The sequence below is a fragment of the Macaca fascicularis genome, chromosome 9, assembly GCF_037993035.2.
Source record: "Macaca fascicularis isolate 582-1 chromosome 9, T2T-MFA8v1.1".
NCBI classification, from domain to species: domain Eukaryota; kingdom Metazoa; phylum Chordata; class Mammalia; order Primates; family Cercopithecidae; genus Macaca; species Macaca fascicularis.
Window position 1 is genome coordinate 123,070,022 of NC_088383.1, and position 72,089 is coordinate 123,142,110.

Consider the following 72,089-nt stretch of genomic DNA (forward strand, 5'->3'; position numbering starts at 1 on the left):
ATGTAAGCACATGATCTAGTAAATAGTGAGTACCGTGTCTCATTCCGCCTTCCGTTCTTGTCAATAACAGTAAAACAACAATGCTTAGCTCTCCTGTATGAACCTCCCAGAGGAACTGAAAATTTGAAAGATGGAGTTCCTTTCCTTGTAATTAAACTGTTCCCATAAAGTAAGGTAAGAGGCGGGTAAAGGGAAATCCCCCACAGCAGTGTGCATGGTTGTAATCCTCATGGAGAAGAGCCCACGCTGGGATGAACATTCCTTCACAATTACTGTACTGTTCTTCCAGGCCGGGAATTCTGGGCGGCACCACATCCTCTTGCAGGATCTGCCCCTTGTAAAAGCACTCCAAATATTTTTCATGAGTGAAAAGGCAAAAGATAGATATGAACTGATACGTCGTCAGAACTGCTGCTGTTATTCAACCACTCAAATAGTATTAAACCTCTGGATTTGGCAAAGAAAACCTGCTAAATGATCCCTTTATAGGCCTCTCTCTAGGCAAAAGAACAAAACCTTTTATCAGTTAATCTAATGAATTACATGGGTTATTTTTATTCTATTCATAAGAGACAAGGCATGTAGGTCTTGCTTGTTCTTACATGCACTGGATAACAATTCCATTAAGCAAATATTTATTTAAACTAAGGGTATGGCAGTCTAGTCTGACAGTTATCAGACATCAAAGTGGAAATGCTCAAATGAGTAAAAAATCAGGCTCTGCACTTGGAGAGCTTGGAGTTCTGATTTCTGTAACAATTGGTTGTGTACTCGTAGTCAACCCCCAAATACATTAGCTTTTGAGTACCTGAAAGCCCAATGCTGTAGGCTCTGGAAGAAGTTTTAAAAATCCAGTGATCATTCAAAGAGGTGAGCAACTCCAGGTGAGAAAGTGACCGAGAAAGAGTTGATGGAGACATGGCTTTTGAAGTGAGGGTGGGTGTTCAAAACAACCTGAACGATGAGGTTTTATTTCCCCCTGATTTTAAAATTAATACGTGTTTCTTGTTTTTAAAAAAATATGCAGAAAAAAAGAAAAGCCCGAGGAAAAAAAGATTTCCCATAGGCAGTGGAAAAGTTGAGCAAAAACGCAGGACCTGGCCTGCTGGGGGTGGCAGAACCTGTGGAGCTACGGAGAAACATGAGGTGGGGACCTGAACGCCAGATCTAATTAGGAGGGCAGTGGGGAGTCATGGATGGCTAAGTGTTCTGGCCATGGCTCATTTCATGCTCATAACAACCCTGTGAGGTTGCAAGGGTTCTGATCAACCTTTAGATGCAGAGATGGAGGATTTAAGGTATGCAGTAACTTGCCCAAGGTCATGCAGCTAGCGGATGAGAGAAGTGGGCACTCCAAAACCCCATGCCCCTCAAAGAAAGTGGGAATTGAGGGGGGCAAACCGAGGATTGCAATGCTATAGCTGCAGAAAGTGTGCCTTTGACGCAATGGAATGTTGATGTCATGGATTTAAAAAATCCAGATCCAGAAAAAGGATCCGACTTGCTTTGTGGATAAAAGACCACTTTAGAACCCAGAGACAGCCACGTGGAGTAGGTGGCTCAGCGGTGATCATTGGTGGAAGGCACTTTCCTTGGCCTTCAGGTACCCAGCATGGCCTGCCACTGATAAGACACCACCTGAGTCAGGTCAGGATCCCTTCAGGTGCTTTGAACAGCTCTTTTTGTACTTTTCGTGGAGAGTTTATGCCACTGGCCCATCCCAACTGTTCTGGACTGTCCGGTGAAAGCCAGCCTGCTCAGCAGGGGAAGCCTGAGCCTGTGCCTGAGTGCTTAGGTGCTAGCTGGGAGGCTCCAGGATGAAGTCCCAGGCCTACCTCACTTGGGTAGACCCAGGCCTCACACCAAGAAAGAACCTTTCCACAATAGTCAAATGGTGGAAGCAACTCATATGTCCATCGACTGATGAATGGATACGCAAAATGTGGTGTGTGTGTGTCTGTGTGTGTGATGCACTACTATTCAGCCATGAAAAGGAATGGTGTACTGATACATGCTACAATCTGGATGAACCTTGAAATCATTATGCTAAACGAATCATTCCATTTATACGAAACATCCAGAATAAGAAAATCCACAGAGACAGACTTGCTATTGGTAAAACACGGATAACATCAAATTTACCATTTGAACCATCATTAAGTATACAATCAGTGGTGTTTAGGACACCCACAGGGTCATGCAACCATCACCACTTTCCAGAACATTCTCATCACCCCCAAAGGAAACCCTATACCCATTGAGCATTCATTCCTCATTCTTTCCTCCAGCCCCTTGCAATGACTAATCTACTTTCTATCTCTATGGATGTGCTTATTCACTTTAAAATGGTGAGTTTTATGTTATTTGTAATTTACTGCATTAAAAAAATAAGCAATGGGATTGGATGAGGTGGATGAAGAAAAGGATCCCAGATTGAGGCTTTGTGCACTCTAATGTTTAGAGGCCAGCCAATAAAGAAGGTTCAAAAGAAGCAACTCATCCAATAGGAGGAAAACCAGGGAAGCTGCTGCCCCAGAACTCAAGTGAGAAACAGTTTCAAGGAGAGTAGAGTGACTATCTGTGTCAGAGTGAATTTTGTCTGGTTCAGGTAGATACAGTCAGGCTCATCTACACAGGAGGGGACGATTTTACACTCTGACCAGCAATGCATGAACAGGCTCAGTTCCCAACAATCTTGCCAATACAGAGTGTCCTCAAAATGCTTGCCAATCTCAAAAGTGAGAAATGGATCTCAGTGTTGTTTTCTCTTGCAGTTCCTTTATTGAGAGTGAGGCTGAGTGTCTTTTCAAATGTTGAAGGGCCATTTATCTTTCTTTGGCTGTGAACTATCTGTTCATGGACTTTGCCCATTTTCTGTTGAGATGTTCATTTATTTATTCTTGATTTCTAGGAACACTTTAAATATCAGGGAGTTGGTTCTCTGTCCCCCAGCATCTGCTTCTTGAAACTCTTCTCTTTGTTTCCATAAGAGCGCTCTCTCCTAGGTCTTCTCTCACCTCCCAGTATCTCATCTCCACATTTGGGACTTTTTTTCTTTTGGGCGTGTCGGTTGCTCTTCTCCTTTGTACCTTTTAAGGCTGGTGTCCCCTGTCTTTGACGGTCTTTCTTCTCTACACACTCTTCAGCATCCTTCCCCTCCCACCTCTTCCTCCACCGCAATTCTAATTACAACTGTGTGCTCAACTACCAAACCTATATGGAACAGGATGTTAAAATAAGACTTTCTGACGTCTCAGTCTGAGCCGAGACCCCAAAGCTGAAAAAAGCAGCGTTAGGTGCCCACACATTCTAAAGAGAGGTGCTAGACCATCCAAGCAGACACAACAGAGGGTGACCCAAAAAAACCCAAAACAAAACAAATCCTGCTCAAGGACCCTATAGCCTCATCCTTAGAGTCTTAAAAGAGGCTTGGGTATTGATCCTGGAGTTCTTGCAGAGTAGAGTTGCAGGGGTACCATGGCTCCTCCCAGCCGCCCCCAAACCAAGCAGGGGGCTTGAAGAGAATCTTTAGTGAGCCTGGCCTGTGTTTTATGATGTTGAGGGGACAGAGAGTCTCGTACCTGACTCATGCGTTAAAAACTGTAAACGCAAGAAGCTGGGTTTGCTTTCTGGGCAGCAGAGTGGTGAGAAAGAACCCAAGGGGAATGAACTCAGCTCCCAACTATGCTGTTCCTGGGGGTGTGTCGACCAGTGAATGATCATTTTCTGAGCTGGGCACGGTGGGTCACTCCTGTAACCCTAGCAACTGAGGAGGCTGAGGCTGGAGGATCACTTGAGGCCAGGAGTTTGAGAGTTTGAGACCAGCCTGTGTGACATAGCAACACCCTGTCTCTACAAAATAATAATAATAATAATAATACAAAAATTAGTTAGGCATGGTGGTGTGTGACTGTAGTTCCAGCTACTCAGGAGGCTAAGATGGGAGAATTGTGGTTGGGGCTACAATGAGCCAAGGTCGCACCACTGCACTCCAGCCTGAGCTCCAGAGGGAGACCCAGTCTCAAAAAATAAAAAATAAAAAAAAAAGGAAAAAAAAAAAAAAAACTCCTGGTCACAAAAAGTTGGAACAAAAAATCTTGAAGGTACTAAAAGGACAAAACTGGTGATTTTGCCGGAAGGTGAGAAGCAGACTCCTCAACATGGCAACAGTAGAAGTGAGGAAATGCCAAAGAAACAGAATCTGGTAATTCTTGAAGAGCCAGCCTTTAAGTGTTCATGGAAAACATCCTTATAAATGAAGTTTTTGCAAAAGATACGCATAGACAAAAATTCATGTGGTGTCATGGGACAGGATTCACTGAAGACTTTTAATATCAGTTGAATTTGGATCTTAGTTTCAAATAAGTAAGCTGTTTCAAGCAAAGAGAAAATAAAATGAGAACTTCTTTTCAGTGACAAGCTCTGACTTTGGAATCACACAGACCTAGGCTGGAAGTCCTGCTCTGCCACTTGCTAGGTGGTGACACATTGTATAAATTGCTCAACTTCTGTAAACCTCAATTTCCTCCTTTAGAAAGTAAAAATAACATCTGACAAGACTACTACAAGAATTACATGAGATATTGTGAACAACGCCCTTCGCACAGGGTCTGGTGCTCAGCCATTGGTTGTAAAAGAGAATGTGACTTTGATCTATGTCTCCATTAAATGGGGTTGGAAAGAACGCATATTGTCCTATGAGTCCATTCAAGTTTTTAATTTTGGTCATTTGGTTTGTTGCTTTCTGGCGAATGCTACCTACCTTCATCAAATCATTATGAAGTTTCCAGAGCAAATTCTCTGTAATGTATTCTAAAGAAAATTGAGAGGAAAATAAAGCAAACTGAAGTATGGAAACACAGCTTGGGAGTTCAGAAAAACTATTTGCTCATCATACATTAAGTTAAAAATATAGTTGCACAAACAGATGACTAAATAATACTCAGACCCACAGATTTCAGCTTTTAAGTGCCATCTTACATAAGATTGTTCAACTGAACTAGCCTAGCCATTAAAAAAACTTAGATATGGCATTTTTAAAATAGAGATTCACATACAGCACATCTAAATCTATGCTGTTTATATAACACGAAGATAGCAGATATATCTGTAAGGAGGTGTTGGCATCACAGAGAATGACATACTATGTTACAGTGATTCTTGGATTTTTCCTATGTGTTAAGCCTGGACTTCTGATTCCAAATTCAGCTCCTACAGCAGAGGTACCCAGGGAAGCCTTGAACCGTATTAATATTAAATGGCAAGATAAGGCATCAGTGCGAGTTCTTGAACCTTAAACAGGTAAAGATCTTTGGGTTTTGTTTTCTGGCACAAAACAGGTGCATTTGGTCCACAGTCCATGCACAAGTTAAACTATTATTAGCTCTGTTCTCTGTATCAAAAACAGCAATTAGTATACAATTTAGGACACATAAAATTTGAATGTCCATAAAATATTGTTAGCTCTGTCATCAGTATCATAAAGGATAATCAGTATACGATTTAGGACAATTAGGACAATATGCAAATGTATAATTAGTATACAATTTAGTATACAATTTGGATGTCCACAACCTTCACATTCCATAATCCATCAAAATCAGTATTCTGAACAGAGCTATTTCTTAGTCAAACCTCTGATAGCCAGTATTTTAGGATCTGAAGCACTATTCCAATCAAAATCACTACTTTGATTGGTCAGAAAAATCCTGTTTTTCAATGGATTCTATATGAGGACCTGGTTTTATTTTGCCTCAAAGGCCAGCTTTGCTCTGTGGTTATAAAGGTTTGTTATATCTGTCCTACCCAGTTATCTGCTGTCTTTTACACTGATTCCAGCTTGGGCAAAACGACAGGCGTGTTGCAGCTGTAGAAACAGATTCTGAGTGTGACTACACGATATCAAAATAACCTGCTGAAAAGTGGTCTACACACTCAACCGATTGGATTGGCTTATTCTTCTCCTCAAATCCAAATTATTAAGGCAAACCTGAATTTTTCTATTCCATCTGTAAGAAAACACGATTGAGTTTCCCGATTTGTCATGAAAGCTATAACAGAACAGTACATTCACCACCATCTTAAACACATACCTAGTAGGAATCTGCCTTGCACTTCCCCTGCCCTCTTTGTTGCTAAAATCTACCCAGAACATATGGGAACTTGATCTGCCAACAATCAGCTTGAGGTATTCATGACTTTGTAACAGACTGCAACCCAGTCACAAAGTGGACTGTTTCCGCCAGGGCCTGGATACCACTTATTTGGGGAGCCATCTTTAGTGGGAGAGACAAGAAGCCTTTCTGTTTGCTCTCTGTGCTGGAAGTCTCATAACAAACATGCGTGAGATACAGATGAGTCAAGATTGCACAGAAAGAGGCAGCTTTCTTACACATAGTAACACCTTGTTATAGGTTAAAATGCATCCCTACCTCCCCCACCCCGCCCAAAAAAAAGATATGTTGGAGTCCTAACCCCTAGTATTTCAGAATGTGACCTCAGTTGGAGATTGGGTCTTTACAGAGGTAATCAAGTTAAAATGAGGTCATTAGTATGGGCCATGATCCAATATAACTGATGTCTTTATCCAAAGAAGAAATATGGACAGGCATACAGACAAGCATGGGGAAAAGACAGCCATGTACAAGCCAAGGAGAGAGGAATGGAGCAGACCCTTCCCTCACAGCCCTCAGAAGGAGCCAATTCTGCTGACAGCTTGAGGATGGACTTCTAGCAAACGAACTCACACCTCACTGATCCAGCACCCCTGCAGAATAAAAAAGTCCATATAAATTCACTTTCTAGATAACTCAAGCGTTCTGACAAATAAGCAGTTCCAAAATTTTCATTCTACTCTTTTTTAACAAAAATGTTTGTAAAACGCACCCTCCACATTCTCAAACCAAGGGCAGTAGAACCCAATCTAAACCTTTCCTGTGGATGCAGGTTCATCAGTGACCGCAGAGGAACAGAGGACCCTTTTCTCTGCAGTAAGTGGCATCACTGGTTTCCCTGCTTTCTCCTCTAGCATGAAGTTCCCAGACAGCCCACTCTGCCTTCTGCATCATCCTCATTTCCTTGCTTGTCCTAATCTGTTGTGAAAGAACAGAAACCGGACAAACGAGGCATTAACACTGGTTCTCAAATAAAATCAGTAGTCCCAAGTGAGAGGCTGAAAGACACTCCTAAAGGTTAAACCACGTGAACTTGAAAAATTCTTTTGTTGTCTATTTCTTTACTCCCTGATCTCAGGGGGTGAGGATGTCAGAGCCCTTATATTAAGGATACCTCAAGTGCTGTGCTACACTGACACAAGGCAGGGCACAAGAAACCCTTCTGGCCTCCTTCAGCTTATAAATTTATGCCATAAAAAGAAGCAGCTGGGATCAATTATAGCTCGGGAAATATGCACCTCTATTAGGAGCCCAGTGGCGCTTTGTTCTGTGGTGGTTGTTATTTCTTATATTTGGAATATGATTATACCATAGGATGGAACTCTCTGGAATGGTCTTTCCATGATACCAAATTAGTTTGGGAAATTCTAATTCCCCAAACGGAATGATAATCAGATTAAATGACTACAAAGGAATAAACTCGCTTTTGAAATCAAAAGTGTACTTACCAAATAAGATTATTTACCACATCCTCTCACTTTTACAGATAACGACTTTACTCAATTATTCTATTCTACTGATTGGAGGCTGCCTCCTTTGCCATGCTTAGTTTGGTACAGAATGTTTTTCGGCTTTATGCTATAATCTTGTTGTTGTTGCTGTTGTTTAAAAAACAATGGTAAGATAAAAGCTAATGTTTAGTGAGTACCGTGCTTACGATAAGCCAAGCACTGTGCCAAATGCCTTATATGCCTTATTAAGTCTCCCAAATGCCTCAGAGGTACATATGATTTTTACTGTTCCCATTTAACAGATAACGAAATGGAGGCCTAATGTGTTTGAGTAATTTGTCTGAGTCATTCAGTTACTAATTGGCAGCACCTGGATTTTAACCCAGGCAGTCTGACTCCAGAGCCTGTGTTCTTAATCATTAAGGTATATGAAGAGAGGTAAATTTTAACACTAATTACTAAAATTAGTGTGATCTTGCTAAAATATCATAATTTGAAATTATGGAATAAAAAACCTCCAGGCCAGGCACAATGACTCACTCCTGTAATCCCAGCACTTTGAGAGACTGGGGAAGGCAGATCACTTGAGGTCAGGAGTCCGAGACCAGCTTGGCCAACATGGTGAAACCCTGTCTCTACCAAAAATACAAAAACTAGCCAGCCGTGGTGGTGCCTGCCTATAATCCCACCTGCTCGGGAGGCTGAGGCATGAGAATCGCTTGAACCCAGGAGGTGGAGGTTGCAGTGACCCCAGATTGCACCACTCCCCTCCAGCCAGGGCGACAGTCAGACTGTCTCGGAAAAAAAAAAAAAAAGAAAACAAAATGTGTAGGCCAGGGATATTTTTTAACTCTTCCACCAAGACTGAGTACACTCTAAAATACTGACGACTTTTTTTGCAAGGTTAATTATGAGGTTTGAACTTGCTTAATAAACTTTTATGCTAAGTTGTTTCTCAGATGAGTACTTACTAAAACTCTACAATATGTAGAGAATATATTTGTGGGCAGTTTTTAAACCAGGATCATTCTCCTTAAGCTGGAGCCATGAAAGGGTATATAATCTCCATTAATCAGTAAGGGGTAAAACATCAAAAATGCGTGCTGCAGAGTGGTTGACAGTAGGAGAGAAGGAAAGGTAGGTAGTGGGTGGGAATGGTGACAAGTCATAATACAATAATCACTTTAGACGTTTTCAGAATCAGTAAAAAAAAAAACTTCAGGACTATACCAATATCATTTTAGCTCATTTTCAAGGCTTTTCAGGCTTTTCAGAGAGTCTCAAAGCTCAACGTGCATATTACTTAACTACCTGGTTTGGAATGATACTTATTAGGATGTGGAAATGACAAAGTAGGTAGATTTTGCTTTTTAATTTTCTGTTCTGAACTTCCCAATAGCTCTATTTCGGCTCTTAAATAAAGTCCCCCAAGGTTGTCACAACTTTTGAGCCTATGGTTGTCAGTAAGAGTCTTCTATGAAGTGTTTTTCCAGTTATAGATTAAAACAAAGCAAAACAAAGAACCAAATGACTTAATTACTTGGCTTTTCTTCGGGATTCCTTTGTCTTCAGAGTTAGTATTCATATGTCACTTTTAGACATTCACACTAAAATGTATCAACAATGAGAATTTCATTTGTGTAGATAAATATGATTGTCATGTCAGATCTTTTATATTTAAGCCAATTGAAAAATACAAATAAACATTGCATGATAGAATTGCTTCATTTGTTCAAAGTTGTTTATTTTAAAAAGTACTCCATGACTAGCTCCAAGTCCCAAATATATCATGCAATTAAATTATGCTAAAAGTAGTAATAGGTGGGCCCACATCTGTTAAGGATGCAGATGTTCTAGCAATTAAAGACTAGCTAAGGAGGCAAGAAAGTCAAGAATTCTCTTTCACTTTCCATGAACTCTCACACACGTGTCTGTCCTTATGCTTCAGTTTCTCCATCTTAAAACAGGGAGAAAAGGACATTTTCCCACTAGTATGAAAACAAGTTATATTAGGAGAAGTTTACAAAGAAGGTTATTACCCCCTTAACATTTAATTAGGAGATAATGCCCTGGAAATAAAAAGCTATCATAACCAACATGTCTTATTCAAGGAGCAACAAAACTGAGACACTGTGGAAAATAAATGTCATGTCAATGGTTTGATATTTATTTATTTTTGTTTTTATTTTTATTTATTATTATTTTTTTTTGAGACAGAGTCTCATTCTGTCGCCCAGGCTGGAGTGCAGTAGCACGGTCTAGGCTCACTGCAAGCTCTGCCTCCCGGGTTCACGCCATTCTCCTGCCTCAGACTCCCGAGTTGCTGGGACTACAGGCGCCCGCCACCACGCTCGGCTAATTTTTTGTATTTTTAGTAGAGACAGCGTTTCACCACGTTAGCCAGGATAGTCTCGATCTTCTGACCTCATGATCCACCCGCCGCAGGCTCCCAAAGTGCTGGGATTACAGGCGTGAGTCACCATGCCCGGCCTTGATATTTATTTTTAAAGCAAGAAGACTGACCACAGTGGTTACCAAAACCAAAGCAGCAGCAATACTGTCTCACTAGTGTCTTCCTTTCTGAGGCAAAGGACTTGGCATGCCTCCATTTACTGAGTGGGTCTAGGTGGGCTTTTTTTTTTTTTTTTTTTTTTTTTTTTTTTTGAGACAGAGTCTCGCTCTGTCTCCCAGGCTGGAGTGCAGTGGCCGGATCTCAGCTCACTTCAAGCTCCACCTCCTGGGTTCACGCCATTCTCCTGCCTCAGCCTCCTGAGTAGCAGGGACTACAGGCTCCCATCACCAGGCACGGCTAATTTTATTTTATTTTTTATTTTTTTGTATTTTTAGTAGAGACGGGGTTTCACCATGTTAACCAGGATGGTCTCAATCTCCTGACCTCGTGATCCACCCGCCTCGGCCTCCCAAAGTGCTGGGATTACAGGCGTGAGCCACCACACCCGGCCAGTGGGCATTTTTACAGTACATAAATAATGAGTAAGTTAACTACAAAAATCTCTATACAATATAAAGAAGTGGAAACACATATGAAAGAAGATACCTGTTTGGTTTACTCAAAGTAGTGAATGAAAAGAGTGAAAAGAAAGAAATGTAAATGATCTGATCTGGCAAAGCAGACCAGTGTCTTCCGCTGATCCCTTTTGGCAATTCCATTCAGTTGGATGGCCCAGATGCCATCTTCCATGGCCAAATGGAAAAATGCAATGTCTTATTTTACTGTAGAAAATCCACTGGAAATACGCTTTTAAGTGGTTCTTCTATTATACAGGAATTTATTAAGTATTGTATCTACTATATGACCAGAATAAAAGGGGGCTAAAATGTTTAAAAGTATCACTCCTACTCTTCAGAAACTTACAACAAGGGTTTTGGGGTTCTTGTTGCTATTAACTTCTTAGTTTCTTACAACACAATTATTTTGTCTGGAACACAGTAAAGTTCTGTGTTACTGTTAAAATAAAACCTAGAGTTTTCAATAATTATCCCAGCTTGTTGTCATCACAAGCTCTGGACTGAGATAAACTAAAGGACAACTCAGCCAATAGCTTATCATGTATCATATTCCTATTACCATCAATACTTTAAGGTAAGATTTCACTTGGTAAGCAATCCATTTTTATTCATTATATAACTGAATTAGAACAGAATTTTTGGTTTATGTTGGTTTAAGTTTTGTATTCAAATTAAGACTCATATTTAAGTCCTTCCTTTCTTCTTTAAGTTACTAGTCATGGCACTAAATAGTTAACTTGAGGGAAAATAAACCATGCTCTGCTGTGAATATTTTGCTACTGAAGTACTGAAAAGGAGTTGAAGAGAATCACATAAATAATTTTTGTTTTTGAAAAAAGAAGAGGGTACGTACTAAGGAAGAACAGAAAAAAGGGGGAAAACTTTCGTAAAGGTAATTTGCTAAAAGCATTTAAAAATAGTTCACGGTTATCCAGGCTCTGAACCCTATTAATATCGAGAGTGAAAAAGAAAGGAGTCAAGCGGATAAACAGAAGCTTATCTAAGTGAACTGATTCTTCTCATGCAAGCAAATCCTGACCCCTTTCGTGGTTTGCAATGTCATGATGATTGGAAAAGACAGCGTTTGTTGCTTTATAAATATATGGAGCTGTACGTGATTTCAAGAAGCTTTCACATACATTATCTCTAATTCCCACACAACCCTGTAAGGGAGCAAATGGTGAGTCCACTTTAAAGGTGAAGCCAATATCAAAGGTCAAACAGAAAAGCAACAAAGCTGGGACATAAACCTGGACCTTTTACCTCCCAGGTCTGAACACTTTGCAAAACATCCACATTTTGAAAAATATTATTATTGGCTGTAGCATTGTTCAATGTACTTGTTAGAAACACAAGGAAGAAGAGGAGGAGAAAAGGGAGGAGGAGGAGGTAAGTGTGAGAGGAGGACGAGGATGGAGACAGAGGAAAGCTTTTGAATTGTCCTAACAGTCCACGCTTTGCTATGATTATACTAGTGCTCTCTGTGCTTGTTTTCAAGATGGCTGGAGTTGGTCATCCCTGTGTAAATTGTGGCTACGAAACCAGTATCTGACCGTAAGTCAGATACTAACGATCATAAGTGCCAGTCCTGTTCTTTGGTTAGTTAGCACTGAGTGATGGTTTCAGCAGTTATGTTGATTTATGTGAACGGTCATGTATCTTTCCTGAGAAACAGCCACCTATTTGAGTCCTTTGCCTCAGAAAGGAAGATGCTAGTGAGACAGTATTGCTGCTGCTTTGGTTTTGGTAATCACTGTGGTCAGTCTTCTTGCTTTAAAAATAAATATCAAGGCCGGGCGTGGTGGCTCACGCCTGTAATCCCAGCACTTTGGCAGGCTGAGGCAGGTGGATCACGAGGTCAGAAGATCGAGACCACCCTGGCTAACATGGTGAAACCCCGCCTTCACTAAAAATACAAAAAATTAGCCGGGCGTGGTGGCGGGCAGCTGTAGTCCCAGCTACTTGGGAGTCTGAGGCAGGAGAATGGTGTGAACCCAGGAGGCAGAGCTTGCAGTGAGCCTAGACTGTGCCACTGCACTCCAGCCTGGGCGACAGAGCAAGACTCCGTCTCAAAAATAAATAAATAAATAAAAATTTCCTGAGAAACAGTCACCTATTTGACTAACAAATCCTTTGGTTTGTTATAGCTTGATTTCAAATAGCTTCAGGCTATTATCAGCCTCAAGGCACATTTTGCTAACAGATTTCATACACTTCTTGGGGTTTTATTAGGAAATTCCCCCACATATCCCTTGGCGTATCTTCCAGCAGTTGTCCAGTTAGGCTACTCACTTTTATTTTCGACTCATTTTCTAGTAAAGTCAACTCAAGAATGTAAATGTCTTTGCCAAGCTCATGGCTTGCAATCTTGGATGGGTTAGACGCCTATTCATCACTGCTCTGCTAACCTTTAATTTGATATATAACTTGAAACCACATTTAAGTCATCAGCAACTCTCCTGGGGCAGAAATGGCTGGATATGTAGATATGGTATCATAAACAAAGGCCAAGGAAAAAGACTATTCACCTGGGTCATTTAGGAAGAATAGGTAGTACTTTTTTGGGGGGGGGGGCGGGGTTAGGGTCTCACTCTGTCACCGAGGCTGGAGTGCAGTGGCACAACCATGTTTCACTGCAGCCTCAACCTCCTGGGCTCAAGTGATCCTCCTGACTCAGCCTCCCAGAGTGTTGGGATTACAGACGTGAGCCACTGAGCCTGGCCAGGTAGTGTTTTTTATGGAGGTGGACTTGCATGGCTCCTTTGGAAAATCTCTTACCTATGTCTCACTTTATTTACTACTGAATAGGTATGATATACATTTATCTCATGAGCCTACCTTGCTTTTGTATTTTGAAATGTTTATGTGAAAATATTGACTAGGTGATAAGCAATGGATTGTTGCTGTAAATTGTAAGCAAGAATGAAGACTGTAACTCCTAAAACACTCAAGTATGTCTCATGTGTATAAAAATGAGAATATTTTAATAAGTTAAATATACATGTATGAATCAAAGCTAAATGGTCATTAATATCAAGTAAATATCAGTAAACATGGGAGATATAAAATGTATGAGACAGTTCTGGCTCTCAGTGAGTTTACAATCTATAAGAGAAGAAAAGGGGAAAACATAAAAATTAAATAAGATAACAATATAAGAAGTATCAAAAGGCAACCTATTGTAAATTGCCACCTGAAATGAAATTGGCAGAGTCACTCCTATAGGTCAGAGGAAGGAGAGATCATTTTCAGAAGCAGTGGGCAGGGAAGATAGAGTCCAGCCAGATCTCCAAGGCTGAATTCACCGGGAAGGAGGAGGGGGTTTTGGTGGAGGGAACCCAGTGAGGAAGTATAGATGTATAAAAGGAAGGAGTATGGATCCACAAAAGGAAAAAGAATACAGAAATGCAAGTTATGGGGATAAGGAGAGTTCTAGTATGAAATAGGGCTGGAAAGGCCATTTGGAATCGGACCGAGGAGAGCTATAAATGTCAAATTAAAGAGGTAAGATTGCTGAACAGAAAAGCATCTTGGTCGAAACAGCATTTTGGAAATAATCCTTTGGCTATGGTACGCCAGATTAAATGGAGCAGGGAGGACCAGAGGCAGGGAGATCAAATGGAACCCATGCCAACTCCCGGCGTGGGGTGAAGGTGGTGGGATGGGAAAGGAAGAAGTCGAGGCAGGAACTCCGTGGAAGAAGTGCACGACCTCTCAAGTGTGCTGATCAGCCTTCATTGTTGGAGCTTTCTGTCATTTTCCAAAGCATTGTGAAATATACAGGTTTTTAGAACTGACTCACTTTAACAGTTGCAAGTGAAGAATGAAGAAATGAAGGAGTTTTATTCAACTTACAATATCCGATACCTGTAAAAGTTGATATGTTGAACCTTTTCTTCTTGATCTTACCTAAGAACAAAAAGTGTTAGGCTAAAAATAAAGTTAAAAAAAAAAAAAAACACCAATCATAAAATGTAGGAATTAAAGGAGTTCTGAGAACATTTTATTTTTATTAGACAACCAACTCTAGTTGAACATGAACTATTCCAAACTCTTCTGTCAGTAAAATTGAAGGAAATCCCCAAGAATTCTCGAGATCCCTGTGTTGGTACTCCTGGTTTCGAGTGTTTATAATGTAATGTATTATACAGAAATTCAGAGAAACTTGATATATCTCTGAATGAGCAGGGAAAAAAAGTTTCAAGAAAGTTTTCCAACAATTCCAATGTCACGGTGTGTTTATATATATAATGGTGATATGACAAAGTTACTGGCATCTGGCTTCTGCCCTGAACCTCTACGACCAAGTTCTGGCCTTATCGCACACAGAAAAGCAATGCCTTCCACCCTTCGGGGGCATTTAAGGTTGGCACACTCTATTCCGGTAACACCACTTGACAGAAAGATGGCGAGGAAAAGCCTCTTCCCCACATTCCCTATGCCTCACCCTGCAGCTCAGCACTCAGAACTCCTTTCCTGGGCAGCGTCAATTTCAACTTCTTCCAATCCCTTGGCTATTTTGAGACTGCCCCTTGTGGGTCCAGAAGGAAGCCAGGAGGCCAGGCATGGTGGCTCCTGCCTCTAATCCCAGCACTTTGGGAGGCCAACGCGGGTGGATCACCTGAGCTCAGGAGTTCGAGACCAGCCTGAGATGGTAAAACCCCGTCTCCACTAAAAATACAAAATTAGCCATGTGTGGCGGCACGTGCCTGTACTCCCAGCTACTTGACAGGCTGAGGCAGGAGAATCACTTGAACCCGGGAGGCTGAGGTTGCAGTGAGCCAAGATCACGCCACTGTACTCCAGCCTGGGCAACAAGAGTGAAACTCTGTCTCAAAAAAAAAATAAAAAGAAAGAAGCCAGGAGTCTCAAGCTTGCAGTAACTTGGATAACTTGGGGTGTAGTCTCCTTCCTCCCCTCTTTCTTTTTTTTTTTTTATCTTTTTTTTGAGACGGAGTCTCGCTCTGTCACCCAGGCTGGAGTGCAGTGGCCAGATCTCAGCTCACTGCAAGCTCCGCCTCCCGGGTTCACGCCATTCTCCTGCCTCAGCCTCCCGAGTAGCTGGGACTACAGGCGCCTGCCACCTCGCCCGGCTAAGTTTTTGTATTTTTAGTAGAGACGGGGTTTCACTGTGTTAGCCAGGATGGTCTCCATCTCCTGACCTCGTGATCCACCCGTCTCGGCCTCCCAAAGTGCTGGGATTACAGGCTTGAGCCACCGCGCCCGGCCTCCTCCCCTCTTTCTAACTCCTCTTGTTTCCTGGCCACCCCTCCTCAACCTCCCCAAGTTGCAAAATCAGCTGATAAGCCATGGGCAGGAGTGAATAAACAAATCACTCCCCAGTTTTAACGCGCTGATGATCAAGTTTGGGCCTAAAGCAAATTCATATGTTTGCATTTATGTAAGAGAAAGTGGTTAAAACTGCTTGATTTTATATAAACTTGAAAAACATTACTTTTTGCTTTTGACCTGGACAGCTGTGGAAGTCGGTCTTTCCTTGCAAGGTAAGGATATGAGCTTAGTCATACTGACGACCAACATCAAGGAACATGTTGATGTTCATTACAGACACTGTTCTTATTCCAATGCTAGAAGGACCGGTGAGCATTATATAACATTTTCATGCACCCTTACATAAACAATTAGAAGCTGTTTACTTCTCAAGGACTCAATTAAATTTTTTTTATTTTTTTATTTTTTTTTATTTCAGGCCTGAGCTGAGGACACTACAAGAGCCAAATTAGAGAAGGGGCTTGCAGTCCTGCCATATTGCGTATTCATGGCTTTCCCGTCCCCCCACCCCCAATATAATCCTTTTAAGCCAGGTTAACAACTCACTAATTTCAAAGCGATTCATTTGCCAACTCAAAAAGCACAGATACAACTTTAAATGCTTTCGGATTTTAATCCTCTGGAGTATTTATATGTTTTCTTGTCTTATCCCTCCAAAACTAATGTCAGAGTTTTGAGAATCTGGGAACTTGGGCAAAGGAGAAAACAAGCACGCAGACCAAGGAATCTGAAATCGCAGTTCATGACGTCAGCATAAACCGACAGTACCTTTTTGTTTGTATTGACCCAGCTCAAATTATAAAATCACATGAGTAATAAAACACAAAATACAGGTGTTGTCACTGAAAAGCCTAAAATGTAACTAAACGCGTTTTCCCCCCTCGCGGTGGTATCATTTACTCTGTATCTCAACGTTTCTGTCTCCCTAAGACTCTCCCTTTATATCGTGAGCACACATTTTTGCATCATGCTCACACATTCATTAGCTAGGACTGAGGAGTGTGTACGATTCCAGCGGGCCCTCAGCGTTAGCTGTTAGATGCACAAACCTTCACTTCCTTTCCACATCTACTGCACTTGAGGTTCAACAGAGGATCCTTGCAAGAACAGCGCCCAGAGAGCATTCTTGACAGATGCGCGCTTAGCTCCAGCAACCCGCTCTGCTGGGAAGTTTCTTCTAACCACTAACACCCACCTCCAATCCCCCAAGCTGTCACGACGCAGGCTGGCTGGGTCCCGTCTTGACGGGGGAAGGGTTTTACACACATCCTGCTAGGCTGCCCCACATCACAACCAAGCTCGCAGGGCAAACTCCTCCAAGCCTGGCGGACAAGCTGTCCCAGGCGCTCTGGCGCTTCCTGAACACCAAGGTCCCCTCCGCGCTCAAGGGAGCTAGCGCACTGTTACGCAGGGAACCCCGGCACTGCAGGTCGAGGGGATGCCGAGGGAGCGGGGGCGCAGCAGGCAGCCGACTGCTGTAGGCAAACGGCGCGCAGGAGGCAAACGAGGCGCAGGAGCCGGTGCGAGAGCGAGTGGGCGCTGAGAGAGGGGGCGGGGCCCCAGGGGGGAGGCGAGCGCGGGAGGGGGCACGGGAGAACAGGGACCAGGAACCAGCGGGCGCAGGAAGGGGTGCGTCCGCAAGAACCCGCGGGCGCACGGGAGGCACTAGCTCCACGATCAGCTCGGGACTCTCAGGAGCCGCTCAATTGCCAACGGGAGGGGAGTGCGGGGAGTTGGAGGTTGGGGGGGCTGACCAGACGGGGGCGTGCCTTTGCCCGGATTGGCTGCAGGAGGCTGACGCGAGGCCCCGGGGGTTGGCTTGGGGAGTGGGAGCGGGGTGGGGTGGGTGCTGGGTGCCGGAGCTGCGGGCCCGGCGCGCTCAGAAACATGCTGAGGTCCCGGCGGCTCTTCCAGCAGCGGCAGCGGCTCCAGCAGCAGCGGCGGCGGCGGCGGCGGCGGCAGCGACAGCGCTCGGCTCCGGCGGGAAAGGCGCCCGGCGCCCATGCCTCCGGCCCCGGGCCGCGGCTGCCCTGACCCGGCCGCGACCTCCCTCTGCGCACCCCGCCGTCCAGGCTTCTGGGGTGTTCCCCAACCAAGGCCCAGCCCTGCCACACCCCCCGCCTCCGGCCTCCGCAACTCGGCATGGGCGCGGGGGCGCTCGTCCTGGGCGCCTCCGAGCCCGGTAACCTGTCGTCGGCCGCACCGCTCCCCGACGGCGTGGCCACCGCGGCGCGGCTGCTGGTGCCCGCGTCGCCGCCCGCCTCGTTGCTGCCTCCCGCCAGCGAAGGCCCCGAGCCGCTGTCGCAGCAGTGGACGGCGGGCATGGGTCTGCTGATGGCGCTCATCGTGCTGCTCATCGTGGCGGGCAACGTGCTGGTGATCGTGGCCATCGCCAAGACGCCGCGGCTGCAGACGCTCACCAACCTCTTCATCATGTCCCTGGCCAGCGCCGACCTGGTCATGGGGCTGCTGGTGGTGCCGTTCGGGGCCACCATCGTGGTGTGGGGCCGCTGGGAGTACGGCTCCTTCTTCTGCGAGCTGTGGACCTCGGTGGACGTGCTGTGCGTGACGGCCAGCATCGAGACCCTGTGTGTCATCGCCCTGGACCGCTACCTCGCCATCACCTCGCCCTTCCGCTACCAGAGCCTGCTGACGCGCGCGCGGGCGCGGGGCCTCGTGTGCACCGTGTGGGCCATCTCAGCCCTGGTGTCCTTCCTGCCCATCCTCATGCATTGGTGGCGGGCGGAGAGCGACGAGGCGCGCCGCTGCTACAACGACCCCAAGTGCTGCGATTTCGTCACCAACCGGGCCTACGCCATCGCCTCGTCCGTGGTCTCCTTCTACGTGCCCCTGTGCATCATGGCCTTCGTGTACCTGCGGGTGTTCCGCGAGGCCCAGAAGCAGGTGAAGAAGATCGACAGCTGCGAGCGCCGTTTCCTCGGCGGCCCCGCGCGGCCGCCCTCGCCCTCGCCCTCGCCCTCGCCCTCGCCGGTCCCCGCGCCGCCGCCCGGACCCCCGCGCCCCGCCGCCGCCGCTGCCACCACCGCCCCGCTGGTCAACGGACGTGCGGGTAAGCGGCGGCCCTCGCGCCTCGTGGCCCTGCGCGAGCAGAAGGCGCTCAAGACGCTGGGCATCATCATGGGCGTGTTCACGCTCTGTTGGCTGCCCTTCTTCCTGGCCAACGTGGTGAAGGCCTTCCACCGCGAGCTGGTGCCCGACCGCCTCTTCGTCTTCTTCAACTGGCTGGGCTACGCCAACTCGGCCTTCAACCCCATCATCTACTGCCGCAGCCCCGACTTCCGCAACGCCTTCCAGCGACTGCTCTGCTGCGCGCGCAGGGCTGCCCGCCGGCGCCACGCGGCCCACGGAGACCGGCCGCGCGCCTCGGGCTGTCTGGCCCGGCCCGGACCCCCGCCGTCGCCCGGGGCCGCCTCGGACGACGACGACGACGATGTCGTCGGGGCCACGCAGCCCGCGCGCCTGCTGGAGCCCTGGGCCGGCTGCAACGGCGGGGCGGCGGCGGACAGCGACTCGAGCCTGGACGAGCCGTGCCGCCCCGGATTCGCCTCGGAGTCCAAGGTGTAGGGCCCGGCGCCGGGCGAGGACGCCGGGCACCCGGGGAGGAGGAGAGCCCGGGCGCCCCGGAACGACTTCCCGGGGGAACGAGGAGATCTGTGTTTACTCAAGACCGAAAGCAGGTGAACTCGAAGCCCACAATCCTCGTCTGAATCATCCGAGGCAAACAGAAAAGCCACGGACCATTGCACAAAAAGGAAAGTTTGGGGAGGGATGGGAGAGTGGCTTGCTGATGTTCCTTGGTTTTTTTTCTTTCTTTCTTCCTTTTTTTTTTTTTTTTTTTTTTCTGTTTGTGGTCCGGCCTTCTTTTGTATGTGCGTGTGATGCATCTTTAGATTTTTTTTCCCCCACGTTGGTTTTTGACACTCTCTGCGAGGACCGGAGTGGAAGTTGGGTGGGTTACGGGAAGGAAGAAGCATTAGGAGGGGATTAAAATCGATCAGCGTGGCTCCTATCCCTTTCCCAGGAACAGGAGCAGTCTACCAGCCAGAGGGAGGAGAATGACAGTTTGTCAAGACGTATTTTCTTTTGCTTTCCAGATAAATTTCATTTTAATTTCTAAGTAATGAGTTCTGCTGTCATGAAAGCAAAGAGAAAGGATGGAGGCAAAAAAAAAAAAATTCACGTTTCAAGAAATGTTAAGCTCTTCTTGGAACAAGCCCCACCTTGCTTTCCTTGTGTAGGGCAAACCGGCCGTCCCCCGCGCGCCTGGGTGGTCAGGCTGAGGGATTTCTACCTCACACTGTGCGTTTGCACAGCAGATAGAACGACTTGTTTATATTAAACAGCTTATTTATGTATCAATATTAGTTGGAAGGACCAGGCGCAGAGCCTCTCTCTGTGACATGTGACTCTGTCAATTGAAGACAGGACATTAGAGAGAGAGAAACAGTTCAGATTACTGCACATGTGGATAAAAACAAAAACAACAAAAAAAAGGAGTGGTTCAAAATGCCATTTTTGCACAGTGTTAGGAATTACAAAGTCCACAGGAGATGTTACTTGCACAAAAAGAAATTAAATATTTTTTAAAGGGGGAGGGGCTGGGCAGATCTTAAAAACTAAAATAAAATTCAAACTCTACTTCTGTTGTCTAGTATGTTATTGAGCTAATGATTTATTGGGGAAAATACCTTTTTATACTCCTTTATCATGGTACTGTAACTGTATCCATATTATAAATATAATTATCTTAAGGATTTTTTATTTTTTTTTTTTATGTCCAAGTGCCCACGTGAATTTGCTGGTGAAAGTTAGCACTTGTGTGTGAACTCTACTTCCTCTTGTGTGTTTTACCAAGTATTTATACTCTGGTGCAACTAACTACTGTGTGAGGAATTGGTCCATGTGCAATAAATACCAATGAAGCACAATCAAGATTATGTACTGTGTGTCTGTAAAGGGTCAGTGATAATGAAAAAGACAGTTTGTTTTGTTCAAAATATAGACTGGATTTCCCATAGAGCTCTTTTAATAGACTTTCATGACTCAATAACATAGCAAAATGCCTCCAGACCTAAATAAGGTGTTTACCTACTGAGAGCTGCAGATTTGTCCTAAATTTTCACAGCCAGATTCAAGGTATTCTAGACTACTTGTAGGCACTTTCAAGATCCCATCTGCTGCACTTGACTTAAGAAGTGACATTTGGGATTGCGTATCTCCTAAAAAAAAAAACAAAAAGTGATGCGGTCATTTAACTCAGCTGCAACTTTTCATGGAAATGCAGGAAAGACTAACTCATTGAATGATCAGTTGCCTACTTGGAATGCAATAAGTGGCTTCCACAGCTTATTTTTGTTTTCCAATAGAAAATCACAGCCTGCAGATGATCAGTGTGTGCAGATTTCTCCAGAGGCTGTTTAGAATGAAAAATGCTTTCATGGTTAAGCAAAAATGTATAAAAGGACTTCTGAAGTAAATGTTTTTTCTCTTATGTAGTTAAATAAATCATTTTGCCAGAAGTTCTGGGTGGACAGATCATAGATAAAAGCAAGTGTGAAGGGATTTAAGTTTCTAACAAAATTACGGCACCCGAAGGATGGGGTATTTTTCATAAAGTTATTTCCTAAAGGAAAGGATAGTGCAAATCTGTTCTGAGATTAATTTTACTTTCTCCAAAATATATTTAAAGTACTTACTATATTTTTAAATAAGCTTTTTATTTCATGACCGTACAGTAAATAAGCCAAAGTAAAGAATATTAACTTCTGGCTTCTGCTACACTTTAAATGAGCAGAGTATTCTCTAACAAGGAAAAGTTGAGACTGAACATTCTTTTTTGCAACGGCATACTCTAAAGACAAGGCAACCTTCTTCTGAGAAAGGTTAGTGACGTAGATGTTTTAGAGACCAGCGGAAGGTTGCATGAACGGTAACAGCCTCAACAAAAGCTGCTATGAAGTTTAACCCCTTTCCAGCAAAAAGTAAATAAATAAATAAAAAGGAAAAAGGAGAGCTTCTTTAAGAATACAAAGATAAATACTTAAAGAAACATGTTTTGAAGAATGTAAAATCAGTCTCAGGATGAAATGTCACTGTAATTTCCCTAGGAACCAAATATGGTTAATTTCTATCCACCCCCGACCATGAGTACATAAGATGCATTTTCTTAGGGGTTTTGTCCTTCTTTGTTTGAAATACTAAACACAGAAGTACCAGGTAAATGCTTCATTTTCTTGGTTTCCTATTTATTTGCTTATTTTGTCTCGATGTCTTCACATTTAAATAAAAAAAATCTTCCCAGCCCAAAACATATATGCAGGCCTGTCAAATCTCAGGTCTTAAAATCACTCAGGTCTTAAAATCATGAAAGTCCTTTAAGCTTTAAGAACAAATGTGTATAATTTAACTACTTAGTACACAGGTTTAGTCACTTTAGTGAGTTAGAGGAAACCACTATAATCTTGGGGCCGGTGTCTATGTATTGGCAGGAAATAGAAAAGATTTTTGTGTGATCTCCTAAGCTCTCCAACTGAGAATTACATGGATTCAGAAACAGACCATGTCAGTGATTCCAAATCCCCATGAAGACTACTTTTTGTCTCTTTTGAAGAAGGCAGCCATTGATTTATAATAGGAAATGTGGGGAAGCTGGGCTGTCAGTCCCAGTAGTGATGGTAGTGGGAGGAGAAAGCAGCCAGTCCTGCTTAATCTGGTGAGAATGTGAACTGCAGAAACAGGAAGAGGGCATTGAGTGTGCATAAGGGCAGCCTTACCCATAGGCTTGTATGTATCAATGTACCAAAAGCATAAACCTTAAAATCAAAGCAGGAAAATCTGATCAAGATTCATAATTTGCTACATTGGAAGTTACATTCAGGTTGAACACTAACAAGAACTCAATGGAGATTTTCCAGGATATATAAATTCTCTCTTCGACGTAGAAATGTGTAATTGGTATAGCATATGGCTTCATCCTTTGGTGAACTTGCCTATATAAAACTTTGCAAATAGAGTTTATTTATTTGTTTCTTAGTCTATGCTTTCTTTGGAATTGGAATTATTAGTAACTCTTAAGTGGCTATTGTGAAATCTTTCCTTGTTAAGCACATTTTCCTAGCTTATTTTAATTTCACATTTTGTTGAATGTGCTGACTTCCTCTGGCAGTATATAGAATTGCCAGACACAAATTCTGCACCCAAAGTATCAGGGCAATATTAACATTTAAGTTTTTTGCAAGAGGTTCTCAGCAAGGATCTAAAGAAAAATTATTCTACAACTTTTGCTGCCAGTTGTGAAAGACTTTTTTAAAAATGTTTTTAACCAAGCTGGACTCATTCGTTTATTTGAAGGAAAAAAAACCTTAGAAGCAAATTAACCACATTGGCACAGATAATGTCATTTTATTTGTACATTTCTGGCATAATGTGCTGAGAAATACTAATTCTTTTGACTCCCTGCCAATTTTCTACTAATCAAAATGGAGAAGATATGCACTGTTTGGATTATACCTAAAAATAGTTGTGCTACAGTCACATCAGCAAATGGAATTAAATTAATTTCTGTTTCTTCCTCTTCACATACACCCTCTGCACCATTTAAATTTCCATCTAGAATATTGCTCCTGAATCTCATAATTTTTTATTCAATGCATCCCAAATAACATTGCTACATTGCAATGATTTTTAAGCAAACTCTATTGAACTACTCTTCCGGCAGGATAACACTCTCCAAAAAATGCCATGTTTAGTCTGCTCTCATTTAAGGATCCTCTACTGGATAGCTGTTATAATGTAATCAAAGAGGTAGGAATACTAGAAATAGATTCTTTGTAGGCTAATTTACCTCATCAATAGTCTTTTTACCCTTTTGTAGGTGGAGGGCGATAGTGACTGAATCAATCAGATTCAATTATGTGGTCATAGAACAGAGAAGTGGTTTCAAATCCGATGGCTCTAATGACAGACTGCAAAAATGGTAGCTCCAAGAAGCTCCCACAGTGCTGGCACTATCAGAGCCTGATCTTTGCAGTAACGTGAGCAGCACCCAGGACGGCTTTGTAAGCAACTGCCTTTAAACCTTTGCCTTCTCTTGGATGCTTGGCAGTGATCACGTCCTCAGCTTCTCACTGAAGATCATTCTTGTCTTAGAAACACCATACTCACTAGCCCTTTTTGGAGCACTTCTTTTTTATTTCTTCTCTCCTTTCCTTTTTTTTTTTTTTTTTTTTTTTTTTTGAGACGGAGTCTTGCTCTGTTGCCCAGACTGGAGTGCAGTGGCGCAATCTCGGCTCACTGCAACCTCCACCTCCCGGGTTCATGCCGTTCTCCTGCCTCAGCCTCCCAAGTAGCTGGGACTACAAGTGCCCATCACCCTGCCTGGCCAATTTTTTTTATTTTTTAGTAGAGACGGAGTTTCACCATGTTAGCCAGGATGGTCTCTATCTCCTGACCTCTTGATCCGCTCACCTCGGCCTCCCAAAGTGCTAGGATTACAGGCTTAAGACACTGCGCCCAGGGTTGGAGCACTTCTTCAATTCTTTCTAGGACAGGGTCCCACTCTGTTGCCCAGGCTGGTAGTGCAGTGGCACAATCATGGCTTACTGCAGCCTCGACCTCCCAGGTTCAGGTGGTCCTCCCACCTAAGCCTCCTGAGTGAGTAGTTGGGACTCCAGCCCTGTGCCACCAAGCCTGGAATTTTTTTTTTTTTTTTTTTTTTTTTTTTTTTGTATTTTTTGTAGAGACAGAGTCTCCCTATGTTGCCCAGGCTGCTCTCGAACTCCAGGGCTCAAGCAGTCCGCCTGCCTTGGCCTCCCAAAGTGCTGAAAATATGAGCTTGAGCCACCATGCCCGGCCTTCAATTTTCGAATAAGCTAGAAACATCTAGAACATCTAGTTCTTGATACATTTATTTTCCTGGGAGCATGGATTTCTCACAAATCATTTCCTAAAGCTCTGATTTTCAACATCTCTCAACATTTACAGTTCCATTTTTCCTCTCTCCATATTCCCTTGCTAATAGCTGTTAATTAGGAGTAGCAAGACCACACTGTTTTCTTCCCACTTATGACACAAAACTTACCTATGATGCATTTTAAATGTCAAGTTTGGGTTTCTTCCTGAGAATTTCAGTATTGCTCACAATTAGGTGGCAACTCCAAGCAGATAACAAGTTAAATACTTGTTTGTATTTTCCTATCAAAGGTGTTTAGGATGAGTTTAATATTTGGGGTGTGGGACTATCTTAGCCTTTCTTTTTTCTGATATTGTCACTTCGTAACCATGTGACCTTGTCAGTCTCATTATCTTGGTTTCAAAAGGTAACATTAGTTGTTCCACCTTCAACTGTTTGCAAATTAGTTTTGCTAATTATTATTAGGCTAGCTGATTTGTGGGAATTGTGGGTAAAATTTTAGGGGTGTGGAAAACTCTTTCAAGCAGATGGCCCACTGTGGCCACAATGTCTGTCTAACTGTAGTTCCCACTGTGCCCAATGACCCTGGGGAAGTCAATCAGTTTCCTTGCCGTTCAGGTTCACTTCCTACAAAGCCTGATCAGTAGCCTCTGTTTGCAAATCTCTTTGAGATGCTATGACAGAAGTTCTTTGCTTTGCAAAGTCTATCATTTTGAATACTTTCTCCTGGCCTCCTTTTCCCTTTCCTAGCAACTCCACCCACAGAAATCCCTCCATCTTTTTTTTTTTTTTTTTTTAAGTGAAAAGAACAACTAAGAATAGCAAAAATATATATAATAGCCCATGCATTCAAACAAATGGTCCTTCATTCTTTGGTGCACTTAAAATTCCACAGAAACCACAACTGAATAAAATAATCTTCCCAAACATCGGATTAAAAAACCTGTTTGCTCTGTGCTGAGCAAAAGTGATTGTTTAATGATTCTTAACCCACGGCCACTTTGAGAAAGGAAAGCCAATTTGGAAAATTACTCAACTCTACAATTTTGCATTGAGTTATAAATACTAAAAGCAACAATCTTATTCTTCTTTTTCTTGGAATAGCAATTCAGAGATGAAACGCGCTGAGAGCAACAAGAGTTTATATTTTTGCACACCCCTCCTTTATGGGTTGCAAGGTATTGAGTTTTTCTGTTCCCAACCTAATAAACAGGAACAAATCTACAGGAACTTTACTGGCTTACAATTTCTGTTATGTTAACTACAGGAACGCACCTGCAATCTTGAAGTCCTTGTAAAAAAATGCTGTTAAAGAGTAAACATTAATAGACATTCCAATAACATTTTCTTCACTCAAGAGATTTTTTTAAACCATTGTAAGTAACATTTTAGTAAGATGCTCTTTTTAAAGAACTCATTGCACTTAACTGATTTTGTGATCAATTCAGAGATAGTATGGTTTTTTTTTTTCTTTTCTTTTCTTAAAATAGGCATACGTAAGTAAAACTGAGTCACTCAGAAAAATTCCAGACTCTTCAGCATGGGAAAGATCTTGATGTGTCTAGTAAACACTACCCCAGCCCCATGCAAGGTTATACCTAGATCAGTGCAGATCTAGAGAGATGATCTGGTGAGATCATTTTGAGATTTAAAGACCTGGTCTGCTAAATAGCCTATCCAATCAGCAAATGTTTCCTTTACAGAAGACCCAAATCCCTCATCCTGTTTTCACTCATGACTGATCTCAGAGAAATCTGAAAACTGAGGACTGAGCCACTATTCTATACAAAAATCCTTTCGATGGCCAGGCATAGTGGCTCACACCTGTAATCCCAGCACTTTGGGAGGCCGAAGCGGGTGGATCGCTTGAGCCCAGGAGTTCGAGACCAGCCTGGGCAACATAGCAAAACCTCATCTCTACCAAAAATACAAAAGTTAACCGGACACGGTGGCACGTGAGTGTAATCCCAGCTTCTCAGGAGGCTGAGGTGGGAGGATCACTTGAGCCCAGGAGGTCAAGGCTGCAGTGAGCCCTGATTGTGCCACTGTGACAGAGTGAGACCCTGTCTCAAAAAAAAAAAAAAAAAAAAAAAAAACCCTCTTGATGATATACATGTAAAACTGTGACACCCTCTTCTCAGCTTTCTATGCACTCAATAATTCCATTTCCATTATAAGCAACTTCAAATCCATTCATTCTTTCTGTTGTTCACTCGGGAATCATTTCCAGTAACAGGGATTCCTCTTAGAGACAAGAAAGAGCAAAACATGGCACATAATATTAAGTTCAGACCTGGTCTGATGTCATCAATATGTCATCATTCCTGGAATCATGCTAGTAACTTTTTTCAGTCACCAGAGTCCCAAAGCTCTGAAGATCAGAAGAAAATATTGTGCAAAGTGAAGAAGTGTAACACGAAGATTAGTAAATCTTTACAGTACTGCAAAAAGCATCCTGTAAGCATGGAACAAAACAGACAATATACATTTTTAAAATGTAAATTCCATTATAGATAATTTACATTTTATAAATTATAAAATATATAATATTTTTTTAAAACATAAAATTTTTCTCAGACCAAGCAACCAATTAAAACCCCCTCCCGAAAGGGCACATGTTTACAACTCTCTTCAAACCTTTGGAGTGTTAATATACCTAAAGGGACAAACACATTTTATGTTTGTTTCTTTGAGATGGGGTCTCGCTCTGTCGCCCAGGCTGGAGTGCAGTGGCATAACCACCGGTCACTGTAGCCTCAATCTCCCAGGCTCAAGCGATGCTCCCATCTCACCCTTCCCTGACTAGCTGGGACTACAAGCATGCGCCACCATGCCTGGCTAATTTTTGTATTTTTTGTAGACACGCAGTTTTGCCATGTTGCCCAGGCTGGTCTCGAACTCCTGAGCTCAAACAATCCACCAAGGCTCAAGTGATCCTCAGCCTTCTGAGTAGCTGGGACTACAGGCACATGCCACCACATCCAGATTTTTTGTTTGTTTTTGTGGAGACCAGGTCTCCCTATGTTGTCAGAGCTGGTCTCAAACTCCTGAGCTCAATTGATCCGCCAGCCTTGGCCTCCTGAAGTGCTGGGATTGCAGGTGTCAGCCATCGTGCCTGGCAGAGGCAAAATTTTTCACATTATTTGTGCTGGGAAAACACCTGGGAAGCGTAATTATGTAGGGGATTTCTGTGATTAGTCTTTTGTGATTCATATGTTCATCTGCTCTTAATTAAGGGTATCATGTACTGAGTGAGCGTGCTGTATGGGATGCGCCCAGCCTAAAACAGAGCCTGTCCCCAAAGCAGTCACACTATGGTTGGGAAGATTAGACATCCATGTGTTGAAAAATGACAAAGAATGAGGCAGGTGTGGTTAAGTGCCAGATGCTTGGGCCAAAAGTAGGGCTCTAGACCAGTGCTATCTCATAGCAACACAATGCAAGCTATATATTTAATTTTATATTTTCTAGTTCAATTAAAAATTGAAATTAACAGATAAAATTAGTCTTTCAATATGTAATTGATCTAAAACATTTTTATGAGATACTTCACTTTTAAATAACTGAATCTTTGAAATCTGATGTGTATCTTACATTTCTAGCCCATCTTAATTGGAACTAGGCACATTTCAAGGGCGCAGTAGCAGGAGAGAGTGGATGGTAGGGTGGCGTAACCTAGAGGCTGGATAACCACATGGACCTTAGATGAGGAGAGAAAACGACATGAATGGCCATTCCAGGGGACGTTATAAGGAGAAGAAAACTTCATGAACAAAAACCTAGAGATATGGGGAGTCAAGAAGAATGGTCAGACAATGAATAGGCAGTTGCAGGTACTTCATTTTGATAGAGTAATTGGAGATGAAACTGGAAAGTGGTTTGGGAACAGATCAAAAAGTTTATGCAAAAGCGTTGAACTCTAACCTTCCTAAAAGCATGGAGATTTATAAGCAAGAGTGTCAGGATGAAAACAGCGTTTTAGAAAGATTCACCTGGCATCAGAAGGCGTGATGGGTAGATATTAACATCTCACTTAATCTTCAAAGTAATTCTGAGTTAGTAAATTTAAAAATCCCATTGTACAAATCAGAAAACTAAGATTTACGTAATTTCATATACGTGAACTCATTATTAAATTGCTTTTTTTTTTCTGAGACAGCGTCTCACTGTCACCCAGGTTGGAATGCAGTGGTGTGATCTTGGCTCACTGCAACCTCCGCCTCCCGGGCTCAAGTGATCCTCCCACCTCAGCCTCCCAAGTAGCTGGGACTACAGGCAGGTACCACCACACCCGGCTAGTTTTTGTATTTTTTTGTAGAGACAGGGTTTTTCCATGTTGCTCAGTTTGGTCTCAAACTCCTGGTCTCAAGCCTTCAGCCTGCCTCAGCCTCCCAAAGTGCCGGGATTACAGACGTGAGCCACTGTGCCCGGCTGACCTTTTTGACTTTTATGTATCGACTTCAGGAGCTGACTCAGAGAAACAAACTGCTACCAAGCAGGTTTCCGAGTGTGTAAGTATGAGGGCCTGTGAATTGCCCAAGGTCATGCCCCTATGGAGGTAATGCACATGGGCTGAGGCAGTTTGTTCACGGCAACAGGTGAGCAGAGATCAAGTCCAGGTGCCTGACTCCTAAGTTAGTCTCTTTTTCATGTCTCCAAACCACTTGTCTGTTCCCTACCAGACTAGAGGTCCCTTTAGAACTTGCCTTTTTATCTTTAACTCTGCAGTGCCTGATGCGTTACCGCATACAGGGTGTGCGCTCTGAATATTCACTGACTACATTCTACTAGAGTCAGAGAAACAAGCTCTCCAGCTCCCACGACGGTCCAGGCACATAGTGGTAACAGGCCTAACTAGAGCTGAGCACTGCAAGAAGATGTGAAATAACCCTCTATTTCTTTTGTACATCTAGATTTTCACTATTCAACACAAAGAATAGTTTCTCTAGGAAAAGTGCTAAGCCCCAAATTGCAATGTATAATACATGGCACAACCTCTGCTGGTGTCACAGCAAACAATGAGGTTTTCCGAATATGTCTAAGAAATGCACTTATTTCTACAAATGGCACATCGATCGTTGGAATTCTGTACCTAACCAACATAAATTCTATGACTATGAAGGTGGTATATACTGTATGAAAATGTACATCATTATTTAAAAATAGGCATTTCACCAAAATTGCTAAATGAGAACTATGTGTTCTAAGTTCTAGGTCAACTGTCAATGGGAAAAATACTTGATTTATTTGCCACTTATGGTAGTATAGCTTAAATGGGATTCTTTCCTTTGTGAGAGATCCAGAGACGTTGTTCTCACTGGACTCTACAGGGAAAAAAAAGCCCCGTCCCAAGCCCCAGTGCATTCCCTGGACCCAAACAGTCATTGTAGCTAAGAGAGCAGATTTCATTTCATCAATGTACAGATTTCTATCTTAAATGTTACTTCTGCCTGTTAATACTGTAAGAAATAATATATCCATAAAAATATATTTAGGGCAAACAAACATCACAGCCCTCTCAAAGTTTCAAAACAGATGCATAATCGTTATCTTCCCATCTTAGCACAAAAGCTAGAGTTTATATGGGATCTTCAGCTGGTCCAAGTTATACCGATTCTTGCCTTTTGACAAAGCATTAAGACTTTATTTGAGATTTTTAAATTGCAGGTGTGTTCTCAGTAATGCAGAATTCATTTTAAATAACATTATATTTTTATTCCCTTACCGGGATTATTGTTTGCAAGAAACTCAGTGTTGAGGCTTCACACTGGGAAGGTGGGAGCCAGGCAGAGGCTGACATGAGGAAACCTCCATGAGCCATGACCTTGGGACATTTGCAGGCCCCCTGCCTCAAACACTCAAGAAACCTATTTGGTAAGAATGCATTTCTCTGTGTCAGCTCCTCAGATTGATATATGAAATCAGAAAGCCACTTTAATAATTCACAAGGTAGCAGGTCACAAGTCCTATTACACACGCTGTGAGCATGACCAAACGTTCTCTGTCTATACACTGGGAAGACAGTTACAGCCAAAAGGTTCGCAGTAATCCTGGGGTCAGAACTGAGAAGCCTGGTTGCAATGACTTACCAGTGCATCCATTTTTACTGTGGCCCGGAACACTGGAAGTTTGCTGGCTTTGAGACCGACTCTTTCCTAAACAGGGATTGGATGGGCACTGCCAGCAGTGGACTCTGTGTCTCTCCTTTTTCTGTCACCAATAGCCAAGTGCCCCTCCCCTCTCCATCCCATTCCCCAGTAGGCAGATTCTTCCTTTATAGAAGGTGAGACACCTAAGCAGGTTGGTCAAGTCATGTTGACCTGACTGTCTCTTTACAAGGGCAACATGTCTTTGCTCTCATCCATTATTTGACTTAGGAGGGCTGGTAGTCAGGAGGCGATTTTGCTGCTTTCCCTCCAACTCTTGAGATTAAAGCGCATCTCCCATAGAAAAGCTACTGGTCCCTTTTCTACATTATAGGAACCCGGGTACTTGGTTCTGTTAATCTTGCTAATGGAAATAGCATTGTTTCCATTTTATTTAATGATACAGCTCTTTTCCTTAAACGCGTTAAACCTGTCTAACCAGCATTCAAATATTTCTTTCTCTGATCTGTATGTCAGATGAATTTGAACTGTAATTACATTTTCCTGATCCATACTGCAGAAACATCTAAGCTAACTGTGCCTCCAAAAATGCCACACTCTTAGGTCATCCTAGGCTGGAACTCTGGACAGAGGTCTAAGAGGTGAATCATGTTTATGCAGGGGATAAAAATGATGGTTTTTTGATGGCACTGAGGCATTGGGTTCAATCTAACACATATTAGATTACAGTTGTAGGGAAAAGTTTGAAATTTGTGGCAAAAAAGATGATTGCACTCTTAGGCTTTTTGTTTCCAACCAATGTAATAATATATTGTCGTCTTACTGCAATTACAATTCAGTAATACAAATACGATTTATAATCATGTATTCATTTGTTTTACCTACTATGTGCTGGGCCCAATAGTAGTATAGGGCAAGGCAGACACTGTCCTCAAAATCAGGAAGCAACTGTAGCTAATGTTTCCTGGCACTTTTTAAGAATTAGTAGAGACAAAGTAAACAAGTGCTTTTTAGAGTTCATTTATCAGAAATCAGAAATAACTTGCTGGATGTCAGTCCAGTTAGGAAAGGTGAGAAAAGCATTTTATTCCTTTTTAAGGGTGACCACAAAATCCATATATTGGAAACGTCAAAGTTAATATTACATATTAATTACATGCATTAATTATATTACACATGCATATATATGTGTATATATATGTATACATCTTTTTAGGTAAAATATGTGGGATAGTCCCACAAGCTCTTATCTGAGGCCCCATGGGGCAAGATGTGTTTTGGGATTTAGAATCTGGGGATTTTAGGAAGGTAATATGGTTCGTATACTAGATATTACGTAACACCTAAGCAGATATTAGATATTACATAACACCTAAGCAGGGTCCAGATCAGCGTCTTATAATCAAACATTGGTGTCTCTACTGTGAAATGTATGATTATTCACAGTAAGCGGGTAAATAATGACTATAAATAGCCTTATACCACTTCAAGTCAGATCTTGCTGCCAAATGAGTTCAAGTAAGGTCACGTGTGCTGCCAAATGAGTTATGGAAAAAAATTCTTATCTTCAGAGCTTTCTGGATTTGGGAATTTGGAATAAGAAGTTGTGGACCTATATTATGGAATGTTCTTTTATAGAAAACCATCTACTGTTTAGGAAAGGCAATAAAATATATTTAAACCTACCAGTTACATTACATCAATTGATTTAGTAATAATACTATTCAGCAATTAATTAATTTGAGAATAAACACTTATTTAAATAGTGGCAATTCCAGGGAGATTTTGAACCAGCTAAGGTTACATCCTGTTAGCAGGTATTAATAGCCAAAGGCATGATTGTGATGCGGGGACAACGTTTTTTTGGAAACAATCCACAGTAGTCAATATATTATATAGCCAACCTTCTGTTTTGCAGAGACCAACCTATCAGCTAAGAAAATATCTTTGGTGAATACAATGCTTATTTCAAAGAATCTCAGAATTGGAAGTGACCTTTAAAAAATCACTGTAGCCCAGCCATCTCTCAGAGCAAAGATTCTTCTTATTCTTGAGACATCAACCCCTTTAAGATTACAAAAGAAAAGGAAAGAAAAAGAAAAAAGGCTATGATCTTCATCCCAGAAAGATGCACATAATCTACATATGAAAATCATCACAACTATTTTCAAGGGATCCATTAAGAATTCCTGCCTTAGATTCTTGCCGTATTTGAAAAGAAAGCTAAGGTAAAATTTCACAGCAATCTTAGTACTGTAAAATAAAGAGAGCTGCTTTATTTTAAGCTGCCTCATAAATTACCTGTGGTCATATGTCTTAGTGTCTTCTCTGACATTTATCTCAACTTATGATTTTCTATGCAGTGTTTATAAGATAAATATTTTGAACTCATTGTGACCCTTGTTTTTATCTTAAAGGTTGGAAAGAGGAAAAGTAATGACATTTTAGCTTTTCTCTTTGTATTTTTACATTCCGTATCATCCATAACTCAGAGGGGTGAAAAAATAAAAAGAAATCCTCTAAGGAAAAGGCCTAAAATGTCCTACTAGTAAATGTATCAAGCATCAATTTTCAGTTTGACATTAACTGAGAAAGGAAATGATGAAGTAAATTTTCTAAGTGTTGAGCTGTCACAGGAAAAAGGATTTGTATTAGTCTCTGGCATGAAATCATGATTTAGATTTGTCAGTATTAGGTACACAATTTCTTTTTTTTTGACATTTGTAGGAGACTGAGGGGAGGGTTCCGGGTGTGTTGCAGTGTACACTTCCTTCTGCACTTTCATCTGAACTGTTCATGAAGAGCGTCCTTTTCAGCCTAAGCGTCTGAAGGAGGCTCACCAACCTGCCAAGAGGCAGTGCTATGGCAGATCTGCAGGAGTGCATGAACCCCCAGCCATACTGATTTCTAAGTGAGCAATGGCTTCCTCCACGCATGGACAGGAAAACTTTCCTTGAGCTTCTTTTCATTCAATCTAGCAAAATGGAACATAAATGGTCCCAAGTACAAGCCGGATCCCACCTGAAGTCACCTATTAACTTGGCTCCATCCAACAGCTTGCCTCATTGTCTTCACTTGCACACAAGGAAGGCCAAGCCAGGGAAACACCAGGTAGGCTGGAAAAATAAGCCTAGGTGATTGGTTTCTGGCCCATCATGCAATATTTCTTATCAGGTTTTGCAACTGGGCTTTGGCTGGGCCTCAACCCAGAGTCTAGGGAGAATGGAGAGCTCCTCCTTAGATTAAGTGGCCAAGGGGTGTGGAGGTTTTCCTCTCACATTGTTACCATTGAGGACCATTTCTTCTCCCCTCCCAGTAGGAGAAAAACACTCAGTCATAATAATTAATGTACTTTGGAGCTATTTGGCGTCAAAAAAATGCCATGAAGATTATAGAATACAGAATCTGAAACAACCTTGAGAACAGTATGCTGAGTCAAAGAACCAGACACAAAAGGCACATCTTGCATGATTCCATTTATATGAAATATCCAAAAAAGGCAAATTCATAGAGACACAATGTAGACTAGTGGTTGCCAGGGGCTGGGAGGAGGGGGAGGGAAGGGTAACTGCTTAATTGGTCTGTGGTTTCTTTTTGGGGTGACGAAAACATTGTGGAACTAGATAGTGGCAGTGGTTACACAACCTTTTGATTATATGAAATGCCACTGAATTGTGAGCTTTAAAATGCCTAAAATGCTGAATTTTATGTTAGGTGTCTTTTACCACAATAAAAAGAAAAATCCCATAGGGTTCTTTTCTATTAGGCTCGCAATTTGTTTAGATAAACAAAATCATGTAAAACCAAAACTGGGGAAGCGATTTTAATAAAAGAGAAAGGAAGAAAATTACTGTCACCTGAACAGTGGTGAAGTATATTTTTATCAGAGTTTAACGCATGCAGGGAGGAATCAGTCTTCATAAGCCAATGCGATTTCTTCTTTTTACAGATAAAGAAGTTAAGACTTTTGTGGTAACCTGGTCTTCAGGAGCAGACATCTAGATTTGAGTCTTTTTCTAGGCAGATTTATGGGCTATGTGACTTAAGTGCAGTTACCTGGGCTCTCAGAACCTCAGTTTCCACATCAGTAAACTGAAAATATCTAGGGCTGATCTTCCGAAAATAACATCAGACCTCATGATTCACCAAAGCCAAATCAATTAGAAGTTACTTCCAGAAGAGAGAATACCACCATGACAAAGTCTCAGCAGTGCCTCATAAGAAGGAAGTCAAAATGGATATTTATAGGGTTTCGGCACCTAGAGGCACATATGATTCACAGCAGGTCTTTCAAAGTGCAACCGGTTGAGATTGGGCAGGCTTTGCAACATAATAGTGTAAGATTGGCCGGCTTAGCAGCACAAAGGTCTTGAAGCAAGTCTTGACAAGTGAACTGTTGTTTGAATAGCCAGCTGCTTGCCTGTTGTCTCAGATAAATTCCTACAGGAATTTTCTGAAGCAAACTGTGCAGTTATTTATTGATTTACAGACTTACTCCTGTTGAGGGAAGAGTTCCTGGAACAAACAGCTAAATTGTGATAACACAGGTGGTCTCAGTTTCAGTCCTCAGTCTGTCATGTCTGATACTGGCTGGAGTTCCCAGAAATGCTATGGTCACGTGTCAAGAACATAGCCTGGGAACTCAATAAATCCTTCATTTTTCCCCAAAGCATCACCACCATTCCCTCTCAAAACTCGCTCCTTGATAGTGAATCTCTGTCAGAACTAGAAGCAAGGTTTGTGCTGTACAGACTGGAACCCTTCCTGCCATCCACTGGCGGACTGGGCTCCACTTCTTTGGTCAAAGGCAAATTCATTCAGCTACAATAAAAAGTCCCAAGTCTTTTCACCACTCTGAATAAGGCAGCAGCAGAACGCAGGGTTATGATGCTGACAGACCAAGGCCCTAGGTTCCCTGTCGCTTGATTTGTGACCCTAGGCCAGTTATCTCCCTCTTTCAGCCTCACTTCCTCATCCAGAAGATGAGGACGATCGTGCTTAGCACACAATACATATTCGGCTAACTTTTTAAATTAAGTAAATTGTTGTCTTAAATTTTATTTAAATTTTTTTTCTAAGGTTGCATAAAGATGAAATTTTCTTGTTTTGTTTCCATTTGTTTCCGGTTGTCTCTTATCTTCTGGGAGGACCTGGGTTACGGCTCCCTGGACATGAAGGAATCAGTCTTTCATGTGGGATCCTGGGCCTGACCTGTTCAGAGGGAGAATGCAGAATCTCACGGGACAAGGTGGGTGCAAGGGACCCACAGACAGATTTTTCAAACCAAAGGTTTCACATTTCTTAGATAAACATGATCAAGTCTAAAAATATCCATTCTTAGCTACTCTCCTCTTCTCTTTTCCTATGACTTTCAACACTCCTCATGTGGTTGAAATTTGTAGCCAGTCCCATTCAACCTGCTTTGCTGCCTAGGGGTCAAGTATAACAGAGGTTTGTTTGTTTGTTTGTTTGTTTGTTTGTTTGTTTTTGTTTTTGTTTTTGCAGTCTTTATTTGTATAAACTAGTAGTTTTCTGATCTATAGAATCATCCACATCCATATGGCAGGTCAAATACATGCTATCAGAGATTTGTGGATAATTCTAATTTTGAACACTTCAAATGAAAGCTTTCAGAAAAGGCCCCTGAACTGGGGATTGGGACCTGCATGGGTTCTAATTCTCTCTGCTCCCAGTAAGTTTGGGGGAGTAATTTTATATCTGGTAACCCCAGTGTTGAATGTGCAAAGGCTGCTGGTTGAACCAGGTAACCGCTAAGGTATTTTCTTAGCTCTGATTAATTGTAATTACCCTACTTTTAACCATTGATGTTAAAAGTTCAGGCTTTCCTTGAAGGCAAATCCCATCACTTTCTCAGGGGTATTAAAAGAAATCCAAGTTAATTAATTAATTTATATCTTTATGTCAAGAAACATTTATTGAGCTCCAACTAGAAGCCAGGTACTATTAGGTCATGGGGTCATGGAAACCCAGGGTGCTGGAGACCTGGAGGAGGACGTGACCAACATAAGTCTCTAACTCGGCAGGGTTTACTGTGAGACCCCCAAGGAGGGAGCAGATTCTAACACTGGCTGGGACAGTCAGGGACAGCATCACCCACAAGGTACCAATGGACTGAAACTTGGATGGGGGATAGTTTTTGACAAGATGAAAAGCACATTCCAAGCAGAAGGGAGAAACTCTCAAAGGCTTGCAGGCAAAGAAGAGCAAAGGACGTGTTCTGTGTTCCAAAGACAGCAGGAACATTTGCATGGCCGGGGCAGAGGCTGCCAGGCTGGCCCAGTGGGAAAGGATTCCTGATAACAGGCAAAAGCTGGATTGGGAAGGAGTTTATATATCTTAATAAGAATTTTGGACTTCATTCTGTAGGGAAGAGAGTCACTGAAGATTTTAAGTACAAGAATAACTGGGTCAGATTTGAGTTTTTTCACAAGCAATCCCCGGTCACAGAGGAGATGGATGGGTGGAAAAAGAACTAAAGAAGATGGCAAGAGAAGGTCATCGATTTCAAAATGGGAGACAGGTGGAAGAGCAGTCTGGGGAAGTTCACAGTAAATGGATGTGTGGTTTAAGACTCTTGCATCTGTGGGGGTGCGGGGAGAGATGGCCACCAAGCAGCTAGGAAAATAGATTTGTGCCTCAGGGAAGGGTTAGAGAACAAGGGACTTGTTGGAGGGACTTTTCACTTTTAACTTCAGGTTAGACGTTAAATGCAAAAACGATCTAATACCCCCAAAACACCCCAAAATAAGTAGGAAAATAATGATGAGGAGAAGACAAATGATGGGGAAGAGAACAGTCATTTCTACAATTTTCCTTGGGTTGGTTTTCAAAACGGCAAGTCTTTTTTACATGTTGAAGGATAAATACCTCTTTTTGATAGCCAATTTAGGCATCATATGAATATAATAATGGCCTCAACACTCTGCTATGATGCCCTGAGTAACTGTAAATGCTCAAGATGCACAAAGATGCAAGATCCAAGGATACATCTGCATACGTCCACTGAAGATCACATTTTAAACCTTAATAGCTTAATAACAGACAAGAAAAATATAGATTCCAGTATTATTAAATATGTATGCATGTGTATCCATATATGTGGTGTGTGAGTGGTGTGTGTGTGTGTGTTCATATTCTTTCTCCTCCTAGGAAAAGATGATGTATTAGCTCAGGTGAGTTGCCCAGGAATAGCTAGGAAAAGGTCATGCTCTCCTTCTTCAGAGTTTCAGCCTGTTGTCCTCATATGCCCAGTTTATGCAGGACTTTTCCCTACATCATCAAAAGAATGTGTTTGGCACTGGGGCCTCAGTATCAAGCAGACAACATAGTTCTTACTTACTTTAGAAGTGCAACTGGTAGAATAAAGAGCCTGAGAACCGGAACTGCTGCCAGAAATAGCAGGGCAAATTCACCCACTTCCAAGAAGGTCACTCAGTCTCAGAACAGGGTGCAGGCAGATTGAAACAAATTCTTGGCACCGCCTGTGCCATGCCTGCCTGTTGCATAATGAACAACCCTTAGTTCCCTTGATTGAGAGCGCTGGTGTTGACCCGGCATTTTCTGTTCCTCTCTGTTATATCACTTTCCAGCCCATGTCAAAACAATCACTATTGTCAGTGACCTTCCCTAATAACTCAGTCTCTCTTCTGTATTTAACAGCTACCTGTTGAGAATCCTATTTTTAACAAAACAAGTATAACCTAAGAGCTGTCATCTGTCAGGTTTTAAATGTTTGTTAAAAAATAGGAGTCCCAAACATGTAGCCATTAGGCAACAGAAAGCCATAAACAATGGGAAGAGCAAGCAACAGCAGGAGACGTTAATCACATCTGACTTCATTACTAAACCTCCACTTTGGAAGGGCCACAGTCAGTGGCAAATCATGCAGAGTTGGAGGGTGATTGCTCTTAACAGGAGCAGTTCTACTGACCTTCAGGAAATTATGTCCTGTGGACATCCTGCTCACGTTAATAAATGAGAGCAATGCTCTTTTGGTGGAGGGAGAGGACCTGTCCTAGAGTAACAATTGGAAAAATAAGGTAATGTCTCAAGAAAGATGCATAACTCAGGAGAGTGCTTTGAAACCATGGCTAATTTTTCGTCTTTTACTTAGCACCACACGAACCGCTTTTATGCATTACATCACTTGACCTAAGAGAACACTGTGAGGCAAGTACTGTGTTGTCACATTTTACTGATGAGGAAACTGAGGCTTAGAGAAGGTCAAATAACTGGCCTAAAAATACAGAGCTGGGAAATGGCTGTATAGGACTTCAGGAACCCAGGCACTTTCCATAGAGCCCACCCTCTTAACCACTCCATTCTATCTCCTACCTATGACCCAAAATGCCCTTTTATGAAAACTGAAACAGAAGCACCACCTCCCCACCCCACTGCTGGACTTTCTGATTCAAGCCACACTTGGCCACGAGGGTGGTGGCAGCCTGGGTTCCAGTCAAGAGAGAACTCTCTAAATCATCCTCCCGTTGGGGAGTGAAGGTTGCAGTTTGCTCCATGGCCTCATTCTCTCTGATTCAACACTCCGCCACGATGCCCTGAGTAATTATAAATGCTCAAGTTGCACAAAGATGCAAGGTCCAAGGATACAGCTGTATATACGTCCACTGAAGGTCACATTTTCAACCTTAATAGCTTCCGTTTTTACCCAGGCCCATGACTCCTTTTCTTTTCTCATGCATGATAGAATATGTGTTTTTCTTGCTGAGCTATACCCTACGCATTTCCTTGGTCTTACCTTCATAGTATTTTTCCACTATTTCCTTTGATTTAGGGAAATTCAAGCTTTCAAATCTACAGAGCCCTAGGACATGGGAGACTATTAAGTTCACTAGAGCAGAAGATCTTTAAATAGTAGCCCCTGGTAAGTTGGATTCTGCATCATTAATAATCACCTGGAGGACAGAGGAACAGAGTCCCGCTAATTGACAATCACCCAGAAATAAATATAAAAATCTCTGAAATGCTAATTGTTAAGTGTTTATTGAGGCCCATCATATGCCTGTGCTGAATACTAAAGTACCAAAACATTTCCAAAGAACTTACCATCTGATTGTACTCCAAAGAATAGAGGCAAGTATGATATTATATGTAATCAAGTGTGAAACTGTGCACAATGTGGTTCAATTGATGGCAGTTTGTTGTATAATCATGTTTTGGTCACACACCTACAATATAAAGGGAGCTACTATTTTTCTCAGTTAAAATTCAAACAAAAGTCCATAATTTTCTGTGAGAAGCTATGACATCACAAAAAAGACACTGATCAGGATTTTTTTTCTTTCTGGCATTTAGATTTTTTTTATTTGAAGCTCTTTTAATGTCTTTGAAATATTTAATAAGAAATGCAGTTACTATTAAATATGCAGTTATTAGCCACAGATAGTACTTCTCATTGTAAATAAAAGTTATTTTCCCAGCACCTACTTGCTCCTTAAATGTTATTTCAAAAATCCATTCTGTATGATGACACTGTTCTTAGGATTTTACTTTTGGAATCCAAATAACAATAATGTTCCCTTTCTCCCCGTGAAACGCACCTGTTAGGAGCCCTGATGACACAGAAAGAATTCTCAAGGTCTCCTAGAGAAAATACTCCATCAACTTTACGGCCAACGTGAGATTTTGAAGAAGGGAAGACAAGTGCAACCGGTTGAGGACGGCGCACAGAGGGCTTCTAAATTCTTCTGCAGTTTGTAGTGCTACAGATAAGTTTTTCCATGGGGCAGTCCAACCTCTGTTGCTGCAAGACCTGTTTTTTTTTTTTTTTTTAAACAAGTCAGTAAACTAACTGGAACTTCTGTTAAGTCTTGTGACTCTGTATAAATGGGTGCAGATTTAACTTGACACGTTAATTTCTTTCTAGAAAACAATTTATATTCATAGAATCATGGAATCCCAGAGAGGGAAGGGCCTTTGCAGTCAGCCGGTCCAAACACCAATCTCGTGCTCGTATTGTTCATTTCAAAAGCAGTCTGTGTTCGAGAGCAGCTGCGCTCAGACCCCAGAGGCTGGTATTTTGCACGTCCTCTGTCCCGTCAGGGTCGTTCAGGATGAACATCACTCGGTGGTGATTATTTTTGCTGGGTGGTACGGACAGATTCTGAGTGATAGGTTGGTAGTTTGTGAGGATTAGGGATTTTGAAAAATACTCGGCCGGGCGCGGTGGCTCAAGCCTGTAATCCCAGCACTTTGGGAGGCCGAGATGGGCGGATCACGAGGTCAGGAGATCGAGAGACGATCCCGGCTAACACGGTGAAACCCCGTCTCTACTAAAAAATACAAAAAAATAGCCGGGCGAGGTGGCGGGCGCCTGTAGTCCCAGCTACTCGGGAGGCTGAGGCAGGAGAATGGCGTAAACCCGGGAGGCGGAGCTTGCAGTGAGCTGAGATCCGGCCACTGCACTCCAGCCTGGGTGACAGAGCAAGACTCCGTCTCAAAAAAAAAAAAAAAAGAAAGAAAAAAAAGAAAAATACTCTTTATAAAGAGACATCCCAATGTTATTATTTTCATGTCTGTGTGAGGAGTCCTAGGCCTAGAAAGACCAAATGGGCACAGCTTGAATCCAGGCCAGGGAGCTCCAAAGCCTACGCTCTGATGCTCTTTCTGGCAAACCACACTACTGGGATATTTTAACAAACCCAAGAAAGAATGAGGGAAAATAAGTTTTTTGTTTTTTGTTTTTTGTTTTGAGACAGAGTTTTGCTCTTGTTGCCCAGGCTGGAGTGCAATGGCACAATCTCAGCTCTCTGCAACCTCCGCCTCCCAGGTTCAAACGATTCTCCTGCCTCAGCCCCCCGAGTAGCTGGGATTACAGGCGCCTACCACCACACCCGGCTAATTTTTTTGTGATTTTTGTAGAAACAGGGTTTCACCATGTTGGCCAGGCTGGTCTTGAATACCTGACCTCAGGTGATCCTCCCACCTTGGCCTCCCAAAGTGCTGGGATTACAGGCGTGGGCCACCATGTCTGACCTTTTTTTTTTTTTTTTTTAGACAGGGTTTCACTTTGTCACCCAGGCTGGAGTACAGTGGGAGGATCTCAGCTTACTGCAGCCTCAACCTCCTGGGATCAAGCAATCCTCCCACCTCAGCCCCAACAAGTAACTGGGACTACAGGTGTGCGCCACCATGCCCAGCTAATGTTTGTATTTTTTGTAGAGATGAGGTTTTGCCATGTTGCCCAGGTGGGTCTCAAACTCCTGGACTCAAGCAATCAGCCCACCTCTGCCCCACAAAGTGCTGGGATTACAGGTGTGAGCTAAGGCAAAACAACTTTTTAAAAAATAGATTAAAATGTATTATTAGCATGGAGAACTAGAAACTGATTTTTGGGGGGTCACCCAGTAGCTACAGATATCTACCTCCCCTGCCCCGTATTTCTACATTTTTCTTTTCTCTATGTAAAAGTCTATACTTTCAAAAAATTCCAGCATGTAGTTTTATTTTCGGTCTCCCCTAAATATATGCAGATTTGACAGATCCCTTTGCCAGCCACCCATGAAATCAGATGAGTAATTTCAAATTGCAGGGCTGGAAAAATGACCAGCACAGAATAAAGACATGAGCTGGCAGCTACACAAGACAGATCTCAAAAACGAGGAGCAGTAGCTGAGAGGCTAAGATAATCTGTCCTAGCCACAAGCGCTTGGAAAACGGAGGAAGCTGAATCAGGTAGATTGCTGTGAGTGGGAGATTAGGGAGAAATTAAATCTTGGAGTGCCCAGTAACTGTTTGGTGTCAGGTCTTGACAGAACGCAAGCTCCCACATGCCTGGTGACCAAGCACATTAAGACAGTCCTGGCTTAGGTTGCAGGAACAAAAGAGAGAAATCTGATGTCAGAATAAAGGCCTGATTGGCAAATTAAGCTGAATCAAGGTGAAATGACAGTACGGCAGAAACTTACTTGTAATTCACCTTCCTTTAGTCTACACTCCCAAATCTTACACATGCGCAGTAAAATATTTTTTCACTAGGAACTGTTGTGCTGATTTTATAGAAAACACATGGAAGACGGATCCCAGAGAGGGAGAGGAAACATGACAGTGATGAAAAGGAAAACCAGGTCCGTGACTAGGGGCAACCAGACGTTACCAACAGCAGCATCGGGAGGTTTCTGTTCAACTGATGATTCATTTTCATCCAAGAATTAAACAAAGGAACATCAGATTTTATTTTTGAACATTGGAGTTTATGATTGTTTCCTTCCGATAACAGCTACTTCATTCATGGTCCACCCATCCATCATTTGGTTCTGTTGAGCTCAACTGGGTTTTCCTTTTCCTTAACATTTTACATTTTGTTGAACAGAAAGGTGAAGAGAATAGAAAAGTAACCATAATTAGAAACAGGTATCTATGTACCTGCTACTTACTGGAGCTGATTAATATTGACATTTGGCCATATTCACTTCAGAGCTTTTAAATGTTTTGTTGTCGTTGTTGTTGTTGTTTATGGTTTTGTTGTTGTTGTTGTTATTGTTATTTTTTGAGACGGAGTCTGTCTCTGTCGCCCAGGCTGGAGCCAGTGGCATGATCTCGGCTCACTGCAACCTCTGCTTCCCGGGTTCAAGCAATTCTTCTACCTCAGCCTCCCAAGTAGCTGGGACTACAGGCATGTGCCACCACGCCTGGCTAATTTTTGTATTTTTAGTAGAGACGGGGTTTCACCATATTGGCCAGGCTGGTCTCAAACTCCTGACCTCGTGATGTACCCACCTCAGCCTCCCAAAGTGCTAGGATTATAAGCATGAGCCACTGTGCCCGGCCCTAAATGTATTTTTAAAAATAAAGATAAGATAAGGCTCCTTGGTTTCTTACCCTGTACTAGTCTCCTTTTTTACCTCCCCAGAGCCAGTCTCTATCATGAATTCAGTAGGTTTCCTTTACCAAGTTGTCATACCTGTTAAAATATATATATATGTATGTATATATGCAGTATACACATAGATACATCATAGAATATTGTCTTGTTACTATTTTTTTTCTTTTTTTCTTTTTTTTTTTTTTTGGAAACAGGGTCTTGCTGTGTCCCCCAGGCTGGAGTGCAGTGGCTGGATCATCTCTCACTCCAACCTCCGCCTCCCCAGCTCAAGCGATCCTCCCACCTCAGCTTCCCAAGTCGCTGGCACACACCCCCAACTGGCTAATTTTTTGTACTTTTTGCAGAGACATATGTTCCCCAGGCTGGTCTCAAACTTCTGAGCTCAAGCCATCCGCCCACCTTAGCCTCTCAAAGTTTTAGGATTACCGGTGTGAACCGCTGCACCTGGCTTTGTCTTATTACTTTTTAAATTATTTACTTTTAGCATATTGTAGATCTTAATCCGTAGCCACATCATAGTATAGGCATGAATCTACAACTTTCTATTTTTCAGCCAACCCATTTTGAAATCCAGTTTTCTACATCATATGGAGACCACACTAGTTTTGAGAACTTTAAAACAGATGATTCCCATAGGGCAAATGTTGCTATTAGGTAATAAAAGATTCAGGTGATGAGTATTATGGACAAAAGTAAGACATTAACTGCACCTCACAGAGTATCATGAGGATCTCTGATTGATCAAATTAAAAAATAAAATTTAAGAAGCAACGAGTACTAATCAGCCTTGATATGTTTGTTATGAAGCTATTTTATTGAAATAAAAGTGCTTTGAAGATGAAAAGCACATTTTTTTTCTTTCCTAGAATTAAATCATTTCATCCCTCCCTCAGGCTACAAAGTTCATTCAAGTAGAAAAAAGTAAATGCTCCAGTTCTTTTCTTTTTTTTTTTTTCTTTTGAGATGGAGTCTCGTTCTGTCACCCAGGCTGGAGTGCAGTGGCATGATCTTGGCTCACTGCAACCTCCACCTTCCCAGTTCAAGCGATTCTCCTGCTTCAGCCTACTGAGTAGTTGGGATTACAGGCACCTGCCACCATGCCCAGCTAATTTTTGTATTTTTAGTTAGAGACAGGGTTTCACCATGTTGGCCAGGCTAGTCTCGAACTCCTGACCTCAAGTGATCCGCCCGCCTTGGTAGTTCTTTTCTTATGGAGTTTCAGCTGACTTATATTAAGGCTTGCTTGCTTTCTCTTTTTATTTCTGACCACAGTTTGTAACTTCCCTGCACTGAAAGATGCTCTTTTTTCCACCGCTTAAAGCATGCAAAGTAATGGTCCAGAGGGAGGGCTCATTAACTTTTTTTATTTTTTTTCCTGTGGTTTCCTCTCATTATTTCATTGCCTAGGCAATATTTTTTAAAAGACCTCATGCTGGTGAATAGAAATTGACATAAAAGAGCATAACAACTTTTTTGGAGTCTCAAGGTCTGTGATGTAAACACCCCAATTTGTTTTTCAAAGGTTTTCTTCATCCATTGTATAAATACACATATTTACATAATTTCCAAAACATGTGCTTTGCAGCCGCAGTCCTTTCAGCGTTATCTATTAATAAGGGTCACATGTAGATGTGGATTTGCAAGCTTGAATTCCAACACGTCACTTTGTCATTTTCAAATTTTGTGAGCGCTGGAACTTAGTGGGCAGACTTCCCCATCTCGCTTCAAGAAAACATCCGAAGGGTGTCATCCACTTTGGAAGGAACAAGACACCCGAGTTTTGATAAACTTGACCTCTGTGGGATTATACCAGAGAGGGAACTGAAGTGAGATGGGCGTCTGTAGGCACTGAACTCTAAGCTTGTCCTTCTAAGGTAACATTTGCAATTCTTTCTATGATGCACTTTTTCTTTTGTCCCCTAACTTCTGACGAAGGCCATGGGTATGTCAGTGGAAGTCAAAGGTAGCACATAGGTCATTGGAGAAATGGAGGGTATTTTCTATATTCGAGTGGTTTTCAATGGGCTTCATCTACCCTTGCTTGAGGCGGCAGAGCTTAGAGAGGATGGGGGGAGTTTAGAGGTGGGGACAGGGCTGCCAACAGTTTGAGTTTTGCTTAACTTTGGCTTGCTGGAAGGCAGAGCACCTGAAGGAGACCTCTCTGGGTATTTCCAGACCTCTCTGGGTATTTTGTGGCCAAAATCAAAGAACAAGGACGCCCAGAGACCCTTTGGTCAAGCCCTCTGTGACACCTTCACAGGACATTTTCCTTGGCCCTCTGTCAGTTTCTCTAGTAAGAATCTTTTTTATTTTTTGCTTCAACAACCTAGGTCATTTGCTGGTATCTCCTAGGCTTTCCAATTCAACAGAAGGGTCTTCTCTTGACCCTCAGAGCCATTTTCATTTTTTACTATATTGAATTTCTTTTGTACATTACTTTTTATTATCGCTTCTCTTATTGCAATGTGTCTTACTAGTGTTTTCTCTGCATTTTCATCTTTAAAAGAATTAAATAGAGAAGAGTAAGAATAAGGGGAAGAATTTCAAACAAAGGAGGCCCAAGGCCAGTTTCCCCACAGTGAGCTCTGCCCTACTGAGTTCTTCCCTGCCTGTCAGGAGATCTCTCATTTCAGTTTCAGATGGTCCCCTTGACCTTGAAGACAGCCCTCTGGGAAAAGCTCTTAGTCTTACACCTAAAATTATTATTCTTGGCAGCTCAGTGGGGAAAGAGGCTGAAATATTCTCCCTGGGGAGCTGTAACCCCAGCCCCAAAGATGGCTTAGTGGGGCCTATAACACTCTTATCTTCAGATGATTAGGCTTGCGAATTAAAATTCTTGATTTCTCATATGCATAACTTTCTCACACTGAGGTGACTGGGGGGAGTTCTGGGTAGTGTCCCTCTATCCCTCCAGATCCACTTTCCCCTCTTCTCCTTCCATTCAAATCTGGCCTTTGGAAAGCTCAAGGTAGGCAAAAGTATCTCCTTAAACATCCAGCCCCTTGATACCATCGTCATCCTCATCGTGAAACCTTTATCAAGCACCTGGACTCCTACAATACAAAGAAGTACGAGGGGCCATCCCTGCCCCAAAGGTGTCTCGAATGACTTGTGACCACAGGACACACATCTATTAGCATAAAATGAAAAAATAGCTTGAAGGAGAATTATGTGGGCAATAAATACTGCAGGAGTTCAGGGAAGGGAGAAAAGACTGCAGCTGGGGGTAGACAAAAGTGATCTCATCAATGACATGGGTTTTGGGAAATGGCAGGCTTGAGACTAAGTCCTATCATTGCAGCACTTTAGGAGGCCAAGGCCGATGGATCACTTGAGGTCAGGAGTTCGAGACCAGCCTGGCCAACATGACGAAACCCTGTATCTACTAAAAATCCTGTATCTACTAAAAATACAAAAACTAGCCGAGCATGGCGGCACACGCCTGCAGTCCCAGCTACTTAGGAGGCTGAGGCAGGAGAATCACTTGAACCCAGGAGGCAGAGGCTGCAGTGCCATTACACTCCAGCCTGGGCGACAAGAGCGAAACTCTGTCTCAACTCACTTTTTCTCTCTCCACATCTCAGTTCCTCTGCTTGTGAAGTGAGTCTCAGAGGGGTAGCTGATCTTTGAGGCCACGTGGAACTCTCAGGTGCTTTGATTCTACCGAAGTCATTGAGTGCCACTCTGCTATCCAACAACACAATAAAATTGTTCATGTGCCATTTGTTGGCACCAAAGGTCTACATTGTTTTGAAAACCCTTGCCTCCAAACACCCAAAAAATAAATTTTCTGAGGTAAACAAGATGGCATGATTTGCCTAGGACAAATTTGGTTTCCTTCTAACACTTCTTATAGATTCCAGTAATTTTTAGATTTCGGTTTTTGCTTAAGTTCAGAAGTAGAGCCATTTCCAGTCCAAGTTGGGGAGCCCTGAATGGGTATAGAAACAGCAGCAAGGCAGAAAGACAAGTAACCACCTACTTGCTCTAGCTAAATACTGCTTTACAATTTATGTTTTATTCTTCTTACCACTAATGCAAAGTAATAACTTCATTCAACAAATATTTACCATGTATCTACTCTGTTCTCGGTGTTGTGGCAGAGACGTTGGTAGACACCAAAGACCAACTATGGCCTTCCAGAGTCTGTCTTGACATATGGAAACACAATCATCCTGAATCCTTAGACCATTAGCTAATGATTTACAAAGGCTGTTCTTCAGAGGTTTATGTCCCTAGAGCAGATGCCTACACACAGGAGGTCCTGGGTAAATGTTTCATTGATGAAATGATGGACGCCGTATTAGTTCATTTTCACGCTGCCCATGAAGACATACCTGAGACTGGGCAATTTACAAAAGAAAGAGGTTTAATGGACGTACAGTTCCACATGGCTGGGGAGGCCTCACCATCGTGGTGGAAGGTAAAAGGCATGTCTTACATGGTGGCAGACAAGAGAAGAGAGCTTGTGCAGGGAAACTCCCCTGTTTAAAACCATCAGCTCTCATGAGACTTATTCACTATCACGAGAACAGCACAGGAAAGACCTGCCCCCATGATTCAGTTACCTCCCACTGGGTCCCTCCCACAGCATGTGGGAATTCAAGATGAGACTTGGGTGGGGACACAGCCAAACCCTATCAGATGCCAGGCAGTGCTTCTCAAACTATCTGTGGCCAATGATCATTTTCAGCATTTCTAATCCATGGAGACTGATGCCTAGGTCAAACACAGTAAAAATGTGCTTGGATGTCCCAGCAATGCCAAATTGTTATGCAAGGTTTTCAATGCTTTCTCAGTTTCTGTGGTTATTTCATTGTAGACTTAAAAAAAAAAAAATCTCACAGCCCAGTACTGGTCACAGATGTGGCTTCGGCAGTAAGAGAAAAGAGGGCACATTCTGCCTGAAGTTAATCAAGGATGTGTGAACTCACAATTCACATTTCCTGCACCCACTAAGTCTGAGGTCTTATGCAAGTAAGGAACTGAAACAATCAGAACGACTCCCAGGCCTCAAACGCCATCCAGATGTAATTTTGTTTCTCCCAAATGCTCTTCCTCTCAAATCTGTTTTCTGTTCAGGCATTGGATAAGGTAGAAATAAAGGCAGAAAAGCAAGAAAGAGGCAAGGCAGGTGTGGGACCCTGGGGTGGCCGATCCTCATGCAGAGGGATGTCACAGGGGTGTTGCCAGCGACCCACGCTGGTTCTGCCTCACTCCAGTTCCTTCAGGGCACCTTGCACTTATTTATCCATGGACGCAGATCACACCTCCAGGAGCTGAAAGTTTTAGGCTGCAGGTTCTCACGCCTCCCTGCTTAGTCATCGGGCAGTACCTGTCACATAACGTAGTCAAGCCACTCTCGGAAGGGATTCCAGACACTGACCTACAGCCTCATGGTTCTCTAATTTGCGTTTCTAGCTCACTGAAGCAGCTAGTTCATGGCAATCAAAGATTCCGCTGCTCCCTTTCCATCTTACCTCCTGCCCCTGCCAGCCCCAGTCACCACAAGGTGGCCATGACTTTCTTTCCCTCTCGGTCTGTGGCCAGCTGCAAACCAGTGACCTAGAGAGGTGTCACCACCTCCCACGAACAGCTCTGGCACTCAGCTTTCTGTGGAAAGCATTTTATTTTAAGAAGCAGAGCAAACTGTCATTGCAAGACCTCTTCTACAACTTGGGATGAAAGTTCATCACAAAACAAAGTGCCTGCTAAAAGACGACAGGAATAAGAGGTCAGCATTGTCAACTCCATGATCAAGCCAGATGCGCTGAGAAAAATTGACACGTGAAAAGTCCTCTGTATGTCTCAAAATATTTTTGCAGATGGTGCTGAGTTTTTTGCAGGATATGGTAACAGAGAAATCCTCTGCTAAGTGAGCCATTATTTAAAGTGTTCTCATGAAAGAATACGACAAAGAAATATTCACCAGACTTAGGTTTTGGGTGTAGTGCTTTTAGTGATAGTATCAGCATTGCGTTCTCTTCATTACTCAAGGAAACAGGAAGTTAATTTGACCTAGAAAGAAAGTGTCATATAGAGGCACCAAACTTCCTACTTCCTAACACTTTGACATAAACTCTGAGTAAACAATATTAAAGTTGAATGACATTATTTTGAGAAACAGTTACTGGAATTGCCTCTCAGCTGTTCTTCCTACTTCTGCTCTCTTCTGACTTCTGTCTACCCTGCATATTAAATTAATCTTCCTAAAACACTCCTCTCTGTCCCCCTCTTGCTCCTGAATCTACAATGGCAGCCAATCGGGTCAGCACCTTGTAGAGCAGAAGGAAACTTAGCCATGCCCTCCAGGCCCCTTACTTGCAAAGTGGGGAAGTGAAGACCCAGAAAAAGTGGTTTCCTCACTGTCATTCAGCTAGTAATTGACAGAAATAAGAACTAGAACTTCAATTTTTTTATCTTTTTTTTTTTTTTTGAGTCAGAGCCTTGCTTTGTCGCTTTGTTGCCCAGGCTGGAGTGCAGTGGTGCGATCTCAGCTCACTGCAACCTCTGCCTCCCGGGTTTGAGCGATTCTCCTGCCTCAGACTCCTGAGTAGCTGAGATTACAGGCGTGAGTCACTGTGCCTGGCCTAGAACTTCAGATTCAGGGCATGATTTCTTTTTTCTGCCTTAATTCCTCTAATGAGCTTTCAAATCACAATTTGATCCCCACTTTTCTACAGAACATCGTTTCTCTACCTGAGCTCCCAGCTCCCCATCTCTGCTATGCACAGACCTTCCCCAATCCTTCCTCCAGCCCTGGATTTCTGCTGGAGCTTCCACCCAAAGGTTCCCCGCCCTACTGCCCTGTGGCCTGAAATACAGCTGGGTTCATTTGTTTCTATTCCACCCATTCCTCCACGAGGCCCAGCCCAAGAACTCCAGTGACCTCTTCCTGCCACTTTTTGTACTCATCGTCTGTACCTCACAGCCGGCATCCACTCACGGACTGGTTAGTTCACTAAGTGTTTTGGGGTCTTTTCTTCTTAACATCGTAGATTTATGGGACGTTAGAGTGGAAGGTATCTGGAAATTATCCAGTTTGACCCCATACCTCTTACGTACACGATCGTCCTGTACCACCTTGCTGATACCAAGAAGGTGAAAATGAAGATCTGACCCCAAACTGCCCATTCCAAGTTAGACAACTTTCGTTTTCAGACAGCACTTCCTTGTGTCGAGACAAAAATCTCCTTCCCACCCATCTTCACCCATACTGACCCTGTTTCTGCTCTCCAGGTAGATATAGAATAAATCAAATCCCTCTTCCACATTTAAATCCCTCTGCATACATTTAAAGACAATTTGTGTGCATCCTCCCTTCTCTTAGCCCCTTATCTTTCCCAGGAGTCACTCTTCTAGTCCAAATAATTCTGGTCCTCCCACTCTGCCCGTGACATGGTTTTGCACGCTGCACATGGTACTCCAAAATTATGGCCAAAAGATGTTGGTCAAATACCAAAAATTTGAATGTAGGACAGTAGTCCCCTAAAGACTGAAGAGAGTGGCTCAGTCACCTCCCTTGTTCTAAGTACTATATCTCTACTAATGTATCCTGCAAACTCACTAGATTTCTGGAGGGCATATCACACTGAGGATTTACAGAAGGCTTATTCAACCAATATTTATCATCAGGGTACATCTTCCCTTTTTAGGATGTGTGTGGTTATATTTTCAGATTTTTTTTTCAGAATGCTGCATTTATTCTTGTTAAAATAATCTCTGCTTTCTTTCATTCAACGAGGCATTACTGAATGCATTGGGACCTGGTAAAAAAACAAGGAAGAATCAGATGCTGGTTTTTATTAAAACGTGCTCATTATAGGTAAGGTAAGGCTTCCATAAAGAATTTTATTCTAAAATAAACATTAATGTGCTTTTAATGAATTTTAGTTACAGTACTATGGAAGTTCAGAGAAAATGAGATTGCTGCGATCAGGAGAGAGGGAGGATAGAAGGCCTCATGGAGAAGAGGTAAGATTTTAATATACAAAAGTTAAGGGAAAGAAATTCTCTGTGACTAGAACAGGATGAGCAGAGCTACAGAGGCAAGAAATCAAAGACTAGGGGCTAAAGTTCAGAGAGGTGAGGAGGGAAATCACGAGTTTCACTGCTGTCTCTGATTCCAGGTCAGTCCTCCGGGTTCTTCCTTGCTTTCCTCCCTTCCAATTTTACACATCCCTTCTTCCATGGTGAGGACTTATTTCCAAAACATTGACGTATTTACTCGTGTGTTCAATTCTGCCATGCCCACTGCACCTTCTCGTCACTGCACAAAACAAACCTACTATGAAGAGTGCAAGATTGGTTTGCACTTCTTTTTTTTTTCCTAGACTGAAAGTCTAATGGTTAAAGTACTTTGTTCAAAATTTGCCTGGGGAGCTGAGTACAATGGCTTATGCCTGTAGTCCCGGCTACTTGGGAGGCTGAGGTGGGAGGATCACCCTAGCCCAGAAGTTCAAGGCTGCGGTGAGCTATGATCACACCACCACACTCCAGCCAGATCCAATTTCTTAAAAAAAAAAAATTAATTACGTGGATTAGTTCTTTCCCTCCTGCACCCTTTATTCAGCCTATTATTCATTTGAAATACAGTTGGGTTCATTTGGTTCTATTTGCATTTTGTTTGAGTTTTTCCCCTTTATCTTTCTTGACTTTATTTTTTTTGAATATGTAGAACATTCATGTGCTTGACCAGAGACTCTATTTTGTGCATCTTTGGTAGCTTACTACCTTCTGGAGCTTCGTAATATGTCATGGCACTTGTTTTTTGATTGACTGATTATTGAATAGACAGTTGAAAATTGTATGTAACAGAGATGCCTGTTATTGAGAAGATCTTACATCAAGGTCCTATAAGCTCATACCTTTGATGTCCAATCATGACAAAGTCTGATGTATCCAAAAGGCCTCAAGCTATTCAAGGGTGTGTACCCAGATGGCAGCCCTAGGATCCCCCAAAGGAAAGGTCCTCCATCTGGGATGCCATTCAATGGTACCCTGGAGAAATCTGTCCTGGGGCTTTGTCCTTGATGGAGTAGTAGCTGTTGAAAGATTTTTAGAAGCAGCACCTGCACAATAAATGTCTGAAATGACTGCTGCTCCTTCTGCTGTGGGCAAGGCGACAGACAAAAAGAAAAGGTTAACCTTCCTTAGAAGTTATGATGTATCTCTGTATACACTGCATTTCTTGGGTGCAAATAGGACACCTATGTTTGAGAAACCCGGCAACTAAATTGCAGCCAGGTTGGCCTCTCAGTGGAGAAGAAATAAAAAAGATATGACTCATTAAACAAATAACTCTGAGTAAAAGGGCCCTAGTGAATACAGTCTATTTGTCTTATTTTTAAATTACATTTATCAGTCATTACAAATATAATCATTAACAGATTATTTACATAATTGGTTGTAAAATGCAAACCCAGGACCAAAAGGCAAACTAGTTTTTGAGTTACCAAACACAATACCTTGAAATTACAAAGAAATGTGGACGCAGTTCCATACATTAAGGCTGACTGACCCCCTTTACTCTCTATAGGAAGAAAAGAAAACGTGTGCAAGGTCACTGGTGGCATCTCGAAATGTGCTTTGTCATGGCCCTTATACCACACTGCCTCGGGGGTTGGGCTGCTCTGCTGGAATGATTCCTGAGGAACGAGCTCACTCCAGTAGCTGGGGGGCTACAGTGACACAAACCCTTTAGTAGTTCAGCTGGTACCCAGGTTTCTCCCTGAAGCCCTACGCCTAACCTGAATCATAGCGTCAGGTCTAGATTTAGCTACTCTGTACTATTTTTCATCCTTGAACCATACAAAAATTTAGTGGCTTAAAACGACAACAGATCTGCTCAGGATTGCAGTGGGTCAGCAGTGTGGGCTGGGCTTACCTAGTGGTTCTTCTGCTGGTTGTGCCTGACGGTTCACGTTGCCAAAGCCATCTATCTGGCAGTTCAGAGGAGCCTGGGCATGGGGTCTAATATTGCCTCACACACATATCTAGGGGTTAGTGTTGGCTGTCAGCTGGTCATGTTTCATTACCTGGAGGTAGCATTCTAAAAGAGTAAGCCCCAAAACACAAGCGTTTTTCAAGCTGTGTCTTATATCCTGTTTGCTGACGTCCCATTGGTCAAAGCAAGTCACATGGCCAAATTCAAAGTCCTCATGGGAGGAGACCACCAAGGCGGTGGAGGTGGAATTCACTGGGAACAATAACTGTGATAACCTACAACACAGAGTCTTATAAGGAGACAGGCTATCTGCATTAAAATCAAAGCCACAGTCCAAGGCTTATGTGGCTTCTCAAGGCTCCAAGCCAAGGCTCTTTCTCAGCCCACCTCCTCTCTGTCCTCATCAGTCCTGTTCTGATTTCCTGGTTAGTGTGCCATTCACATCAGACCTTGGTCCACACGGGCATCTATGAGACATGGACACCTCATCCCTTATCTCTGAGCCTAGCACTCCCTTTGTTCCTGGCCAGCAATCCTAGGTTGTTTGTTTAGTTTATTTTTGTTTAAACTAGTTTAAAAATATAATAAAATAAGGCCAGGCCTGGTGGCTCATGCCTGTAATCCCAGCACTTTGGGAGGCCAAGGCAGGAGGATCACCTTAGGTCAGGAGTTTGAGACCGGTCTGACCAACATGGTGAAACCTGCTCTCTACTAAAAATACAAAAATTAGCCAGGTGTGGTGGTGTGCACCTCCAGTCCCAGCTACTCAGGAGGCTGAGAAAGGAGAATTGCTTGAACCCGGGAGGTGGAGGTTGCAGTGAGCTGAGATCGTGCCACTGCACTCCAGCCTGGGCAACAAAGCAAGACTCCATCTCAAAAGAAAAAAGGAAAAAATATATATATATATTTATATATCTATACACTTATATATTATATATAAATATATTTTATATATATATATAATAAAATGTTTACCTGGTTTTTAAAAAAGCTAAATGGTAATAGAGTAAACAATTAAAAATAAAAGTTCGTTAACTCCATCTTCATAATCTACTCTTCTAGATTTTTCTTCTAGAGACTTTCCAGCATTATCTGGTCTCCTGGGTCCTTCTCATTTCTCACTCCAGACTTCAAAGCTACAGGAATTCTCTGGATCTGCAAGAGTGGGCAGGAACTGAGTGGGTTGTTCGACTGCTGTAGCCGTTCCACTGTCTCCTGCTTAATCCCTTCTAACGGACTAAGTTTATCTTTGTTAACTTCAGACTTCTGGAGCAAGGGGTCACCTCCATCACACTGGAGTTGATTCTCAGGGAGCTGGTGACAAACTGCCCTGTGGCTGCTGGGGCTGGTGACAGTGCAGCCCTGCACGATGCTTCTGTGCCCACACGAGCACAGCATGAAGTTCCTCAGTGGGCAACCCTTGAGCTGTGGCAACCAGGAGGGTGTTTTAAGGTAGCAGTCCCCAAACTATTTGCCACCAATAGTGGCATGGAAGACAATTTTTCCAAAGACCAGGATAGGGGGGTGGTTTGGGGATGAAACTGTTCCACTTCAGATCATCAGGCATTAGATTCTCATAAGGAGCGCACAACCTAGATCCCTTACTTGCATAGTTCACAATAGGATGGGTATGAGAATCCGATGCCGCTGCTGATCTGAGAGGAGGTGGAGCTCAGGTGGTAATGCTTGCTCGCCAGCCACTCACCTCCTGCTGTGCGGCCTGGTTCCTAACAGGCCACAGACCAGTACCAGTCCTGGGGTTGGAGATCCCTGTTTTAAGGTGTTATATGGGGAATATTATTGAGTCCGGGTTTCTGCTACCTTGGGATATATATTTATCTCATATTCCAATTAGAAATTGTTTTCCACATCAAATAAAGCAGAATTAACACATTATACTGGCATAGTACACGCATCCTCGAAAGAGCATAACATCGCATCCTAAAGCAAGCAGACAGGGGCAGGGCACCAAGGGCACAGCACAGGTGGCAGGCGGTGGGAACAGGCAGGTGGACGCTGCAGCAGCCTTGGTGTGAAGACTGCGCTTCCAACGGTCTGTGAACAAGGTCACCAGCAGAGTGGAGAAGAGTAATGACCACCCTGGCCTCTCAGACCAGCGTGGCACCTGCAGAAGGGGAGTGGCCACACCCAGACACAGGCAGAAGACAAACCCAGAGCAGAGCAGAACAAACAAGCTCATCCTCAGCCACACCCATCAGAGGGTTTTCACCAATTGCCAATGCTCAGGAAATCAGTATCATAATCACCTACATCAGAAGTACAGGTTACATAGGTACACGAAATGCACATGCATGATATAAAGTATTCTTCAATTAATTGCAGTAAACTGCAATTCTCGTTTAATAGCAGTGCTTTCAGTCATTCTTATCAGATCTTTTTTACTGTCTTTCTAAAGTCCCAGATCGCAGACTTTTGTAGTATTGTTAGAAGGAAACGTGTGGGCTAGGCAGAGACTTTCCAAATACTGCTGTCAAGATGCAGACGGCCAGAGCGGCAAGGCCCAGCCATCCTCACTTGACTGAATCTCACATTAAGAAGGCTTGGCCTGGCACGGTGGCTCATGCCTGTAATCCCAGCACTTTGGGAGGCCGAGGTGGGCAGATCACTTGAGGTCAGCAGATCTCTTGAGGTCGGGAGTTCGAGACCAGCCTGGCCAACATGGTGAAACCCTATCTCTATTAAAAATACAAAAATTAGCTGGGCGTAGTGGCGCACACCTGTAATCCCAGCTACTCGGGAGGCTGAAGCATGAGAGCTGCTTGAACCCTGGAGGGGGAGGTTGCAATGAGCCAAGATACACCAGTGTACTCCATCCTGGGCAACAGAGCGAGATTCCAACTCAAAAAATAAAAAAAGAAAGATGTATGTTCTCCTGTTCTTGGGATGCATCATACTTACAAGTAAAGTCTGAACTTACCCTTTCTATTAGAGGAAAAGCCTCATTCCTTCCCCTGCTTCGCCACCTTTTATTCAACCTCTAGCAGTTGCGAGTATCTTTTGCCCATGACATTTTACTCCCATTCCACCTTCTATCCCCCAATCTCTTTTTGAAATAATATTTATTGTTACTAACCTCACCCCATGATCCCCTTTTTATGTCTCTTTCCTCTGGATTCTGGGAGAGTTTCTCAATCTCATCTCCTCCGTTGATTTACATTTCTGTGGTATCTAGGGCCTCCGTGGGGGCTTGCAGTTTGGCAATCACAGTTTTCATCTCCATGCTGTCTTTCCTGCTCGCAGATGTGGACTCCTCGAGACTGCTTGGACTGTTTCCCCAGCGGCAATGACCTCTTGGATCTTACTGAGAACACAGGTTAGGACTTTGTTGCTCGGAGTCTGTTTCACAGGGAGCTATTTGCTCCATTCTTCAGATAGGTGAACTGCGGCGCCTTCCGTGTCCACTGCATTCTGTCTGAGCTGAGTCTTCAAGGGAGAGATGGATGAGTAGCCTCAATCCACTATTGGAAGTTGAGGCACAGTCTTTCAGAATGATGGGGCCACCTGTTTGAGTGTCTTTTACACAGGTCAAGAGATTGACACCAGCTTCCCTCCCCGGGTCAGAGGTTTGGCAGCTTCTGCAGAGAGCATGGTGGTGGGAGGGAAGAGAAGGGAGAAATGCAACACCATAAGCCCTTGGTAGAGGATTCCCTACATACCAGGGGCCCTGGTCATGTTTACGGCAGTAAACACTCTTTTCCCGATGCAGTCGTTCTCCAAGCAAGCAGCCCCCCAGTTCCCTGACTCTGCCTGGCACAGTGCTGGTGGGATCTCAGGATTTCTCTCCCTCCCTTGCCTCCTGTGCCCCCAACCACATGCACACACCTCCCCAGCCCTGACCTTCGAATGGGGTGGATATTGGTAAGGATCTAAGCCTCTTCCACTTCCCAGATAAGTGGTTCCTTTACGTGTGTGTATAGTAAGATTAGGGGAATATTATATTCACCAGAATTTATCTTAGGGAGTGCACTATATGTGGAAGAAATAATTTGATAAGCTGCTTGGTTGAATGGAAGAAATAGTAAAGTCACACTTATGTTACTAAAGATGGCCGCTTCACCGTAGACCATGACACAGGGTGAGGAATTTGTTTTGCTCCTGAGAATTAACAGAGACAGGAAAAAAAAGAAAGCGAAGTCACAGAGTTGGAGAAACCCATGCCCCGTGCAAGGTCACCAGCTCCATGACTTTCACCTCTTCAGTTCGGGCAGAATTTGTCAATGTCAGCACTACTGATGCTTGGGGTCAGGTGATTCTCTCTTGTCAAGGGGCTGTCCTATGCATTGTAGCATTTCTGCTCTCTACCCACCAGACACCAGTAGCTTTACTCTTCCACTGTGACGTCCAAAAATATCTCCAGACTTTTCCAAATGACCCCTGGGAGGCAAAATTGCCCCAGTGGAGAAGCATGGAGTTACAGCAAATACACCATGGAGTGTCTGCTGTAGGGGAATTCTTTGTGAAAAGCGCTGAAGGGCTTGGGTTTCTGGCCAGACTGATACGGGGCCACGCAGAGGCAGCCGGAGGAACAGAGGGGCCAGAGACAGAAGGGATCGTGAGAATATACGCCCCAGGAATTCACAGATATGGTGGGGAGGGCTTTGCTGTTTTTCAGGCTGTGGTCTCTGGGGGCAGGGAGCTTGTCTGATGTGTGCATTATGGAGTCAGTCCCTTTCTTTCTTCTGGGGTCTGTGCTATAGACAACAGGCACTCCGTCTTCCCGGCACAAGGTGGTCTGTCTGCCCCAGTTTTCAGCTGTAAGACAGGCTGTACCCACTTTTTCAGTGGGACTCTGGGAAGGAGCTAGAAGTTACCCCACTGTGGCTATCGCGTGAACCAACATCTGCATGCTAGCTTTGAGCCTCCTACTAATGACAATGGCAGAGACACCAGCGGGCATTTATGGTGACACAAATGAGGAGTGTCTCTTGTGGAAAGATGGGCACCCGGCAGAACCTCAGGACTGTCTTTTCAGGTTCAAGTGGAGCAATACTTTGGGTGGCCTCCTTCCAGACGGATGTGTCTTGAAAACTTCCGGGGCCAACTGCTTACTTTGTTTCTGTTCTGTGGTTTGTTTTTTTTTTTAGACGGAGTCTCCCTTTGTTGCCCAGACTAGAGTGCAATGGCCCGATCTCAGCTCACTGCAACCTCTGCCTCCCGGGTTCAAGTGATTCTCCTGCCTCAGCCTCCCAAGTAGCTGGGACTACAAGCATGCGCCACCACGCCCAGCTAATTTTTGTATTTTTAGTAGAGACGAGCTTTCACCATGTTGTCCAGGCTGGTCTCGAACTCCTGACCTCAAGTGATCCTCCTGCCTCAGCCTCCCAAAGTGCTGGAATTACAGGTGTGAGCCACAGCGCCCGGCCACTTTTGTGTTTGTGTTTTGGTCTAGGCTAGTCGATGCTGAACTCCTAGGGGTCCAGACCTGCCCATTTCCTATCAGCTTCTACTCCATTCTTTCACGTGAGCATTGGGACTAGTTTGTTCTGCATGATGCCCACCTATATTTTTTTTCAGCAGCATCAAGATTCTTAGAATTTTCCAAAATCACTTCCATAACTCCTCTTCTGCCAGATTTCTGCTCTCCACCACATTCCTAAAGCCATTATGGTTTGAAGTGTTGGCAGCATGTGTCCATATGAATTGAAATCGACTCAGCACATACATGTGGAGGGGCTAGAATGGAATGATGAGGGCGTGGGTGACTCTATCATCTCTCAAGCAACTTTTGTGTGCCCTCCAATACTTTAAATAATTGATCCACACCTGTAATCCCAGCACTTTGGGAGGCTGAGGCAGGCGGATCACGAGGTCAGGAGATCTAGACCATCCTGACTAACACAGTGAAACTCCGTCTCTATTAAAAATACAAAAAATATTAGTGGGGGCGAGGTGGCGGGCGCCTGTAGTCCCAGCTATGTGGGAGGCTGAGGCAGGAGAATGGCGTGAACCCAGGAGGCGGAGCTGGCAGTGAGCCGAGATCAGGCCACTGTACTCCAGTCTGGGCGACAGAGCAAGACTCCATCTCAAAAGAAAAAAAAAAAAGAATTAATTTAACAGCATACCCCAAGAACATGTAAATACTTAATAGATAATGAAAGGACCAATGAGGGAAGATTTGGATTATTTAAAAAGTAATGGGAAAAATCGGTTATTTATAAAAGAATAAAATTACAGCTTCACTTGATATATTAAAAAACATTATAGTTTGGGTGCAGTAGCTCACACTTGAAATCCCAGCCTTTTGGGAGGCCGAGAAGGGAGGATTGCTTAAGCCTAGGAGTTTGAGACCAGCCTGGGTAACACAGGGAGACCTCGTCTCTACAAAAAAACACAAAAAATTAGCGAGGCATGGTGGCACATCCCTGTGGTCCCAGCTACTTTGGAGGCTAAGAGGCTCATTTGAACCCAGGGGGTTGGAGGCTGCAGTGAGCCGTGATCACGCCACTGCACTCCAGTCTGAGCCACAGAGCAAGACTCTGTCTCAAAAAAAAAAAAAGAAAAAAGTACAGGTAGATTAGCATAAAAGTAAAACACAAAGCCTTTTAAAAGTGGAAGAAAATGTTGAAATTGAGCATTTTCTAAGTGCCACATCAATAGAATAAATTATTATGAAAAAGAGTAAGATTTATGTAGCTAAAGAAACTACATAAAAAGCAAATAAACATTTTGAAAATTAAGAAACTGAGGCTGGGTGCGGTGGCTCACACCTGTAATCCCAGCACTTTGGGAGGCCAAGGCAGGTGAATCATTTGAGGTCAGGAGTTCGAGACCAGCCTGATCAACATGGTGAAACCCCGTCTCTACTAAAAATGCAAAAATTAGTCAGGCATGGTGGTGCACGCCTGTAATCTCAGCTACTCAGGAAGCTGAGGCAAGAGAATCACTTGAACCTGGGAGGCGGAGGATGCAGTGAGCCGAGATCGTGCTACTGTACTCCAGCCTGGGCAACACAGCGGCAAGACTCTGTCTCAAAAAAAAAATAATAAAAAAATAAAATAAGAAAAGAAAAGAAACCGAGATTCAGAAAGGCTAAGTAACTTGCCTGCAATCACTATGTTAATGACTCAGCAAGCTGACAGCAAATGCTTTTTTTCTCTCCACACTATTATAAAATGGCATAAAAGAAGGCACAGGCTACAGTTTTGTGCTTTCTGATCACGAATAGCACGTATTTATGGAAGAAATATACTTTCAAAAAAAAAAGGTTGTTGTTTTCAAAATTGTAGCCTTCAGATAGTTTCCTAAAGGTGGAATTTGGAGTCAAAGGTGATGTACATTTTTTGAAGTCTCGTGGTACCATTGCCAAAGTCCCTTCTTTTGCAATCTTTGCCACTTTGACAGGTGAAAATATGCTATCTTGTTGTTTCGGTTGGAGTGCGTTCTTTCTTTCTAATTTTGAGATGGAGTTTCGCTCTGTCACCCAGGCTGGAGCTCAGTGGTGTGATCTCAGCTCACTGTAACCTCCGCCTCCCAGGTTCACACCGTTCTCCTGCCTCAGCCTCCCGAGTAGCTGGGACTACAAGTGCCCACCACCTCGCCTGGCTAATTTTTTGTATTTTTAGTAGAGACAGGGTTTCACCGTGTTAGCCAGGATGGTCTCGATCTCCTGACCTCGTGATCTGCCTCCCTCAGCCTCTCAAAGTGCTGGGATTGAAGGCGTGAGCCACCGCCCCCGGCCCATTCCTTCTTTATCTCTAAGGCTGAACATTCTTCCATGATCACTGAGTGTTTGCGCTTCTCTTCATGACCTTTGTGTGTTTTTGTGTTGCACGGAGAGCAGCGTTGAGATATCGGCTCACTGCCACCTCCACCTCCCAGGTTCAAGGGATCCTCCCATCTCAGCTTCCCAAGTAGCTGGGACCACAGGGCCATGCCACCACCCCCGGCTAATTTCTGTATTTTTTGTAGAGGTGGGGGTTTTGCTATGTTGCCCAGGCTGGTCGCGAACTCCTGAGCTCAGGCGATCGGCCTCCCAAAGTGCTGGGATTGCAGGTGTCAGTTACCGTGCCCGGCTGTGTTGCACTGTTTTCTTATTATTTTGAAAGGTTTTCTTGTAAAATAAAAGTACTGACCCTTTATCATAGTGTTAAAATATTTTTGCCAGTTTGTCATTTGCCTTTTTATTGTTTACTGTTTCTTTAGCTACATACATCTTATTCTTTTTCATAATAATTTATTCTATTGATGTGGCACCTGGAAAGGGCTCAATTTCATATTTTCTTTTGCTTTCAAGACTTTTATTTTATGCTAATCCACATGTAATGATATTTCATGTATCAGGTGAGGCTGTAAGCTTAATCTTTTGCAAATAACCAATTTTCCCATTACTTTTTGAATAAGTTGAATCTTCCCTTATTGGTCCCTTTTTTATCTATTACACACTTAAATGTTCTTGGGCGTCTCCTAAGTTAGCTATTCTGTTCTGTCTATCCATTTATCAGTGCTTATGCCCACAGCATAGAGTTTTAAAGTAGCTTTCAAATCTCCTTTAATACTGGGTTGGGTTAATTACCTGCAGTTCTCTAAGCCTGTCTCTGGCCCTTTTAACCTGCTTTGTCTTTGTCTGGAATGTCCTGCCCTCCCCACCCCACCTTGTCACCTGGGTAACCCCAGCCACTGATTTTAATTGGCCAGTTGTTCATCCTCAGTCCCCCCTCCCACTGCTCTACCTCCTCAAAATTTCAAGCCTCTCGGGACCACAAGCAGCATCTCAGCATCTCATTCTTATCCTCTGCCAAGCAGCCCAACATCCACAAAAGGTATTGAATAAAAGCAAGGGTCAAAATGGAGCCAGATGGAGGTGGGTGTGGGTGGTAAGCTTCAGCCTTTTAAAAGTGGAAGCTTTAAGTCAGAAGCTTGACTTCAGGGAGCTTAGCCAGGCCTTCCAGAACTCAGAGCCACTGTAGGCCTCATCCTGACTTCCACAGTCTCTTCAAAGACTTCCATCAAATCTCCGCCTCATTCTCACCTACTGCAGAACAATTGTGACAACCCCCATTAATGGGATACTAGGAGACGATCTCTATTAAAGATCCAAGTCAAAGACATATGGAACTGAATTTTAATTTTGACAGCACAGCGTGTGAATAAACATCACGGTGCTTTATGGCTCTAAATCTGTTGCAAAATTCATTACTTCTTCACAAGTCAGAAGCCCCATAAACAACTTCTGTAATGTTCCAGTAACCACTTTGACTGTCATTTCAGATATTCTGAATGATTCATAGAAACTCTCTGCTGATTCCAACTGCAAAAGTACTTTCTGTCTAAAGCATTAAACCTGAAAATCCATAACTCTCAGGGTCATCAAAAGCAGTTGGAAAAATAGCTGAAACTGGCAGCAACAAGACTCTGGAGTCAGCATCCTTTTATTTAAAGATCATTAACACTGACGTAGGGGTTGCTGCGTGCTTGTCTCCATAGCTATCCTTGAATAGCTTCCAATTTCAAAGGTGTGGGAAAGGTCTTGCTCTTGACATCAAGTGACTGTCTCATTGGACTTGAAATAGAAAGGGATCACACCAAAGATGCTTAACTTGTCCTGAGTAAACAATCAACACCCCTTCTAAATCTGCACTCACATCCTGCATTAGAAAATAATCAGTAAGATGGTTCGTCGTGTGTGTAGGAGTGTTAAGTTTTCAAACCTGTACCAAGGTTTTATAAACAGACACTCCGTGGTCTGTCCGCATATCCAGGCGGAGCAGGGCCCTGCCTGAGTGGTAGGATGGAGAATGCTACTTACGTTTGTCGCCGAAGCCCACACGCCCACACCCAACTGTCACAAAGCCTGAAATTCCTACCATTAGAGTTACTACTTTTGGTTGAGGGCTTCAAGAAAACCCTTGCTCAAAGACAAATATAACAGGCAAGAATTCTTCCACGACACTCAGTTGCAAATAGCGTCGCACTTCTTTATTTTTCTATTGCAAATTAAAAGGGTGGCTTATAAAGAATAGAATCGGGAAAGGGGAAAGAATCCTTTATAGTGGTGAACCCAACAGACATCACCCTAATGAAATGATGAGGGCTGGCACACTGGTGATGCCATGTGGATACAGCGTACCTTCCGCGTGATGGGATAAGAAGGGCATTTCCCCAAATCCCACCACTTATCATAAGAAAAATCTAATCGTAAGAAAAATCTCCACAAACCTAGTTTGGGAGACATTCCACAGGCTAGCTGGACGTAAGTACTATTCAAGGTGTCAAGGTCACAAAAAACTAGGCAAGCCTGAGAAACTGTCATAGACCAGAGGAGACTGAGGACGTATGCCAACTAGATGCTTTAAGGTACACAGGAGTGGCTCCTGCAACAGAAGGAGGGCACTAATGAAAACACTGGTGACATTCGAACAGAGTTTGGAGGTTAGTCAGTAATAAAATGTACTAATGACGTCTCTGAGTTTTGACAAATGTACCATGGAAATATAACAATGGTAAAAACTGGGTGAAGGACGTAAACTTTCTGTATGATTTTTGCAACATTTCCATAAATCTGAAATCATTCCAAAATAAGTGTTTTTTGAAGAGTTGGGAAGAAATCCAATATCCATTTTACTCTCTGGTGCTGCCACCCCTACTCTTGGGCTGTACAGGAACTCTGGGAATATAAAGGTGCCCTAAACAATTCTCTAAGTCTGGGGTCATACTCAGCTGGTTCACCTCGAATCACCTTATGTGCTTGTGGGCATAGCCCACTGCCCACCGCTGTCTGTCCAGTGTTGTGGTTCTGTCTGAGTCAAGCCTCACTAGCTCAGCAAGCCCAGTCCTGGTGCCAGCAGGCAGTTTATGCCAAGCAATATTGTTTGGCTGTGTCACCACCCAAATCTCTCCTTGAATTATAACAATCCCCACGTGTTAAGGGTGGGACCAGGTGGAGATAATTGAATCATGGGGGGCAGTTTCCCCCATACTGTTCTCGTGATAGTGAATAAGTCTCATGAGATCTGATGGTTTTATAAATGGGAGTTTCCCTGCACAAGCTATCTTGCCTGCCACCATGTAAGATGTGCCTTTGCTTCACTTTGCCTTCTGCCATGATTGTGAGGCCTCCCCAGCCACGTGGAGTTCATTAAACCTTTTTCCTTTATAAATTATCCAGTCTCAGCTATGTCTTTATTAGCAATGTGAGAATGGACTAATACAGCAAGTTTTCCAGCCCCTGCATTCTAGGTTCGGTACGGAGACAATTGCCTCGGCTGTCAGGACCCTGCATGGCAGATCAGTACCCTGTCCTTCACTGGCCTCCAGGCAGGCAGCCATTATCCAAGTTGTCACCTTCTTTGAGGTAGTGCCTGCCCGTGGGAGCGCCCTGCACTGTTCCAGAACCTCCTCTCCTGCCCTCCCACCAGCCTTGGTGCTCTGCTCCCTTTTTCTTCCTCTTCACCCCACAGAGCCCTGTCGTTCCAGTGGGTTGTGTACTGTCTCACACAGGAACTCCGACTGTTGAAAACAAAGATCTCTAATGCTCCTTGGAGATAAAAGAAGTCTAGACACCCAGGACATGGAACCTGGCTCCTCACTTGGAATAAGAAAGGGACAAAAGCTACCTCGTGTTCTTTGTCGTCGAGCTTACAACTTGAGAAAAGTAGGCGCAGTTAATTCTCAAGCTGGTAATTCCACCACCTGAAATGTTCCATACATGGCCTTGCCCCACCCGCACATGAGGAGTGACATCACATGGTGATAGGAAGCATCAGTGCTGGGCCCTGTACTATCCACCACTCCCAAGAGGGAGATGGGGAAGGATCTTGCCATACATGGTCAGCCAGGAGCCCTGGCCAGGTCCGCCAACGCCAAGAAAATAGTGTGGGCCTGATACTGTCTTGGGGGACTCCAGGCAGGAGTCCTGCATAAAAATGAGGCTCACGGCCGGGCGCGGTGGCTCAAGCCTGTAATCCCAGTACTTTGGGAGGCCGAGACAGGCGGATCACAAGGTCAGGAGATCGAGACCATCCTGGCTAACACGGTGAAACCCCGTCTCTACTAAAAAAATACAAAAAACTAGCTGGGCGAGGTGGCGGACGCCTGTAGTCCCAGCTACTCGGGAGGCTGAGGCAGGAGAATGGCGTGAACCCGGGAGGTGGAGCTTGCAGTGAGCTGAGATCCGGCCACTGCACTCCAGCTTGGGTGACAGAGCGAGACTCCGTCTCAAAAAAAAAAAAAAAAAAAAAAAAAAATGAGGCTCACAGACCATGTCAGAAAAGAACCTTGCAATGTATGTAAGACCCTTCCTGATATTAGTTCAGACTATACTGTCTCCCAAGGCTTGACACCTGTCCTTTGGAGACATGTGTGAGCTTGCTCTAAATGGTTAAGTAGTTAAAGAATCAGGAGTTCCTTCCAAGCCCATGGCAGGATTGGGAACAAGGAGACCCTGCCTGGGGAACTCGATCACCGCAGGGTCTGGACCACCTCTCTCAACATCACTGACCATGAAGCCCCAGCGGCCGCTGCGGATAGAATGACTCCAACCTGGGCAAAAGCCACTGGGGTACAGGATGTGTGTGTGTGTGTGTGTATGTGTTTCTAGAGTGTGAGCCCTCTTCCATTGGGTAAAGATAACAGAAACAGGCAGTGAGCGGGATTTGAGTAGAGATCTTTGGAGGGGGAACATGAGAAGGGGGCACCAAATGAGAACCAGGGGAGCCTGGTTAGGACTTGTGTGCACACTGGCAGGATGGTGGCCACTACGGCTGGTTTACAGAGGACCCAGCAGCTTTTGCAATGTTGGGGTGGTCTCAGGGCAAGCTGCAGCATCTCTGCCCAGAGCAAAGGCAGGAGGGTATCCATCCACCGGACCACCACTAAAACTGATTTGCGGAATGGCCGCAGGATGCACAGCCTCCCAGCTTTGCTCTGCAGCCTCCTGGGATTCTGAGTCACCTAATACACTTTAATAAATTCCTTTTCTGCTTCACAGGGCCAGACTTGGTCTCTGTTATTTGCCATTAAGAACCTCGGTTGACACGTTAATTCCCTTTATCCCAAATTTATATAGATAAATGTCACATGGAAACAATTCCCTTGTGCCTGGAAACAGTAAATTAAATGGATGGAATGGAACCAACCAGGCTGCTGTATAGCAAAAGAGAATAAAAATATGTCTTTGTTTCCTCCTTCCATAATGCATATTAAATAACCCATCTTACTTTACATCTAAGCCAGAGAGACCTAAAAACCACTAGTAAGCACACGACGGCTTGTGAGTTAATTATAACAGCCCTTGCTAAGTTCGGCTTGTGGTTTTCCTCTTATAATGAAATGTCAAGAGTGGGGGAGGGAAGCTCAGTCGTGTGTTGCCGCTGATGTTTTTAACCAAAGGATATGAGGCTGTTTGATATTTTTGGCTTCATAATTCCCATTTCCAGTCCTGATTTGGAAATAAAGTAAGATTGAAGTCCAAAGAACAAGAAAGTGTTTCCAAGATACAGAATAGTTCGGTGTTCCAAGGTAAAACCTTAAATATCCGAGGTCCAGCTTTCCATTATTTTGAGATTGTTTTTTTCATGTAGCAAGCTGTACTTTTCTGTTGCTCTTTTTCCCCCTTCCGGCCTTAGGACTGTAGGCTGATGTCTACCTCAGTGTATTGCAGTATTCATTTTGTAGCTGCTGACTTATTTCTTCTTGGGATTCCTCTTGAACAGTGAGACTTCAAACTCAGGACTTGGCACCGAAAAGAAATGAAGGTGTCACCATGTTGCTGTTGGAAGCCCATGGGGGTACATAGCTGTATTTCTCATCTTGTTTCACCCCTATCATATGAAGTAGAGCCAAACAGAAAAGGGGTTCCCATAGCTGAGGTAGGCGGGGTGGGTATTATGCTCCTTATTCAGCTTTGGAATTTCAAAATCCTAGAGAGAGAGGTCAATGGTGCACGATGGCATTATTTTCCCTCTGTGAACTAAGCACACTCTTTCAGTATGGGTTGGAAATTCCTAACACTAAAAACGACCAATGGTGCTTTCTCTAGCCAAGGTGCAAGCTCTTCTGGACTCTGCGAGTGTGTGTATGTGTGTGTGCGTGTGTGTGGGGAGAGGTGTGTAGAGGTGTGTGTAATTGGCCCTTGTCTTTCATGGAACCCAGGCTTATCTCACTGTATCAGATACCCAGCCCCTAAGAATGACAGAATGTGAATTTTGTCCCAGCCTGAGTTTGATCCATGTGGCCCCAGTTCCAGACCCAGGGTGACCTCCAAGTTCTTCTGAACTTCCGGCTCCTGAGAAGTCGTTTGTGATTGAGGAAGAAAGAGCCAGAGGGAAGTTGTTGACGGCAAGAGAGATTTTCAGTGAAGCTCCCTGAAAGCTGTATAGAAGACAAACCAGGAGTCCACTCTCTGCTCAATTTCCTGTTAAGTTCACCTAGCCTCCTTGCCATTTTGCCTCGCCGATAGGTGAGGGCCCTCACAGGGCCCAGCACAGAGTAAGTGTGCAGTCGATGATGGTGATGGATAAATAAATGAATGTTTTATTTGCAATATCACTTTAGGCTCAAATTCCTAACAAGGCATGACATTTAGTAGCCTCTTTGCAAATGTATCTTTTCACAAGGAACTTGGCCTCCAAATCTTGGGTATGTACAGAGAATGCAACTTTTCACCAGGCCCACAGACACATCATCTGAAGCGGCCTGTCCCACCTCTATGGGATGACCACTTACCTTTGTCTAGCACCTGACACCCTCCAAAGTCCTTTTTCTTACTTTACCTCATTTGAGTCTCAAAACAAGAAAGGAGGGCAAATTTTATCCCAGTTTTATCAGTGAGGAAACTGGGGCTCTGTTATGGGCTGAATTTGGTCTTCCTAAAATTCATATGTTGAAACCCTAAGCCCCCAGAACCCCAGAATATGACTGTATTTGGAGAATGGGCCTTTAAATAAGTAATTAAGTTGAAATGGGGACATGAGGGTGGGCTCTCATCCAATCTGACTGGTGTCCTTATAAGAAGAGGTGATCAGGGCACAGACAAACACACAGGGAAGACCACGTGAACACACAGCAAGGAAGTGGCCATCTGTGAGCCAAGGAGAAAGGCCTCGGGAGAAAGCAAATCTGCTGATACCTTGATGTCCAATGTCTGGCCTCCAGCTGTAAGAAAATACTTTCTGTTGTTTAAACCATTCAGTCTGTGATCTTTTATTATGGCAGCCCTAGCAAACTAATACAAGCTCAAAGAGGTTAAGTAACTCACCTAGGTCTCACACCCAGTAAGAAGAGTGAACTTTTGTCCATATGCCCCGGTTTGAAAAGTCTGTTTTTTTGTTTTGTTTTGTTTTGTTTTGGAGACAGGGTGTCTTTCTGTCACCCAGGCTGGAGTGCAGTGGTATGATCACAGCTCACTGCAGTCACAACTTCCTGGGTTCAACTAATTTATTTTATTTTTTATTTTATTTTTTGTAGAGACAGGGTCTTGCCATGTTGCCCAAGCTGGTCTTGAGCTCCTGGGCTCAAGCAGTACTCCCCCTTGGCCTCCCAAAGTGGTGGGATTATAGGCATGAGCCACCGCATCCAGCTTGAAAATTCTTTATCAAATAAAACAATTTATTTAGGGGTGGAAACACTGCAGTGGGTCTCTGATTGACTTACTTCTACACTGTTTAATTGCCTGAGGGTTATACACCCAGCACGAATTATAATGTTCCTTTAATTTCAGGCAACATTGATTCAATTAGTATTTACAACAAAATATTTCTTTGATCCTAGGCAGCACTGGGAAATAATACAGGGTCCCCAGTCCCCCATCCCTATGACCCCCACCCCACCTCCAGGGAAAGCTGAAACATCCCTCCTTATCTCTCGTGATTAATAATCACTTGCCCCATTTGAGCAACAGGCAGAGAATGACAAAGATTCTGACACAAATTAGACTTCTTCAGGTAGATCGGACTCCACTTCAAACAGCTTTTTGACCTTGACTTATTTCCTGTGGGTTTAAGAAAAGTGCATCTCCTGCTCACCCACAGGAGGCCCACTTTTTTTTTTTTTTTTTCTTGAGAGGGAGTCTGGCTCTGTCACCCAGGCTGGAGTACAGTGGCACGATCTTGGCTCACTGTAACCTCCACCTCCTCGGTTCAAGTGATTCTCCTGCCTCAGCCTCCCAAGTGGCTGGGATTACAGGCGCCCGCCACCACGCCTGGCTAATTTTTTTGTATTTTTAGTAGAGATGGGGTTTCACCATGTTGGCCAGGCTGGTCTTGAACTCCTGACCTCAAGTGATCTGTCCACCTCGGCCTCCCAAAGTGCTGAGATTACAGGTGTGAGCCCCCGCACCGGGCCAGGAGGCCCACTTTTTACTTCTACTGTTTCTCCTCTCCCTGCTTCCCAGGGACCCTTCCAGAGTCTGAGTTGGAGCAGGTGGTTTTGCTTTGCGTTCTGACCAGGAAGTGAAACCTGGGTGTGAGCAATGTTTTGCATTATGTGGCCATTTCCCCTCCTCCTCCCTGCCTCAGGACGGAAGGCTTGCAATGTCCAAACTGGGTCTGGCCTCTCAGGGGAAATTTCTCAAAGCAGTGGGAACAAGAGTCCCTCAGTGCTGGATGGCTGGGGAATGGGTGGCCGAGGAGTGAAGCTCTATTCTGGGCAGAGCACTCCCCCTTGCTGAAAGGGCTGGAAAATGCATTTGTCCCTGCTGGAAATGGGATAGCACGGGATATAGGGCTGAGGGTCGCTGCTGAGTTTATGGCGGGAGAGGGGAGGGGCGGGATGCGGGGAGAGGAGAGCACAGAGATTAGGCATTACTTGGTTACAATAGTAACTGCTGGGCTGGGTGCAGTGGCTCACACCTGTAATCCCAGCACTTTGGGAGGCTGAGGCGGGCGGATCACCTGAGGTCAGGAGTTCGAGACCAGCCTGGTCAACATGGCGAAACCTTGCCTCTACTAAAAATACAAAAATTAGCCAGGTGTGGTGGCACAGGTGTGTAATCCCAGCTACTTGGGACTCTGAGGCAGGAGAATTGCTTGAACCCAGGAGGTGGAGTTTGTTGAGTTAAGATAACACTGCTGCACTCCAGCCTGGGCGACACAGCAAGATTCTGTCTAAAGAAAAAAATAATAGTAACTGCTGAAGGTGACAGAGACGTGATCCATACGCGCAGCCACCAGGTGGCCACCTTCTGGGTTCCGGAGCTGGGTGCCGCCTAACTACCGCCCTAGATGATGATTTCACACCCTGCCCAGCTCCAAGACCAAAATCTAAGTGTTTTGAGAATTCCAGTTCCCGCTCATTGATTTAGATAACATACATGAACTTGGATTCATTAGAAATATGCCTTCGTGTCTTCATGATCACCATCTTTGTAGTTTTCAAGATGATCGTTAGATCCTTATCAAAACATAAACAATTGGCAATGGTTCCAATTGTGTCAACAAAAGCCAACTTCAAATCTGTAATCCTCATGCTGAGTGGAGGGGCTGGTGCCCCACCCTGGCTGTGACATGGTGGCTTGGGAGATGTGTAACTCAGATATGTCGGACCATGAGTGAGGCACCCACACTTCCCTCCCAGTGACCTTTGAAGGTAAGATGGATTGAAGTCTGCTGGTCTCCAGGCAGGCATGGTAACATGCACGCATCAGATGTGGTCCCCCGGGAGTGCTGGGTGATTGTCCATCTTCCTAACAGTCCTCAACTAAGGACTCAGTTCCAGCTCTTAACGCAGCACAACAGAGTCCTTAATAGGAAAAGTCGTACTTTTCCCTCACCGTGAAAAGCAAGTCTGCACATTTCTAGATATGTCCCAGTATTATTATCCAAGCTCCAGAAACGAACCCAGCCACAAAAGTGAATATTCTCCTACAACACATGGAAATAGCTCCGTGAGAAAAATTCCCTATCAAGACAGAAACGCACCTACAGAGGGAGAGAACGACATGAGAGGGGACCGGAGTTCTCCGGGAGGAGGGAAGCCTGGCTCCGCATCCCAGAGCTGCCCGGACCCGGAGCGGAAGGAGGAGGCGAGGAGGACAGGGGCGCCGACGGAGGGAGGCGACCCCCCGGGAAATCCTCAAAGCCAGTGAAGCGTGGGCTCCGGACGGAAACAGAAGGGCAGGGCCGTGGTCCACGCCGTGGGAAACCGCAGCCAGTGATGACCTGGGAAGCCACAGGGGCTGGCAGCTGTGGAGGGAACGAAGCGGCTGGAAGCTCCGAACGGGAGCTCTTCCCAGCTCGCTTTCCCCTTCGACGGCACCGTTCAAAGCCCTGCTCAGACACTGGGACAAAGGAATGACAGACTCGGAAAAGAGGGTGAAGCTCCTCCCCGCCCGCCTTTTCCCT

The 72,089-nt window shown here is 43.7% G+C and overlaps 1 protein-coding gene and 1 long non-coding RNA gene across 3 annotated transcripts; both read left to right on the top strand.

Annotated features, from left to right (window-relative positions):
* The first annotated feature begins 17,827 nt into the window (after positions 1-17,827).
* Positions 17,828-20,899, top strand: ADRB1 (adrenoceptor beta 1). The gene has a single exon (XM_045361579.3). The coding sequence runs from the start codon at positions 18,089-18,091 to the stop codon at positions 19,529-19,531; it is 1,443 nt and encodes a 480-aa protein (XP_045217514.1). The 5' UTR covers positions 17,828-18,088; the 3' UTR covers positions 19,532-20,899.
* A 9,859-nt stretch (positions 20,900-30,758) lies between these two features.
* Positions 30,759-40,824, top strand: LOC102131593 (uncharacterized). Of its 2 annotated transcripts, XR_012418213.1 has the most exons (5): positions 30,759-33,213; positions 33,964-34,096; positions 36,133-36,233; positions 39,798-39,887; positions 40,571-40,824. It is a non-coding gene; the product is annotated as an uncharacterized lncRNA (long non-coding RNA). The 2 variants fall into 2 exon arrangements; XR_006689532.3 differs by having other exon boundaries at positions 33,964-36,233.
* The last annotated feature ends 31,265 nt before the right edge of the window (positions 40,825-72,089 follow it).

What these genes read in the sequence shown, in the direction of transcription:
- ADRB1 (XM_045361579.3), top strand. Translation starts at nt 18,089, where the DNA reads ATGGGCGCGGGGGCGCTCGTCCTGGGCGCCTCCGAGCCCGGTAACCTG.